This window comes from Panicum virgatum, chromosome 2N (genome assembly GCF_016808335.1).
Source record: "Panicum virgatum strain AP13 chromosome 2N, P.virgatum_v5, whole genome shotgun sequence".
In the NCBI taxonomy this organism is placed as follows: Eukaryota; Viridiplantae; Streptophyta; class Magnoliopsida; order Poales; family Poaceae; genus Panicum; species Panicum virgatum.
The window spans coordinates 12,215,334-12,286,979 of record NC_053146.1 but is presented as its reverse complement, the minus strand read 5'-3'; the positions used below and the strand labels follow the sequence as shown (position 1 = coordinate 12,286,979).

At 43.6% G+C, this 71,646-nt stretch overlaps 3 protein-coding genes across 22 annotated transcripts; 1 reads left to right on the top strand and 2 right to left on the bottom strand.

The window, feature by feature from the left end:
- Nucleotides 1-10,218: 10,218 nt before the first annotated feature.
- LOC120659774 (pentatricopeptide repeat-containing protein At2g41720-like) lies at nt 10,219-17,498 on the bottom strand. 17 transcript variants are annotated; one of them, XR_005669167.1, is made up of 12 exons: nt 17,077-17,495; nt 16,125-16,297; nt 15,664-15,769; nt 14,336-15,445; nt 14,160-14,265; nt 13,877-14,081; nt 13,299-13,431; nt 12,625-12,729; nt 12,140-12,260; nt 12,005-12,048; nt 10,792-10,909; nt 10,219-10,688 (listed from the first exon to the last, which is right to left on the bottom strand). XR_005669167.1 is itself a non-coding variant. In XM_039938007.1 (11 exons), the coding sequence occupies exons 3-11, from the start codon at nt 16,244-16,246 to the stop codon at nt 10,858-10,860; spliced, it is 2,112 nt and encodes a 703-aa protein (XP_039793941.1). In that variant the 5' UTR covers nt 16,247-16,297; nt 16,410-16,627; nt 17,077-17,294; the 3' UTR covers nt 10,219-10,857. The 17 variants fall into 17 exon arrangements, 10 of the variants coding, with proteins under 10 accessions (XP_039793941.1, XP_039793937.1, XP_039793936.1 ...); XR_005669168.1 differs by lacking the exon at nt 12,005-12,048 and having other exon boundaries at nt 12,140-12,304; nt 17,077-17,497; XR_005669169.1 differs by lacking the exon at nt 12,005-12,048 and having other exon boundaries at nt 10,219-10,682; nt 12,140-12,304; nt 17,077-17,497.
- Nucleotides 17,499-39,416: 21,918 nt separating this feature from the next.
- On the top strand, nt 39,417-42,778 carry LOC120659773 (nucleolar protein 58-like). Its single transcript, XM_039937998.1, has 4 exons — nt 39,417-39,773; nt 41,054-41,248; nt 41,466-41,718; nt 42,192-42,778. The coding sequence occupies exons 2-4, from the start codon at nt 41,080-41,082 to the stop codon at nt 42,544-42,546; spliced, it is 777 nt and encodes a 258-aa protein (XP_039793932.1). The 5' UTR covers nt 39,417-39,773; nt 41,054-41,079; the 3' UTR covers nt 42,547-42,778.
- On the bottom strand, nt 42,626-65,048 carry LOC120659771 (MDIS1-interacting receptor like kinase 2-like). 4 transcript variants are annotated; one of them, XM_039937997.1, is made up of 3 exons: nt 62,328-65,048; nt 43,250-43,481; nt 42,626-43,140 (listed from the first exon to the last, which is right to left on the bottom strand). In XM_039937997.1, the coding sequence occupies exons 1-3, from the start codon at nt 64,977-64,979 to the stop codon at nt 42,788-42,790; spliced, it is 3,237 nt and encodes a 1,078-aa protein (XP_039793931.1). In that variant the 5' UTR covers nt 64,980-65,048; the 3' UTR covers nt 42,626-42,787. The 4 variants fall into 4 exon arrangements, 2 of the variants coding, with proteins under 2 accessions (XP_039793931.1, XP_039793930.1); XR_005669164.1 differs by lacking the exons at nt 42,626-43,140; nt 43,250-43,481 and adding exons at nt 56,999-57,550; nt 58,940-61,986 and having other exon boundaries at nt 62,096-65,046; XR_005669163.1 differs by lacking the exons at nt 42,626-43,140; nt 43,250-43,481 and adding exons at nt 56,999-60,515; nt 60,607-61,986 and having other exon boundaries at nt 62,096-65,046.
- Nucleotides 65,049-71,646: the final 6,598 nt, after the last annotated feature.

Genomic DNA, 71,646 nt, shown 5'->3' with positions numbered 1-71,646 from the left:
TTGCCTGCGCAATTTTTTGGGCGCACGACAAAACCACAGTTTGCCAAGTGTCGTCCAAGAAACACACGGCAAACATACGACACACGGCAAAGGACGTATTTGCCGTATTCCTCAAGTAAAAACACAAGGCAAAAAACGGCATACAACAAAAATTTTAATTTGCCGAGTGCCTAACACCAGGCACATGGTAAACAGACCTACCAGTAACGGCCGTTGCCCGGCCATTAGCATTTGTTGTGTGCCATGGCAGGCACTCGGCAAAAATGCACCCGTAATGTAGACGATCCTCCTAGCAATTGCACATTTATTTTGACTATGATATGATATGTGTCACATGGATCTCAAAATGGCTTTCTTAATGGAGACATAGGTGAGGATGTGTACACATGGCATAACATGATGGTTTTTTTAGCCTGAAAAATGCTGGGAAAATATGCAAACTTTATAAATCTATCTTTAGATTGAAGTAAGCATCTCAGTGCTGAAATCTCTATTTTCCTGAAGTTTTCTACAAAGGGTTTGGTTCATCAAGATTGTTGAAAAGCCTTGCATTTATAAGAAGGCTAGTGGGAGCATCCTTGCAGTTCTAATCTTATATACGGATGACATATTTGTGGGAATATGGGGTAGCAAAAACAAAAATTTTCTACCACATAAACCAGGATTACTGCAGTTATAGATCACGGGATTACCACTAGACGCGCTGTTGCGGAACTTCTGTAGCGCGTCGGTGTAGTGTAGATGGAAGCCGGCAGTGCAGTTGCGTAAACCTCCTCAAGAATGGCTCGTCCTTGTGCAGCAAGCGCAGCACCTCCACGAAGTCCACACGTACGGGAAGAAGCTTCGCACTCCGGATTGCTAGATCCGCGAGAACGAACTAGGGCTAGATGCACGAGAAAGCGTAGCTGGGAGGAGGGGGCGGCTAGGGTTACTGAAGTGGCGGCGGTACTGTTCACGCGACTATTCACCCGCGTGAATAGTAGCAAGCTTAGGGTTTTTAGGCGCCCCCTCCCTCTGTTTATATAGCCCCTTAGGTGGGCTGCTTTGGGCGCCCCCTTTCGGGCCGAAAAGGCCCATTAGTGCACCTAAGCCCAGTCTAATTCGGATCTAATCCTTATCAGGATTCTTTCCCTTAAGTGTGTGACCCTATGGGCTCACATGCAAATAGACATGGCCCGAGTACTCTTACTCGGCCCAATAGTAGACAGTGGCCTCTAGCAAGACATGTTAACTCCTATATGCACACAAATATCATATCAGACGAGCCGTCACAATATCATATACATGATGTTCCCTTTGCCTCACGATATTTGGTCTAGCTTAAAGCCGGCCACTCTTTCTCGATCTTGTGATTCGGAATCCTTGGTTAACTCTTAACCCCAGTATGGCCATGCATTTCCTGATCCAAATCACTCGAGGGGCCTAGAGATATCTCTCTCCTGTAGAGAGGGGCAAATCCCATCTTGACCGACTATGTCTCATAGCATGCTTTTTGACAGACTCGAAAACCACCTTTATGACTACCCTATTACGGTGCAGCGTTTGATGGCTCCTAAGTAAGTCGGTTCATATCTTGAGTACATACGACGATCTCAGGTCTTAGGACACAGCGTACATATTGTGTAATGAGAAGTCATCATCTCGTGTTGGGTCAGTTCAATCTCATGTCTCATATGAGCCCACATTATTAGTTTGACATCACCATGTCCATGACTTGTGAAACGTAGTCAATCAACTAATACATGTGCTAGTCTAATATTCATGTGTGTCCTCACATGAACTCCGACTAGGAACACTTTAGAATATTCATACAAGTAAAGAGTTTCACAAATACTTCACATAAGCATTAATCAATGCAAGTTTTCATCCATGAATATTCAAGAAACACTTTATTAACCATGAATACAAGGAAATATGATTGCCTCTAGGGCATATTTCCAACAGTTTCCCACTTGCACTAGAGCCAATCCAGAATGTATCTAATACCCTTTGCTCTTGTGTGCCTCTCATGCTTGGGCTGTGGAAGGGGTTTTGTCAACGGATCTGAAATGTTCAGGTCTGTGTGTATTTTGCATATCTTGATCTCACCCCGATCGATGAACTCTCGAATGAGATGAAATCGCCGCATAACGTGTTTACTCTTCTGGTGATTCCTTGGCTCCTTGGCTTGCGCAATGGCTCCACTATTGTCACAGTAGAGATCCAGCGGGCTAGAGGCATTAGGGAACACACCAAGCTCAATAAGGAACTTCCTTATCCAAACACCTTCCTTCGCAGCTTCTGAAGCTGCGATGCACTCAGCTTCTGTTGTAGAACCGGCCACTGTCTCTTACTTGGAACTCTTCTAGCTAACTGCACCACCATTTACTTTGAACACGAAAACGGACTGAGACTTTGAATCGTCTTTGTCGGTTTGGAAGCTAGCATCAGTGTAACCAGTTACAACGAGCTCCTCCTCACCTCCATAGACTAGAAACACATCCTTAGTTCTTCTCAAGTACTTGAGGATGTTTTTCACAGCTGTCCAGTGACTCTCACCTGGATCTGACTAGTACCTGCTCGTAACATTTAGAGCATAAGAAGCATATGGGCGTGTACTTATCATTGCATACATGATAGATCCAATTGCTGAGGCATATGGAACTTTTATCATGCGCTCTCGCTCATCAGTTGTTGTAGGACACTGAGTCTTGCTAAGATGTATACCATGTGACATAGGCAAGAACCCTTTCTTTGCCTCTTACATGTTGAACCGCTTTAACACTTTGTCAATGTAAATATATTGGCTTAATCCTATAAGCCTCTTTGATCTATCTCTATAGATCTTGATGCCCAGTATGTATGCTGCTTCTCCTAAATCCTTCATAAAAAATTATTTTTCAGTGAAGTCTTTACGGACTCAAGCATAAGAATATTATTTCCAATCAGCATATGTCATCTACATATAGAATTAGAAAAACAACAGAGCTCCCACTTTCCTTCTTGTAAACACAAGCTTCTTCTTCGTTTTTAATGAAGCCAAACCGTTTGACTACTTCATCAAAATGAATATTCCAACTCCGAGATGCTTGCTTTAATCCATAAATAGATTTTTGAAGCTTACATATCTTTCCAGCATTGGTCGGATCGACAAAACCCTCGGGCTGCATCATATACACGTCCTCGGTCAGATTTCCATTGAGGAAAGCTGTTTTGACATCCATCTGCCATATTTCATAATCGAAATATGCAGCAATAGCTAGAATAATCCGAACAGATTTAAGCATCGCTACGGGCGAGAAAGTCTCGTCGTAGTCAACTCCTTGAACTTGTCGAAAACCTTTTGTGACAAGTCGAGCTTTATAGATGTGAACATTTCCATCTATATCTTTCTTCTTCTTATAGATCCATTTGCACTCGATGGTTCTCACACCATTAGGTGGGTCTATCAAGTTCCAAACTTGATTTTCCTTCATGGATTCTATTTCGGATTTCATGGCATCTTGCCAGTTCTCAGAGTTAGGGTCTGCCATCGCCTCTGCATATGTTGCAGGCTCATCATTGTCTAACAATAATAATTCCCGCGCTGCGCGGAGCCTTGCTAACCTTCGTGGTTGCGGAGGTGCTTCTGTTGCCATAGGCATCTCAACTTGTTCAGCTACATTAGCGTCACTTGTAGAGTCTTGTCCTATTGGCTCATCTCAAACTTCTTCGAGTTGCACCGTTCTTCCACTTTTCTCTCCTTTGAGAAACTCTTTCTCTAGGAAAACTCCGTTCCGAGCGACAAACACTTTGCCCTCAGATCGATTGTAGAAGTAATACCCTAAGGTCTCCTTTGGGTATCCCACGAATATGCACTTATCCGATTTGGGTGCAAGCTTGTCAGACTGGAGTCGTTTGACATATGCTTCACAACCCCAAATCTTTAGAAAAGACAAACTAAGAGTCTTGCCAGTCCATATCTCATATGGTGTCTTATCTACGGATTTTGATGGCACCCTATTTAATATGAAAGCTATTGTTTCTAAAGCGTAACCCCAAAACGATAATGGTAGGTCCGACTAGCTCATCATTGATCGAACCATGTCCAACAGAGTTCAATTACATCGCTCAGACACACCGTTTCTCTGAGGTGTTCCAGGCAGCGTAAGTTGTGGAACAATTCCGCAACTCTTTAGATGATTGCTAAACTCGTGGCTCAGATATTCACCTCCACGATCAGATCGTAAAGTTTTAATTTTCTTGTCACACTGATTTTCAACTTCACTCTGAAATTCTTTGAACTTTTCAAAAGTTTCAGACTTATGCTTCATCAAGTAGACATAGCCATATCTATTCAAGTCATCAGTGAAAGTTATGAAGTATTGGAATCCACCTCTAGCAATCGAGCTCATTGGTCCACATACATTAGTATGTATGAGTTCCAGTAAGTCCGATGCTCTCTCTGGAAAACCTGTGAATGGCGTCTTAGTCATCTTGCCTAGAAAACAAGCTTCGCATGTCTCGTATGACTCAAAATCAAACAAAGTTAGAAGTCCATCCGAATGGAGCTTGTTCATGCGTTTCTCGCTTATATGACTGAGACGACAATGCCACATGTAGGTAGGATTCAAATCAGCAAGCCGAGGCCTTTTAGCATTAATATTATAGATAGGTGAATCATCAAGATTTAAAACAAATAGCCCATTCACAGTGGACGCAAAAGCCACAAACATATTATTCTTAGAGATAGCACAACCATTGTTTTCACTCGCAAAATAATAACCATCCTTCATCAAACATGAAGGAGACAGAATGTTTCGACTCAAACTAGGAACAAAATAACAATTACTAAGCTCCAAGACAAATCCTGACGGTAGGTGAAGTTGCATCGTCCCGACGGCCACAGCAGCAACTCTTGCATTATTGCCGACACGGAAGTCAACTTCTCCTCTTTCAACGCTTCTACTCTTTGTCATTTCCTGCATTGAATTGCATATATGAGCAACCGATCCGGTATCAAATACCCAGGAATTAACATAAGAGTCAGCGAGAAATATTTCTGTAATATGAACAACAAGCGTACCCGAGGTGGAAGAATGGTTCTTCAACGAGGCGAGGTACAGCTTGCAATTCCTCTTCCAGTGTCCCTTCTCATGACATTGAAAGCACTCATTATCTGCAGCTGGTCCAGGTTTAGCCTTGGGTGCAGGGTTTGGCTTAGGGTTCGCAACCTTAGCCTTGCCCTTCTTCTTCCAAGAAGAACCTTTCTTCTTGAAAGCAGGCTTTTCTGGTAATGGGGTATCTAGAACATCTTCTTTTTTCTCTGCCCTAAGAACAATTCTCAGGTTGTGGATCCAATCCGCATAGTTAGTCCCATTCAGTTTGTCCTTCTCAAGGACCGAACGCAATGAAAAGGATTGGGTGTTATTGCGGACCATGATCTACAACAAAATAATAATGCAAAATACTAAGATAAATGTATTCATGATGGAGTAAACGATATTAAGCAATTAACAGAATTTACTCCCACTAAAATCAATATCCCTCTATTGATTCTTAGCGATTCAAGACCCACAACTATCAAGTCGACTACTGAGCTTTAGCATCACCGCTAGAAGACTAGATAGATCGGTAAGCAACTCTTTGCTAATCATATCACATATGACTCTTGTTGTTGGGTGACATCTCCATGTCTCGCTCCCAACCTTTATGCCCCTAGGTCCTTAACCGTTAAGATGACCTTGTCAAGCTAACCAACCCTTTATGCGTTCATGTATCCGATACAGCCTGTCTAGTCAAGGAAAACCAGTGGCGCCCTAATTTCATAGACCCACCAACAATCGTACAAGACATGTGACAGTGCAAGGTTTATTTGGTAGGGCATGATAGCTCGAAATTTGTGAGGGATCGTTCTACTTCTACTCTAACGCACATAGTAGTAAAATGTCAAGAACGGCAAGCACATAATTGTGAATCAGTATGACCCTTGTTCTTCTGGTGATCTCCATCTCCATAGAACTTGTTTGCCATGTAGATCTCCATCTTCATGGAACTTGTTCACCATGTTGATCTCCATCTCCATGTACATGTGCACCATCCTTCATGTGATGAAAACTCCAAGAACTAGAACTTGCTATTACACCTAATAGCAAGTAAATAAAATTACATTCACGACTTGGATCATCACAGGTTGGCACGCAGGCCATTACATCAAATGCAACAATTCATATGGCTCCGGCCGAATTGTCATAATCACGACACACAGGTCATGAAACAATTACACACATGCATCACATACACATAGAGGCCATACCGATCACAAAACCTGCAAAACAGAGTTATGCGATTCCGACGTCCGAACTTAAAACGCCGAAAACTCTATCTTCTGGGCCGAATTTCGCAAATCTAAATTTCATAGAAACATCAACGCTGTTCTGAAACAAGTCTAACTTTTTTTATAGATACAAATTGATATAAAGTTTGCCTAAATCCGAGTTCGTATGCAAAAGTTATGACTGTTTTACTGTAAAACACGCTTTTGCAACAAAACAGAATTCGCAGTAGATCCAATCTACTGCCCTATGCATCTCATGCATCGGCTTATGCTTAAAGTTTCGATTCGACCAATCACATTGATCTCCAACCGCAGCGACCGGGTTTATGTGCATCACTTAACTCCGATGGCGGAAAACCGACAGGTAGGAGTATGTCGTTGCACAACCTTCGCAGCTAGTTTACGAAACTGTGTCATAGATCGATCTGAAACTACGCATATCTTCATATGCACATATCCGAATCTATAACGAGACAGCACTGGCTCTTGATACCGCTGTGGGAATATGGGGTAGCAAAAACAAAAAAATTTTACCACATAAACCAGGATTACTGCAGTTATAGATCACGGGATTACCACTAGACGCGCTATTGTTGAACTTCTGTAGCACGTCGGTGTAGTGCAGATGGAAGCCGGCAGTGCAGTTGCATAAACCTCCTCACGAATGGCTCGTCCTTGTGTAGCAAGCGCAGCACCTCCACGAAGTCCACACGTACGGGAAGAAGCTTCGCACTTCGGATTGCTAGATTCGCGAGAACGAACTAGGGCTAGATGCACGAGAAAGCGTAGCAGGGAGGGGGCGGCTAGGGTTACTGTAGCGGGGCGGTACTGTTCACGTGGATGTTCACCAGCGTGAATAGTAGCAAGCTTAGGGTTTTTATGCGCCGCCTCCCTCTGTTTATATAGCCCCTTAGGTGGGCTGCCTTGGGCCCCACCTTGGGCACCCCTTTTGGGCCGAAAAGGCCCATTAGTGCACTTAAGCTCAGTCTAATTCGGATCTCATCCTTATCAGGCTTCTTTCCCTTAAGTGTGTGACTCTATGGGCTCACATGCGAATAGACATGGCCCGAGTACTCTTACTCGGCCCAATAGTAGACAGTGGCCTCTAGCAAGACATGTCAACTCCTATACGCACACAAAGATCATATCAGACGAGCCGTCACAATATCATATGCATGTTGTTCCCTTTGCCTCACGATATTTGGTCTAGTTTAAAGCCGGCCACTCTTTCTCGATCTTGTGATTCGGAATCCTTGGTTAACTCTTAACCCCAGCATGGCCTTGCATTTCCTTATCCAAATCACTCGAGGGGCCCAGAGATATCTCTCTCTTGTAGAGAGGAGCAAATCCCATCTTGACCGACTATGTCTCATAGCATGCTTCTTGACAGACCGGAAAGTCACCTTTATGACTACCCTATTACGGTGCAGCGTTTGATGACTCCTAAGTAAGTCGGTTCACATCTTGAGTACATACGACGATCTCAGGTCTTAGGACACAGCGTACATATTGTGTAATGAGAAGTCATCATCTCATGTTGGGTCAGTTCAATCTCATGTCTCACATGAGCCCACATTATTAGTTTGACATCACCATGTCCATGACTTGTGAAACGTAGTCAATCAACTAATACATGTGCTAGTCTAATATTTATGTGTGTCCTCACATGAACTCCGACTAGGAACACTTTAGAATATTCATACAAGTAAAGAGTTTCACAAATACTTCACATAGGCATTAATCAATGCAAGTTGTCATCCATGAATATTCAAGGAACACTTTATTAACCATGAATGCAAGGAAATATGATTGCCTCTAGGGCATATTTCCAACAATATTGTTGTCATGAACGATATTGCAATGCAAGAAGTTATTCAGTCTTCTTTAAGAGACAATTTATCAATCAAAGAGTTAGAGGTAGCTTATATGTTAGGCATAATAAAGATCTATAAAAGACAAATAGAAGAGGCTAATTGGATTAAGCTAAAGCTACAGATTGACAAGTTACCAAATAGCTCAATATGTAGAATTAAAATAATGGTTTCTCAGCATTTCAGATGGCACTAATCTTAAAGGGATCAATGGCCCTTAACAATGAAGAGTGGGGAAAGATGAGTGTTCCTCCATACACTTTGGCTATATGATCCATAATGTATGCATGCTTTGTATATTCCCAGAAGTCTCTTGTGCTCTAATTTTTATGACAAGGTACCAATCAAGCCCCAGTGACCCTCGTAGATTGCTTTATAGAACATCCTCAAGTGCTTTACAAGAACTAAGGATATGTTTGTTGTTTGAAAAAAGTAAGAAGAAAGAGCTTGAGCTCATTAATTTGGTCTGTTTGACGGGTTCCCAAAGCATCTGCCAAGCTAGGGAACTCTGCCAAAAAAATATTTATATGAGAAGTGATTCTCAGCTTGAAATGAAATAACTAAAGGGCTGAGAGCTGAAAAACTAGCTTCTCCTAATTCACTTTCTGCACAAAATCACTTCTCTGAGATTGCCACAGAGAGAATCAGGAAAAGCTCTAACTAACTGGACCTCAGTAGCTTGGTATTGTGTTGCCTCAATCAACACCCAAAGAAATCTCAATTCCAAGATAGAGGCTAAGTATACATCATACTCCATCCGTTCCAAATTATAGTTCATTTGACTTTTCTGACCCTAAATTTGACCGGTCATCTTATTCAAAAATTTGTGCAAAATATCACTTCTTTTGATGTGGCTTGTTTTTATCAATACAAGCTCTTCAAGATTGCTTTAAATTTGACTATGTTTGCACAAATTTTTTGAATAAGATGAACGGTCAAACTTGGGGTCAAAAGAGTCAAGTGAACTATAATTTGGAATGAAAGGAGTAGCATATAAAGCTGCAAAGTAGGTAGTTTGAATAAAAAAAGTTTGTTTTTGAGTTTTGTGTGATCCCTAGGGCATTGGATCATCATGTGTTTTGTCTTCTCACCCTCGTTAGCGGAACCTTTTCAGTATTGTTTAATGGTTTTTTCAAACTAATTATTATAATTAACCCACCACTTGGCATCCAAAATAACCACATATTGGCATATGTTGTATTTTGGACAGTATTGCAAAATGACAAGAAATACAATATAAATAGGCGGTTTTTGTTCGATCTTGATATAGGCTCGGACTTTGGACAACGCAAAGAGTCTAAACGAGGGGGGGAAAAAGCACAAGCAGGGCCCAAAAGAAGGTGGGCCAATTGGCCTAGCCCATTTTGCTATCCAAATGCGTCAACATTTGATGAACATTTGTTCCAAAAGAGTTCAGGTGAATTATCTGATGGTTTAACAAGTTAATCTCGTGATCAAGACAAAGGAAGCCCAGATTTGGAAGAGCACATTTGGAAGATCAAAGTCTCGCAGGAGCAGCAGATATTGTATAGGCCATATCTCCCGCGTCCAAACTCCAATCAGAGAAACTTTGGTATCTAAACTGATCATTTTGAAAATATCTCATACATGGATCAGGTGAGCTAAATCACGTTCTAGTCCCAACTTAAAGGACGACACTTAAGGAAATACACCTTCTTTTCAACTTCAAACAGTCCCAACTTAAAGGACTACACTTAAGGAAATACACCTTCTTTTCGATTTGAAACACTGGTTGTCATGCATGACAGGTGATTGGAAATGTTAGATGTGTGTGCGATCCCTACATATTTTCTCATTTGTGTAGGGTGCTTTATGCAATTTTGTACAGCACCATATCTGCCCCTTTGTGGCATTGCAATTGAGTAAAGTGGCTATTCCTAACAGGAAACACTCAAGACTTTTTCAATATAGCCTACTAACTATAATTAGTGTAGTATATTCAAGATAGATCTCAATCTCAGATTGGGTAATACCCTATTTTATTCCAAAAACTTTAACATACGATAAAAATGTGTTTGGATACTGATCAGGTATGGCATCAGGAACCCTGCCTGCAATTGCATATATCATCATATATCACTAATTTGTTCATACGGCCATCTCTCTATTTTTCATAAAGCCTCATAGTGTCCCCTGTTATGATCTCCTTTTGACCTTTTCATCATGACAACAAAATCATTCTCAAACCAATATCATACAAGATGGGGAAACTGCTTACTTGAAAGACATTGACAAATTACAATGTCGAAGAAGTGCTACTATAATGGCCATGCAAGATTGTAAACTCTAGGGTGGCGAATGGAAGACTCTGCTCTAGTAGGCTAACCTAATTTTTCCAAGCCAAGCCAGAGGTAACAAGTATACCAATTTCTCTCATCTTAGCCATAGAGATGATTCATGAGGTCATGCTTTTTCCAAGCCAACCTCGCAATTGTGGAATCATGTCAATTTCTCGGTTCTTGAAGTCCCTAAGCAGAATATCGGTGGCTAGGTACCTGTACCTATGAACTCTTTCATATTAAAAAGTCTTACTATGTCCTTTTTAATCAATAATGAGGAAGTTGCTTCCATGCCAACTAGGGCACACTCACAATCCTGTCCTACCTGAATGCTGCTAGCTTCAATCTGATGCCACCTCCATATTCGGTTATAGACTTCTAGTACTCCGTATCAAACAAATGCAGAAATATCTGGAGTCATGTTACCTTGTCTCTCAATGCATCTGATATGAGCAAAGATAAAATGTGTCATCCAGGAAAACATGCATTTTTCACCTAGTGAATGGAGAAATGGAAACATAAAAGAGAGTAGTAAAAATATATAGAAAAAGCACTACTGGTGAACTGATCAACAAGAGTCACTTTAATTCATCATACATGTATGTTGCACTTGCACCAAAAGATATTTTTCACTATCATGTAAAAATAAAACGAAATCAAAAGGTATGAAAAACAGCAGGGATAGGTAGAACAACTACACTTAAAATCCAGTGATTCGAGTTAGACATGAAGGAGCATATCAGACCATTGAAGATTCAAAGGAAGAAAAGGGAGCCAAACATTCAATCAAGTGCAATGGAACTCTTTGTAAATCACATGGCTCCTTTTTATATCTCACTCTAGTTTATCAAAAGACCCATTTGCTAATTAAATGTATAACTCTTTTTTTCCTCTAGTACAAGGATTAATTGAAGTAGCGTCATGTTGCAGCTTATTTCCTCCCAATATTTTACATCAGGATAACATAGCATACTTTATTAATAAGTTGATTCAAAATGTTCTTATAAAAAATATAACACTTTGAAGAAAACATGAATTGAGAATATGAAAACTATTGAAACATGAAAATACAAAGGCCTAACAAGAAGAACAGGAATTTAACAATGGCAACTTTGCAGGCATGAACCCTGCTATTGAGTTGGGGGTTAACAACACTCTGTTCGCTTGGCTGTGGCTGGTAGCTGGTGCTGATTTGTTATGAAAGATAAGTATTACTGGCTGGCTGGTGGCTGGTGCTTAGGGGTACAAATGGGTGACCCTTAGGTGCACCTCCAACCCTCTTTAGTTCAAAATTTTGTACTAATTTTCCAAATTGAGATATCGTTTTGGAGAATTAGTATAAAATTTTGAATTAGAGAGGGTTGGAGGGGCACCTAATGGTTATCAATTGGCACCCCTACTGGTGCTGATTTGGTGTGAGAAAAAAACACAGCTGACTGGTTGACTAACAAGCCAAGTGAACAGAATGATGATTATATTTGCCAGCAGCTTAGTTTGAGAAATTTCAAAACATGAGATGAACTGGATTTATATCTTGCCTCCAAAGTCCAAGCTAGACATTCCAGATTTAACATGGTCCATACTGAATCAAATAATATTTAAAGATATTATTACATTAAAGAGCAATAAGACATTTTTAATGTAAATAATAATAAGATTAGGAAGTGTCATACTTATTTTTTCTTGCATGAGAGTAACATAGTCCATACTGTTGTCTCTCCAGATATATGGAAGTACACTTTGATACATATATAGTGTTGGACGGACACCAGCATCTTCCATCCACTGCAACACCTACATAGGCCGAACAAAGGCAAACTATCATCCATCTTTTTCCCCTGTTTCAAATATTTACAACCAAATATTAATCACCCCAATTTTAAAATGCTTCTGTTACATTTGTTGGAGGCAGAATGTTGAATTTGCCACAATTCTAATTTTCACAACAGGACATAATGGATCCAGGTTTGTATGGAGTTCTTGTCCAAAAGAAAAATGGCAGATCTTTAATACACAATCATCTTATCACAATTTTAGCAATTGTAGATGGAATCTAGAGAACATTGTTCTCTTATCTTTTAAAGGAATCTTTTTTAAGAACCCATCAACTATTATTCAGATGTAACAATATAGCTGCCTAATGATATGACCTGTATACCTCAATATACTTTCTCCATTTCCCAACAACCAAAAGGTTTCTCAGCAGAACCGTATAAGTAGAAAGGCCCACAGTAGAGCATGAAGTAACCATCTTATAGAACAGCTGCACGATAGAAAATCGTAACAATAGGCTCAGTCTCATCCTTGAAAGAGTTCATGGGGAAGCAGCAACAGGAAATGCACACCCCACAGACAAAGCACCACTACTGAAACTGTTTTCTCTCACAAGTGTACGAAACAAGTCTGTGTGTTCCTCAAGCATCAAATATATTCACAAATGAAGTGGAGATGAGTTAAAACTAGTAAAGATGTCAGTAGTATACTAGTATTCTTAACTCTAGAATCATTTTATTTGGTAGAGAACAGCAATATATAGGTGATGCATGGATCTACATGTTGCTGTTGCAGATTGGTGGCATTAAACCACCACAGTAAAGATTAACATCATACAAAAGTAGTGATTCCTCTGAAATTAGGAATCTCTCTTTCAGAATTGCTCATGTCAATATCAAACTATAATTTTTTTTTAGAAGCACATTCACTTGCACCAGTGCAATTACTGACAGTATGGACTGAGTAATGAAAATAAATGATACCATACCAAGTTACTTAATTCCATCACAATAAAAAGAGGTTATACAACGACGCCTATGTCAAAGGGGCCAGTTATACCTTCATCATGCTCTCTGTCTTGCCACATTTTCCAAGAAAATTCAAAAGATGGTTTAGTGTGCCAACAGAAATGGATGAGAGGGAGGAATCCAATTGTTCAATTATTTCACTGGCTGTTTTCCATTCCCGTAGCCTGTTGCAGAGCATCAAAGGTCTCACTAGTTAAACTAGCAGCACTAGTAACCTCTCAAAAGAAATAGAACATCAAAGATGCATGGAAACAAAACAAGACAAAATCATGACATGGTCCAAATGATAATAGCTACAGGTGCAGACTGCAGAGGCTCATTTTCTAAAACTGCAAATGCTCAATAAGTAGAAAAAAAAAAGATGTCATTGAATTACTGAACTATCATTTGAATAGAGTAAGCAAACCCGGTAGCCTCAAATATCAGTTTGTGAATTAATTTTTTTTATAGCCTCAAATATCAGTTTGTGAATTATTTTTTTTATCTAACATCGTGTCACTACAGCAACGTATATATGCATTTAACGAGTTAAAATAATAATGGAGAGTGAATACTATTTCAACAATAATAAACTAGTTGCAGTGCACGTGAGCTGGTGGATAAACATACATGCTGCATGAAGCTATTATCTCAAAATAAGCCTTTTGGTTCAATGGTATCTGTTTTTGCTTCATGAATTTCATCAACTGAAGGACCCTTTCAGGTTGGCTTCCATTATTCAATGCTTCCATGAGGGATGAACATACAATGGCATCTGGTTGCACATCATTACTTTCCATCTCTTTGAATAGGTCCCACGCTCTCCTCCAGCTCCCTTACGATCCATATAGACACAGGATTAGTTGAAAACTTAAAATTATTGAAACATTTTCTAATCATAAGAGAATCTTACCATCATCGCTATAGGCTTTAATCATTGCAGTATATGTTAAAACATCAGGGAAGCAACCAGATTCTTTCATAGAACTAAAAGTAGATTCTGCTTCACTTAGTTTTCCCTGAATTAAACGATTGTTAGCGTACCAATTCTTTACAGGGAACCAGAGGGTTAATTTCAGCAATACTTACTTGTTTGACATATGAACAAATGACGGACGAGTAGACTTCCTTGGTCAAATGAATTTTCAGGTCCATCATGTCTTCAAAAAATTTCAGAGATTCAGCATACCTTCCCAATTTACATAATCCACTAATGAGTACATTGTAAGTTACAGCATCTGGCTTCACATTGCGTGTCCTCATTAATGCATACAACTCCAAAGCTTTCTCATAATCACCCAAACTTAAATAGCTTCCGATTCCTGAGTTGTAAGCAACTGTATTTAGTTCGATCCCTCGAGACTTAGCTGCTGCAAGAATTGTGTCAATTTTAGTTAGTTGTCTGCAGCGGCCACATGCTGTTAACAGTGTACTTATTGAAACAACATCCGGTTGAATGCCATCTCTCTCCATTTCATGCAGCAAACTAATAGCTTCCTTCAACATTCCAGCAGATCCATAAGCATCAATAAGTGCATTGTAACTGACTTTGTTTGGCTTGCATGCATTCTTCCTCATCTCATTAAAGACCTCCCTAGCCTTCTCAGGTTGTGAAGATCTACCATAAGCATTAAGTAAGGAGGTATAGGAAACTATATCAGGTCTCAATCCATTTTGCTTCAGTAATTTAAAAGTTTCCAAGGCCTCTTTGTGCATACCATGTGAGGCATAAGCACCCAATAGTGCATTGTAAGATACAATATTAGGCCTGACACCTTCAGCAACCATCATATCAAAGACTGCCTTGCAATTTTCAGCTTGCCCACAAACAGAATAAGAATACATTATGCTAGTATATGTAAAAACATCTGGAGGACATATTGTTCTTTTTTCCCTCATTGAGTTAAACAACTCAATAGCTTCTCCATACTGCCCAACCTTTACAAGGCAATGGATCACAATATTCCAAGTGAATGTATCAGGGGCAACATTAGATGATTTCATAATTTCAAAGTAAGCTATGGCTTTCGAATACTGAGCTCCATTCTTGAAAGCGGACAAAACAATGTTGTGTGTGATCAAATCCGGTCCTACACCATTTTCAGTCATCTTCTTACAAAGCTCTAAAGCTTTCTTCCAGTTACCAGCAGCTCCACATGCATTTATTACATTATTGTATGTAGTTCGACTAGGAGGTATCTACAACCAAAAGGTTTCTCTTACATGAGCAAAGTAATCCAACCATGATGTATAATGACTCAGATTATCTATATGATGATGTTTATTATTCAGTATTATTCAAGGAGCATCAAGATGCAATCTATGTAGAATATCTTTACAAGCATGTAAAGTTCAATTGTTTATTTTTTAATAAAGCAGTTATCCAGATAGTCATGCCTTCATAGTAATGAACTTACAGCAGCACGTTGCATATCTTCCATAATGTTGATGGCCCAACGCCACTGGCCAGCTCGAGCATGAGCATGGATCAAAGAGTTGTATGTATCAGCATCAGGTTTGCACCTATGGATATACCATTTAAATAAAACAAAAAAGGCCAAGAGTGATCAGATAATGGTAAGGCTATCATTTAACTAAACTAATGATAAAACAATACAAGAACAAAAGATGCATGTAAATTATATTTTAAGAAGATGTCTTATTGGTGTGACATAATAACAGTACAACATCACAAATTTTCTGAATGGCAGTCTAATATGCTGAAGCAGTAGACCTCCTACAACAAACATGTTGTTCTTAGTTTAAACAAAAAACCATTCTAGGAGTGATACGGCTCTATGACTTCTTGTAAGAGTGAAAGAAAATAATAGGTGGATATTGATTAAGGTGTTCAAAGTACAACATATAGCACTCATACCGCCATTCTTGCATCTCAAAGAACAGACCACGTGCCTGATCAACCTGATTGTGTCTAGCATGTAACCTTATCATCATGCCATAAATGTCATTGCGAGCACAATAATTCTCCTGATTTTTCATCCAGCGGAACACATGTACAGCATGTTTCAAGGATCCAGAAATTATGATTTCCTACAAGTGATACAAACTGTGTAAGTTCATTATCACTGGAATGGGCTAAGTGAATTTATGGAGATTTTTGTAGTTATATAGAAGAACCACAACCTGCAAATGAAGTACTTACCAGGGCATTCTACCATACGCTCTAATAAATCAATATTGGGAGCACAAAAATGATGGTGCAACTGAATCTTGAGAGAATAAATAGATTTTCTGGACTTATTGAGAAAACCATAGCTTTTGAGACATACTGAAAATCGTGAACAAAGTAAATGGAACAAGTGTACACAATTAAGGACTCCTTGGACAACTAAAATATATCAGCAAAGTTGCCTATGCCACCTGCAAATAGATGCAGAGCTATTGTAGTTGAATGCTTAGATAAAGCACCAAAAGATAGTTGACATAGAATACTTAAAAGTTATAACTACTATGATAACTTAACTATCATGTTAACAACAACAAAGAATCCGTGCAAAGCGAAATTGAACATATGCCCAATCATGAGTGACTCGGACGTCAATAACAACAAGAACTCAAGATGAACTAAACAAAACAAAAGATGTAATACAAGTTCAAGCAACTTGGTTCAGTGACGTCCTGCTCCCCACACACCAATTTAGTGGAGCCAAATTACATATCAATCTTACCAATTTAGCGGCAAAAAACCAAATTTTTTGGCTCCTGTCGGGCCATTTGAATACCACACTACTAGGCAATAGTAGCATCTGCACTAACAGTCATTGCAGCAAACACATAGCACGTGCCAAGAAGAGAAAACGGGGCCATACGCGGATGAGGAGCGGGAAATTGCGGCGAGCATAGCGGCCGGCCCAGCTGTTGAGCACGGCGTCGACGGCGTGAGCGTCCGCGGGGGGAAGCGCAAGCACGCGCGCGGCGGCCTCGGACACCTTCCAGTCCCGCTGCCACCGGGTGCCCTCCACGCGCCGGCGGTGCCGCGCGGGGAGCGACGCGGCGCGGAGGCCGTCCACATCGGCGCGGGCCGCGCGGCGGCCGCGGTCGAGGTCGACGGACACCGCGGGCCGGCGCTCCGCCCACGGCGGAGGGCCGGGCGCGCGGGGAGGGGGACGCCGCGGCGGCGCGCGGACGACGCGCGGGGGCCGCGAGTCGGGGCTCGGCGACGGCGGGGGCGCGGGAGCGGGAGCGGAAGCCATCGGCGGCGCGGCTTTACCGTTGCGGATGCGCGGAGGTTCGGATAGAGTGGGCGTTTTTTTTTGGGAACCAGCTTCTTCATTTATTCATTAACATGATTACAGTCATCTTGCAAAACCTGCAATAGGAAGCTAGGAGGGGTGTTCCCCCCCACACCTAGAGTGGTAATGGGCCATGACCCTAGTGGCCTCTTCACAGCCCAATAAAATTTTTAAATTTTTTAGTTCAAAATTGTATAAGATCAGAGCCCGGCCCTTAGATTTTCTAGTTCAAAATATTGGGCCCTTTACCACCCCTACCCACACCTAAAATGGAATAGAGTATGCAGCTTGAGCACAAGCATGAGCAGTCCCATTGGCTGTGCGTTTAACATGCACTACACAAAAAGGACGAAAAGGAAGAAGCTAATCCCTGGATGTCATCAAAGATCGGAGCAAACACAGAGCTCTGACTTGCTCTATTGTTCCATAAACCCAGCAGCTCCAAGGAGTCGGTCTCCATAATCACCGGCCCATTTGTCACTGTATGTATCAGCTGCACCCCTGCCCGCAATGCTTCCGCTTCTGCTGCTAGAGCTGAAGCCACAGCTGGAAGCCGACGAGTCGTAGCCAACAAGAATTCCCCCTCATCATCCCTGGCCACCGCACCAATCGCCCCGGAGCTCTCATCATCGACAAAAGCTCCATCGATATTAATCTTCACTGAGTTTGCCGGAGGCCGCTGCCAATGTTGAGGTGCTGAGACTGTGGTAGAACCTACTGCATTCCCCTGCACCGAGATGAGATAGTAACACACATCAAGCGCCCAATTGACCGCTGCCACTGCATCAATCGGGGCTTTGTCGTGCTTCCGATCATTCCTGGAACACCACAAGGACCACATCCCACACAAGATGATCGTCCGTTCTCTCTCTCTCCACAGAGATTATTATCCAGTAGTGCTAATGCCCATGTATCCGGTGTCAGTGTTGGAAGTTTTACACCGGTGATCTCATATAGCTTGGCCCAGAATAACCTCGCATAGGTGCATTCCACTAGTGCATGGAACATCGTCTCCTCCCTCGCTCCACAGGTATCACAAGTGCCAAGAGGATCAATGTGCCGTCGGTGGAGATTGGCCCTGCTCGGTATGTAATCATGAAGGATACGCCACCAAAACACTCGTACCTTTGGAGGAACCTTGCACTTCCATAGTTGCTTCCATCTAGGATCACCAACATGGTTCGAGTGAGTCGCTCTCCTTTGCATAAAATCCTGTTGCTGAGCTTCAGAAGCTGCAAGCAAACAGTAGCCGGACTTGATGGTGTACATCCCGTGCCGCTCTCCCGACCATGCCCAACTATCAGTCATTGAGCGCCCAAGAGGAATCCGCCTCGCTGCCTCAGCATCTAGAGGGACTAGGTTTTGTTCAAGAGCTGCATCTTCCATGACGAACCGTCTGGGCTTAGTAGCTCACTGACTTGTTCCGCTATAGCTTCATCCTTGCGGCACAATGGTTTCATCCCCACACCACCTGGCAGCCACTGATCATTCCAAATATTTGTGTCATTACCATCTCCAATCCGCCTGATGCACCCCAATTGCAAAACCTTCCTTCCTGCCAATATAGCACGCCACGTGTGGGAGGCGTTCTTCTTTTTCCTGGCTGACATGAAGTCACAATTATGAAAGTATTTGCCTTTGAGCACCCGGGCACATAAAGAATCAGGGGCAACCATTAACCTCCAGCCCTGCTTGCCTAGCATGGCCAAGTTGAACAGTTTGATGTCACGAAAACCCATTCCTCCTTGACACTTGGGTAAGCACATATCTGTCCAGTTCCTCCAATGCATCCCTCTACGATCCACCTTGCTGCTCCACCAGTAGTTAGAGGTAGCCGACGTGATCTTTTGACACGTTGAGGGGGCAAGAACAAAACAGCTCATTGAGTAGGTGGGAATAGCTTGTGCCACCGATTTGATCAGAGTTTCCCGAGCAGCACAACTCAGTTGCTTCTCTCCCCAGCCATTCATCAGGCCACGAATTTTGGTTGGAATAGCTTCAAAAGCTTCCTTAGTGCTCCTTCCAACCGCTGTGGGTAAGCCCAAATACTTCTCATTCAAAGCCTCATTCTGAATTCCAGTCGTCTGCTTGACAATCTCCTTGTCAGAATCACTGCAATTTGTACTAAAAAAGATAGCAGATTTGGATGTGTTCACCGATTGACCTGATCCCCTTTGGTATTCATGAAGAATATCCAACAAACGTTGCCCACCCCTGGCCGAAGCCTGTGTAAGGAGCAAGCAGTCATCAGCAAAAAGGAGATGAGAAATCCAGGGAGAGTGGACGCCCACCCGGACTCCTCTTGCTAGAAATTGTGGACCACTATTCTTGAGCATGCTTGATAGCCCTTCTGCACACAACAGAAATAAGTAGGGCGATAAAGGATCACCCTGCCTGATACCACGGGTAGGCATGAATGCCGCTGACAGCTTCCCATTCACCTTTACACGAAATGAAACCGTCTCAACACACTTCATGATAAGCTGCACAAAACTTTCATGGAAACCCAACTTGATCAGAATTGAGCGTAGATAAGCCCACTCCACTCTGTCGTAAGCTTTCGCCATGTCTAGCTTCACTGCACATGCACCAACCTTTCCTTTCTTGCGTTTCAAGTAATGGATGCACTCATATGCAATGAGAACATTGTCTGTTATCAGTCTTCCAGGGACAAAAGCAGATTGCTCCTCAGAAATAATTTCATCCAGGACGAGCCTGAGCCTATTTGCAATATCCTTGGAGCAGATCTTGTATAACACATTACACAAAGAAATAGGTCTGAAATGTGTAAGTTCTTGGGGGTTTCTCACCTTTGGGATCAGTACAATGATAGTACTATTAACCACCGACGACATGTCCCCCCGTTCAGGAAGGACAGTACTGCGTTCGAAATGTCGTTGCCAATCAGATCCCAATGACGCTGGTAAAAGCCGGCCGTGAATCCATCCGGACCCGGAGATTTGTTCGGATGCATCATAAATACCGATTTCTTGATCTCTTCTGCAGAGAAATCAGTTGTGAGAGCATCAATCATCAACTCGGTTACTTTCCGCGGCACAAACTGTGTTACCAACTCAGGGGTCGTGTCCTCCTGAGCCAAGAACAAATTTTGATAGAACGCCGCTGCCATTTCCTCCAGCTCCTCCTGCACCTCACATAACGAGCCATCAGCTCGTTGAAGTGCCGAAATTTTGTTTGATCTAGCCCTTTGCTTTGCCTTGGCTTGGAAGAAACCGGTGTTTCTGTCACCCTCATGCAACCATTGCACTCTGGAGCGCTGTTTTTCCATAGCTTCCTCCCGGCCTAAAACCTCTGCCAGCCGCGCCATGATTCGCTGCTCCTCCGGCGCCGGGCCATTCCCAAAAGTTCGGCTTCATATACTTTCCAGCTGCCTTCTTAGGTTACGCAGCTCCCCCTTAACCGAGCCAAACTCCTCTCTATCCCACCGGATCAAAGTGGACTGCATGAACCCCAATTCTGCATTCACCTCGGCCAGACTCGTGCAGCCCCCATTCCACGCATCAGCTACTATGTAATTGTAAAGGTGTTGGCGCTGCCACATATTTTCATATCGGAATGATTTGCCACCTCCACTACCTCGAGTAGCTCCCGTACGCCTGATATGCACGTAAAGTGCGCAATGATCCGATTCAGTTGTTTGAACATGGGTGATAGAGGATTCACCAAACAACTCCAGCCATGCATGGTCAGCCAGCCCGCGATCCAGTCTGACTTTGATATTCCGGAGCCCCTCCCTCTGGTTATCCCAAGTATATGGCAGACCTCTATAACCCAAATCTGAAAAGCCACAGTACTGCACCGCTTCTCGAAAACCATCCAAGCACCACTCCTCACGATCATTACCTCCCATTTGCTCCTCCACGTGTAGTATTTCATTGAAATCACCCACACAAAGCCAAGGGAGATTCGCCTGATTTCTCAAGAAATGCATCAGACGCCAAGATTCCCTCCTCCTTGCTCTAGCTGGTTCACCATAGAAACCAGTAAAACGCCACATTCTCCCATCCTCCTCTAACACCCACACATCAACGTGGTATTTTGAGTAGGACTTGAGATCTACTGTTATTCCATTTTTCCACAAAAGAACTAGGCCTCCACTGAGCCCAACAGAACTCACGCCTACCGCATTTTGAAAACCCAAGCGCCATTTCAGATCCTCCGAACGTTGGCGGTGCATTTTCGTCTCCGACAGGAAGAGTATCGAGGGATTGTATGACTCCGCTATGCAGCGGATTTCACGAACTGTCGCAGCCTCCCCACAACCACGACATTTCAGGCTTAGGAGACTCATTGTGCCTGGCGGGGGCTGTCCTGTGCAGCCGCCGTCGATCTTGCATTTGGTGAGACTTCTTGCTTCCTCAGGATTTCCCCAGACTCCTTTCCTCCACCTCCAACGGATCCAGACAATTCTGACAAACGTGACTGAACCGTTCCCATTGGGACTAGTGGTGTCCCGGCCACCTCCGTGGGCACAGGATTATCTAAAGTTGCACCTGCACCCTGTCCCTTAGCTTTACGTTTCTTGACATAGCGCTTGTGAGGGCTCTCTCCTTCTTTAGTGCCAAAGAGCTGCTGACGTGCATGAGCAGTGTCCTTTCCTCTCCCAGCCTCCTTCTCCGGCTCCTTTCTCTTCAGTGGGGATTGGACCTCTCTCTCATCGTGCTCGGTCCCTTTCATTTCCGAGGCTGATGAAGCTCTCTTGCCCTCCTGTGAAGCCGACCTACTCTGTTGACGAAAAGTCGTGGATGATGTATGCCCAAAGGACTCAGCAGCAGCAGCTTGTGACAAGTTCTGGAGTTTCTTCTTCTGATCTTCCGGTGCACGCAGCGCAATATCATAAGGCAGCTTGCCTAGGGCATTCCGCTGCGCCGGGATGGGACACGCAAGATCGCCATGTCCCATTATACCACAAGAGTGGCAGAAAAAGGGCAGCTTCTCGTATTGAAGATCGAATCAATCTGGCGGTTTGGTTCTCTCAGTCTTTAAAAGAACCCCCCTCCTTAGAGGTTTAGCAAGATCAACAGCAACTCTTGCCCGGAGAAACGGACCACTCGCTTTGCCATCCCCGTCAACATCCATTTTCTTCACGATTCCTATCAGACTCATCTCCCTCACACCTCGATGCTCATTCATCCAACCCAAGGGCAAATTCAGAATACGAACCCACAGATCGATATTATCGAACACAATCTCCGACGGGACCAGCCTATCGTCATAGTCACGAAGAATGACCGCATGTTTACCTATCAGCCATGGCGACCCCTCTAGGGCATGCTCCATCGCGATCTTGTCCCCGAACTCAGCAACAAAAGGGTTATCCCCCTTCTCCCCAATCGAGCGTATCTTCAGTCCACAAGGATTACCCCACGCAGGCCTCATGGCATCCTTGATCGTGGTCGCATGGACCACCGTCGGGGAGAGAACCTTCCCCACGACCGCCCACTGAACTGCCGCGGCCGCAGAATCATTCTCATCATCACTGAAAGCGGCGAATTCTCCCTCCTCCTCGGTAAGATTCAACCGCCCAAGTAGATCTGCCACGCCCGGTTCAGTTTCGGGTTGAGATCCCGAAGCCCCCCGGCGAGCACCATTCTCTCCACCGACACCAGATGCCATGACGATCGGCTCGGTAGACAAAGTTGTCACGTGAAAGCCACGGACAAAAGCCATCCCAACTAGGGTTCCTAAGCGGCAATGGTCCCTAGGGGAATTTGTGGTCGTCGGCGCCGGGAAAGGCTAACCGATGATATGGGGGTGGCCGCCTACAGCCGGTGCTGCAGGCGTGGCGTGGCGCCGGTGGTCAGCGACCACCGACGATGCAAGCAGAGATCGCTGGGGATGGAAATCTATGCCGAGGTCGGGATCGCCATCGCAGACGCCTCGAGTCGCCCTGGAAACGCGGAGCGTCAGTTTCCCTTCGAGCCGTTCTCTAACGAATAGGTATGCGTGGATAGAGTGGGCGTTGGTGAGTGGGCGTTGGTGAGCTGGCGCGGCCTCGATTGCGGCCCTCTTTGCTGTGGCCCATGGCTCCACTGGAGCAGCTCAATAGCGGTGATATCATTTTCAATAAAATTCTCCAGCAAGCTTTTTTTTAAAAAAATGCTTTATTAAAAATATCATTTTTTATTTTACCTCATTTATTAATAATTTTTTAAAATAATTTAGAATTAATTATATTTGTATAAATGTTTTATTTAAATGAGCGATCAAATTTATAGTTAAAACAGTCAAACAAATTATAATTTCAAACGAAACAAATATCGGACTGGAAACCACCATACAGGGATGGATAAAAATAAATGTGGATGCTGCCTTTAGTGCACAGTCCGGGAGGCGAGCATCGGGCAGGGTTAACCAAACCGGTGGGAACCGGTCCGGTAACCCCGGTCCGGTAACCCCGGTCCGGCCCGGTTTCGAGTCCGGTTTGACCGGTTACCGGCCTAAATTCAAAATTCAAATTTAAATTCAAAATAATGAAAAATTCCTAAAAATACTTCAAGGTGCGACGAATCTAATGGTGTCAAATTTTCTCAAAAATTCGTCCATTTAGTATAGTTTGCGGGCATATAAAGTTAAATCGAAAAAGAAAAAGAAAAAATAGGCCGGCCCATTAAGACCCACCGCATATGGCGACCGGGAAACCACTTTTAAACTGTCGGATTTTTTGGTTAAAACACCAGTAACCGGTCAGACCGGACCGGTAAACCGGACAAACCAGTCGGTATACCGGTCCGAACCGGTTACACATGTGCTTTTGAATTTGGATTTGAATTCAACCGGTTTCCGGTCAAACCAGTCCGGTAAACCGCTACCGGAGGGTGGCGGTTTGACCGGACCGGTCGGTTTTGTAAACCCTGGCATCGGGTTGATCACCATGGACCATGCTGGTCTGGTTCTCTTAACAGCTTGGAAGGTCATACAGAGATGCTCGTCAATAGAGGGAGCCGAGGCAACAGCTTGTCCTGAAGGAGTTCAGCTAGTAGTGGAATTGATCGGTAAGTGTTGGAATTATGGGCTTGGCCCATTTATTCTAATCAATGCAATAAAAGAATTCAAAACCCACAATTAAATGCTAGGGAATCAATAGCTTAATTCCGTATTAGGAATTGAGGAGGATCTCAACTGACTTAAAGGGTGGATTCTGTGTACACCACTTGTGAAGCTGGTAAGAGGAGGTCGGTGAACCACACGCGCGCGCGCTCGCTCGCCGCTCCGGGCCGAGGCCGTGGCGCGGCGCGGCCGGGTGGTGCGTGTGCATGTGCGCGGCCGGACGTGACGTGACGTGCCGGTGCGGTGCGACGTGGTGTGTTAAAACAGAGATAATAAACGTTAACAGTGATGACTAGAGAATCATGGTCTTGACCGTTACTAATAACTGATGGCAGTGATTCACCAGTAACTGCCGCTCATCAAAGCCAATTACAGCGTCCAGGTTCGTTGAATCTGAGGCACCTCCACGCCTATATAAACAAGGCCCTCCTGCACTCATCCTCACAGAACAAGCACTTACTTCGGGTACTCCTGCTTAGAAGACCTCTCTCTTCTCCCTCTGCTGCTTTCTGCCATTCCCATCGCTAGTGCTGCGTGCACAGTTCTAGCGAGAGTAGGCCTCCGGAACCTCTGCTCGTTGAAGGTCCTGCATGGGATAGCGGGCTGCCATTCCCATCGCTAAGGTTCTGCACGGGATAGCGGGCTGCCATTCCCATCGCGAGCGCTGCGCGCACAGTTCTAGCGAGAGCAGGCCTCCGGAACCTCTGCTCACTGAAGGTCCTGCACGGGATAGCGGGCAATCAGGTTTTTGGGGAGCGTCTTGACGCGACTGCTCGCTCCCTGAACGACTACTTCGTCTACATCTCGGCGTGAACGACTATTTCGTCTACTTCCTGGTGACCGTTCGTGGGACTGCACTGCGAACATCTTCCTGCATCGACGTCGTTCGGCTACATCAGGCAAGGCCAGTCGAATAGAATGTCTATTCCAGCTGGTAACGGCGCACCCGGTGCCTCCGGCACTGGTCCCTCCTTGGGGTACACTCTAAACCTATTCTAGTTTAATATTTTGTTCATACTTATTAGTTAGAATAACATGAACACAAGCACATATTTTGTTCACACATTATCACTTTTTTATGCCATGAAATTGCTATTTGGAATTAAAATATACCAAAAATTGCCTAGTTCTCTAACAATCCAAAAACCTGATCTTGTTAATAGGCTTTCGGTATCTAGTTTTGCAGCAATAATCAAACCACCACCTTTTGATGGTTCCAATTACAAACGTTGGCAAGAGCGGCTTATACTATGGTTGACAGTGCTGAGAGTGATGCATGTAAAAGGGGGTAAGCCTAAACAGTTCACTCCAAAGGAAGGGAGTGCGTTCGATGAGACTGATACCCTCTTTCGAGGCTGCGTCATTAGTGTTCTCGCTGAAAACCTAGTGGATTCTTATGTCCTACTGTCAACTGGCAAATAATTGTGGGATGGTCTTGAGACTCAATATGGAGTGTCTGATGCCGGCAGTGAGTTGTATGTGATGAAGCAGTTCCTTGACTATAGGATGGTCGAAGACCGTTCTGTGGTGGAACAGGCTCATGAAATACATACTCTGGCAAAAGATCTCAAAAATTGTAGCAAAGAGTCCCCATGTGTGTTGCCTGATAGGTTTGTGGCCGGAGGTATTATCTCTAAGTTGCCAACTTCTTGGAGGGACTTTGCTACTTCACTAAAACACAAGAGACAGGAATTCACCATAGATGGACTCATTGGGACTCTTGATGTTGAGGAGAAGGCGTGAGCAAAGGACATACATGGGAAAGGAGTTGTTGGTGCTTCAAGTGCCAATCTTGTTCAAAAGAACAACTCCCACAAGAATAAGAAAAAGCCACCGTTGAACCAACCAAAGACTAAGCAGACAACCACCTTCAAGAATATGAAGAAGAAGGGAGCTTGCTATGTGTGCGCTAGTACGATACACTTTGCTACAAAGTGTCCGAACCGCAAAGGCAAGGATTCCGCCAACATGGTAATTAGCGAGCCTGGAGGAACATCGGGGTACGGTAATTTATTACCTACAGTTCTTTCAGTTTTTTGTTCACCCGAGTGGTGGGTTGACACTGGTGCTAATATTCATGTTTGTGCTGATGCTTCTTTGTTTTCTTCTTACCAGGTCGGCGGGACTTCCTCCTTGCTGATGGGGAACGGATCTCATACGCATGTTCTTGGTGTTGGTACGGTAAATCTGAAGTTTACTTCGGGGAAGACCGTGCAGCTGTAGAACGTGCAGCATGTCCCCACCATCAAAAAGAATCTAGTCAGCGGCTCTCTACTATGTAGAGATGGTTTTACATTAGTCTTTGAGTCCAATAAATATATCTTATCTAAGTTTGGTATTTTTGTTGAAAAAAGTTATGAAAGCGGAGGCTTGTTCCATCTTTCTTTGACAGATGTTTGTAATAAAGTTGCTTACAATATTATTAACGTTGATGAAACAAATGTTTGGCATTCGAGGCTTTGTCACATTAATTTTGGTTGTATGATGCGCTTAGCTAATTTGAGTTTAATTTCAAAGTTTACTTTTGTCAAAAATTCTAAGTGCCATGTATGTGTTGAATCAAAACAATCTCGCAAGCCTCATAAGGCCGCGGAGGCGAGGAGCTTAGCACCCTTAGAATTAATTCATTCCAATTTGCGCGAAATGAATGGAGTGTTGACAAAAGGTGGTAAAAGATATTTCATGGTTTTGATTGATGACTGCACTAGATTATGTTACATCTATTTGTTGAAGTCAAAAGATGAAGCTTTACACTATTTTAAAATCTATAAAGCTGAAGTAGAAAACCAATTTGAGAGAAAGATCAAAAGAGTTAGGTCAGATCGTGGTGGCGAGTACTTCTCAAATTTATTTACTTTATTCTGTGAGGAACATGGTATTATTCATGAGAGGACGCCTCCCTATTCACCTCAGTCAAATGGGGTTGCCGAAAAAAAGAACCGCACTCTAACGGATTTGGATAACGCCATGTTAGATACAGCGTGACTTTCCAAGGAATGGTGGGGTGAGGCTATATTGACTGCATGTCATGTCCTAAACAGTATTCCTACAAAGAATAAAGAGATAACACCATTCAAGGAATGGGAGAAGAAAATGCCAACACTTTCATACTTATGTACATGGGGTTGTTTGGCAAAAATGAGTGCGCCAATAACCAAGAAACGTAAATTTGGACCTAAAACTGTGGATTGTGTCTTTCTAGGTTATGCTATTCACAGCGTTGGGTATAGATTTTTAATAGTGAAATCTGGAATACCTGACATGCATGTTGGTACTATAATGGAGTCCAGAGATGCTATATTTTTTGAAAATATTTTTCCCATGAGAGTTGGAACAAATTCATCTAGGCAAGAGTTCATCGAGGATGATAGTTCTGCTGAGCCGATAGAACACAATGAACCTACACTTGTGGAAAATCCTGAGGAGGATAACAATGATGCTCCGAGAAAGAGCAAGAGACAAAGGAATGTAAAATCTTTTGGTGATGATTTCATTGTATACCTCATGGATGATACACCCAGAACCATTGAAGAGGCATATTCATCTCCTGATGCTGACTATTGGAAGGAAGCAGTGAGGAGTGAGATGGATTCTATTATGTCTAATGGAACCTGGGAGGTTGTTGAACGTCCTTATGGATGCAAACCAGTTAGATGCAAGTGGTTGTTCAAGAAAAAACTTAGGCCAGATGGTACTATTGAAAAGTACAAGGCTAGACTTGTGGCCTAGGGTTATACCCAAAAAGAAGGAGAAGATTTCTTTGACACTTATTCACCAGTTGCCCGGTTGACCACAATACGAGTGTTACATTCTCTGGCAGCCTCTTATGGTCTTTTCGTTCATCAGATAGACGTTAAGACGGCTTTCCTCAATGGAGAGTTGGAAGAGGAGATCTATATGGATCAGCCAGATGGGTTTGTATCAAAGGGTCAAGAAGGAATGATTTGTAAGTTGTCGAAATCTTTATATATTATCAAGCAAGCGACTAAGCAGTGACATGAAAAGTTCGACAGGACTTTGACGTCTGCTGGTTTGTTGTGAATGAAGCTGACAAATGTGTGTACTATCGCTATGGTGGGGCTAAAGGAGTGATCTTGTGCTTGTATGTGGATGACATACTGATCTTTGGCACTAGTCTTAATGTGATTAAGGAAGTCAAAGACTTTTTATCTCAAATTTTTGAGATGAAGGATCTGGTAGAAGCTGATGTTATCCTTAATATAAAGCTGGTAAAAGAAAACAATGGTGGAGTGATTCTTACTCAATTTCACTATGTGGAGAAGTTGTTAAGTCGCTTTGGTTATAGCGACTATAAACCTGTCTCAACACCATATGATGCCAGTTTAATTCTAAGGAAGAACAAAAGGATAATGCGAGATCAGCTGAGATATTCTCAGATCATTAGGTCATTGATGTATTTAGCTAGTGCAACAAGACCTGACATTTCGTTTACTGTTAGCAAACTGAGCCGGTTTGTTTCAAATCCGGGAGATGATCATTGGAAGGCTCTTGAAAGAGTAATGCGCTATCTAAAGGGCACAATGAACTATGGAATTCACTACACCGGGTACCCTAGGGTACTAGAAGGGTATAGTGATTCAAACTGGATTTCTGATGCTGATGAGATAAATGCCACAAGTGGATATGTGTTTACACTTGGTGGTGGAGCTGTTTCCTGGAAGTCTTGCAAGCAGACCATCTTAACGAGGTCAACTATGAAAGCAGAACTCACAGCATTAGATACCGCCACTGTTGAGGCTGAGTGGCTTCGTGAGCTCCTTTTGGACTTGACGATAGTTGAAAAACCGATACCGGCAATTCTAATGAACTGTGACAATCGAACGGTGATTGTCAAGGTGAACAGTTCAAAGGATAACATGAAGTCATCAAGACATGTGAAAAGGCTGTTGAAATCTATCAGAAAATTGAGAAACTCCAAAGTAATAGCCTTGGACTATGTTCAGATGGCTAAAAATCTGGCAGATCAGTTTACAAAGGGTCTTTCACGGAATGTGATAGACATGCATCTATGGAATTGGGCTTAAAACCCACGTGAGTCATTCTATATTGGAAACCTGTCATATGTGATTGGAGATCCTGTGAAGTAGGATGTTGAAACAAACTAAAGTCTGACTGAGAGAAGAGAACCTTTGTAAAAAGGCTCATTCCGTGTATAATGTGTATTTCTCTTCTAATCTGTATGGCAGGTTGGTCTATACCTTAATGTGTTTCAGGTGATTTTTTGAAACAAATGAGTTGTTTTCTTGAAACAAAGATGTTGTCCTACAGAACATCTGAAAGGAACACACCTATATGAGTTTGACTACTGGTCATAGTCTATGAGAATTAGGTATTCTCTAGAAACTCATGAAAGGCCTAGAGTATGACATATAACCTCCAAACCGCAGGGATGCTTATGCAGCCTAGTACCACTGTAGGGCTCTGGTCAAACTTGTTTGCACAAGACTGGCAATTCAAGACATAGTTCATTGTACAGTTGTGAATAAGTATAGCCCTTGTCCTAGATGGAAGTTCAACTTAACAGTCTCTGTCAAATACTGGTATATCAATGAGGGAATGAGAACATTTCTAGTGTGGCTTGAAATTCTTGGTGGGGATTGTTGGAATTATGGGGATGGCCCATTTATTCTAATCAATGCAATAAAAGAATTCAAAGCCTACTATTAAATGCTAGGGAATCAATTGCTTAATTCCGTATTGGGAATTGAGGAGGATCTCAACTGACTTAAAGGGTGGACCCTGTGTACACCACTTGTGAAGCTGGTAAGAGGAGGTCGGTGAACCACACGCGCGCATGCTTGCTCGCCTCGCTGAGCTAGACCGAGGCCGTGGGCGTGGCGTGGCGTGGCGGGCCGGCCGGGCGGTGCGTGTGCGTGTGCATGGCGTGGCCAGACGTGACGTGCAGGTGCAACGTGATGTTCTGAGATGAGAGAACGTTTTGCTGTTGAAAGCATTAAAACATAAACAATAAATGTTAATAGTGATGACTGGAGAATCATGGTCTTGACCGTTACTAGTAACTGATGGTAGTGATTCACTAGTAACTACCGCTCATCAAAGCCAATTACAGCGTCTAGGTTTGTTGAATCTGAGGCACCTCCACGCTTATATAAACCAGGCACTCCTCCACTCATCCTCACAGAACAAGCACTTGCTTCTGGTACTCCTGCTTAGGAGACCCCTCCCTTCTTCCTCTGTTGCTTTCTGTCATTCCCATCACTAGCGCTGGGCGCACAGTTCTAGCGAGAGCAGGCCTCCAAAACCTCTGCTCGCTGAAGGTCCTGCACGGGATAGCGGGCAATCAGGTTTTTGGGGAGCGTCTTGACATGACTGCTCGCTCCCTGAACGACTATTTCGTCTACATCCCGGCGTGAACGACTACTTCTTGGTGAACGACTACTTCGTCTACTTCCTGGTGACCGTTCGTGGTACTGTACTGCGAACATCTTCCTGCATCGACGTTGTTCGGCTACATCAGACAAGGCTAGTCGAATAGAATGTCTATTCGAGCTGATAACGGCGCACCTGGTGCCTCCGGCACTGGTCCTGTCTTGGGGTACACTCTAAACCTATTCTGGTTTAATATTTTGTTCATGCTTATTAGTGAGAATAACATGAACACAAGTACATATTTTGTTCACACATTATCACTCTTTTATGTTATGAAATTACTAGTAATATTTTGAATTAAAATATACCAAAAATTGCCTAGTTCTCTAACAGTAAGCCTACAGTCATAGAGTTTGACTGTCTTTGTAGGACTCGACAATGGACAGAGCACACTTTTTTGGTATTATAAAAGAGATAAAGGCTACCATGGTTTTGCTTCCGGGGGTAAAAATTAGCAAAATAGGACGAGAGTGAAATAGAGTGTCTCAAGAGCTGGCTAGCTTAGCAAAGCGTATTGTGCTGTTGTGCCTAGTGCGGTTTGGAGATCACAATCTCCTTCTTGTATTAGTGAGCTTTCTCAAACTGGATTGTAACTTTTTATCATTTTAATGAAAGGCACTCTTTTCCCTCGCCAAAAAAAAATGGAGTGAACAGAACCTTACGACACCACGATCCTATCAATCCCGTTCCTACATGAGATGAGTTATACTTCTACACGATCCTGCAGAAAATTGGATCCCCACATGATGCTAAATATAAATTCATAAATCATAACAATGTGGGTTCAGTAACTGACGGCTGTGAGGGCGATGAGGGCGCTGCGAGGGCGGCGTCTGCGGATCGCCCCCGTTGGCGAGATTCGTCGCCGGTGGGGTTCAATTTGTCATCGGAAGAGAGGAGGTTAGCAGCTTTTCTTTTTTCCGTGTCAGATCAAGGGAAGTCTGTGGAGAAAGAAGGGAGCCCGTTGAGGAAGAAGGCTCGCCGGAGGATGATTTAGTGTGGACGACGCCGACACAGCCCTCACTGAGCAATGGCGATCCTTTACACGGCGTCAGGCCAGTTGGATCGACATCTCAGTTCTGGGACAACGGTGACGAGTCCACGCCATGTTCATCATCATCGAGCTCCCTCAAGACGGCATCTCTGGTTCGGATCGCAGCGGAGGCAGGGTTCTCTAAAGAGGAGATGGTTGCAACTTCCGACGTGGTGGATGATCCGACTGCTTGGGGCAAGGCCTTGGCGTTCTCTATGCCGGACACCATGGACAGACCGACGGCTCTTGCGAGGACTCTCGTCAAGGCTATGACTGCAGGTCAAAATTCCGCTGGGGTGTGGCATGGCCCTCTACCTCGTACCAGGGTTTCGCCGCCGTTAACTCTCGGTGACTGCCCGGTTAAAGTGGTCGCAAGTTCCGGTGTCAGATCAGGGCTCCGCCGGCGACCAGAGGTAGGAGACGAGGTTCAAATTTCAAAACGTGATCCAGATTTTTTGGTGGGTCGCGAGCAGGCGTTTCCAGTGGGCCGTGAACTGACATCGATGGGCCGCAGTCCGGGCGTCTGGTTGAAGAGTGGCCCAGCATGGACTCGAGTCGGACTGAGATCATCCGTCGGCCTTCTGTTGTCACAGCGCGGAACCCTACTGCAGCAATTTCGTGCAGACGGCGGTGCTTCCCAATCCCAGCCGCGCGGACGGCATTCTTACATGGAAGCTCTCGTGCAAGGCGGTGGGGAGATGGCAGGTAGAGGCGCTGGTCAGTAGAGAGGCGGGTTCAACCAGCAGGGTGGAGCCCTTCACCGTGGGGGTTTTTTTCATGGCGATGGCAGAGGTATGGGCTTTCAGGGTGGCGGCGGTGCACAAGGTTTTCAGGGTGGTGACCATGGCTTCCAGAGGCCACCACAGTGAGGACAAGGCTAGAGCAGTGGGCCACAAAGTCAACCAGGTGCACCACTCCATGGTGAAGCCCAATGGATTGCGCCAGGTAATGGCGAAAATCATCAGAATTTTCAGTTGCATCAATTCAGACAGCAGCACAACTCTAGTATGGTTTAGCGGCAACAACAACCATTTAATCCTGGTGCGGACACGGGTCCTCTGTCTCGTGGTGCTAATCAGGGTTTTGCAACAGGAAGAGGTTGGCCGAGGCAGCGAGGACGCGGCCGTGACAGAGGTCGTGGTAGAAGCTTTGTTAACAGGAGTAATGGCCCTGAAATGCCTTATGGTGCACATGGTGAAAATCTTCAGGTTCCTCATGAGCAAGTTGTTGGTGCACAGTTCGGTCTTGGAGGGGGTTCGTTGGGAGCTAATGTGATGTCAGAAGCTAATATTGGGCAGCTGAGTGGGACTGCTCCTAATATTAATAATCCTCCTCCACAGCCGGTTAAAGTGACAGGAGTCCAGAGTGATGTGTCGACGACAGTACCGGTAGAGGCTGCATTGGAAGGACCTCTTGACAGTTCTGTGGTTGGGGAAAAGAGGAAGAAAAAAACAGGAAAAGGCAAGCAGGAAGCTTGGTGCTTTAAGTGTTGTTCAAAGGGACATGTCTTTGCTGAGTGCACTACGCCTCTTTTTTGCAATATTTGTGAGAGCGAGGAGCATGTGGCAGCTAAATGCCCAATGAAGAAAAAGCCGAAGCCTATGGCACTTGTAGTGGGCTATGCCGTGGATGATCTCGGGTTCTATCACATCCCTCATGATCCAATACAACCATCTAAAATGGATAGCATCACTGCTTTAATTAAGGTGGAAGGGGGATCTTTGACTGAGGAAGATCTTAGAGTTCATTTGAAGCGGCTGTTTTGTGCTAATTTTGAGTGGGATTTACAAGCTCAGGCACCAGATGTGTGGGTGGCTCCGTTTCCCTCAAAGGTTGAGTTTATGCGTGCTATCAACTTTGGATCAGCAAATCTGAAAAATGGTATGCGGCTGAACTTTGAGTGTTTTGAGGAGGAAGAATATTTTGGTCATGAGCTTCCTATGGTTTGGATGAGGGTTCTTAACTTGCCAAAAGTACTTAGAACATATCAAGTTTTATGGGCAGTGGGAACATTGTTTGGGGCAACACAGAAGGTGGACATGATATCGACAAGGAAAAATAAGTTTGGTAGATTCAAGGTAGCCGTACTCAATCCCACCATCTTATCGACTACAATAGATTGTGTTATTGGGACGCGGTTTCTTGAACTTCAGTTTGAAGTAGAACCATTTATGCAATCTGGGGAAGCAACTAGTTCTGGTTCTAAGGATGGTCCAAATGGTGAGGATAATGGTAATGCAAATGGTGACACCGAGATGGAAGACGCCAATAAAAAGACCAAGAAGATGGATTTCTCCGCAGCAAAAGAGAATAAACAGCAGGAAAATTCAGCAGCGGGTCAGCAACATGATGTAGAAGGAACTTTGGATGATTTTGATGATGATGATCTGCTAGATGATGCTGGGAAAGGGCAGCTGGGTGATCCATTTTCAGACAGCTCTCCTATGGAAGAGGTTCATGTCGAGGTTGGGGAAAAGGTGAAGTTTAAGGAGGGGACGTTGGCACAGAGAACGCTGGTCCCGAGTTCTGAGGAGAGGGAGATGGTGATGGCAAGTTCAAAAACTGTATTTCAGAGTGTTGACAGTCAGCCAGTGCCTCCTTCGATGGCCTCGGGCTCTCTTTTGGAGAGGGCACTCATGGGGTTTAAGGAGAAACATGTTGGCTCTCGCCATACTGAGAAGGATACTCGGGTGGTACAGGATATCGGGGAGGTAACTCCTCAAAATACCATATCTGCAGGGTCTTCCCAATTTACACCGCTCAGGAGGAGCAAGAGAAGGGAAGCGACAGCAGATGAGGATTCCATTGAGAGGGCATCCAGGCCGGTTGCTAAAAGGAATTTGGAGGTGGATGAAGGTAAGCATTATAGTAATTCCATTCTTTCTTTTTCAAATGAGCACATTTCAAATAATATTCAGAACATTGGTATCTCAATTGGTAAAGATGCTAATGCTGTTAATTCTTCTTTTTTGCTCTTAAAGAAAGTTGAAAAGGATAGATTTAAGCTTCCTTCTACTACCCAAAACTGTCAGGATAGCCACTCAGACATAGATGATTCAGATTGTGAAATTGATCATTTGGCTCTTGGTCACCTATGTGGAGACCTAACTGAGGAGCTAATGGATGATGATGATCTGAACCATAATCTTTCCTGAAAAACTAGTAAAAAACTTTCAGTTGCAAGGAAAAAGGCTTCAATTAGAAACACGAAGATTGGTAGAGTGAAGCCGACTCGTAAAGGACCGGTCACCAAAAAACATACTAATTTTAAATGAGAGGTGTTTTTTTTGGAATAGCAGAGGTCTTCGAGACTTGGCTAAAATTAATTTTCTTCGTGATTTATCTTTGGAAAAGGACCTTGATTTTATTGCCTTACTCGAAACACACAAAGGAAATTATACTCATGACATGTTAAATGACTTTTGTGGTGGTAGAGAGTTTTTTTAGCATTGGGTTCCGCCTAGTGGAAGATCTGGAGGTATTTTATTGGGGGTTGATTTATCTGTTTTTGTTGTTGAAAGTACACAAGTCGGTGATTTCTTTGTCAAGTTTATTGTTAAAAACAAATGCGATGGCTTCCGTTGGGTTTTAATGGCTGTCTATGGGGCAGCCCAACCTGAACATAAGGATAGCTTCCTTGCAGAGTTTGTCAACACCTGTAGTAGTGAGACTCTTCCACTGCTAGTAGGAGGCGATTTCAATATTATTAGAAGTCCCGAGGAAAAAGAATAATGACATATTTGATAGTAGGTGGCCTTTGTTGTTTAATGCTTGCATTGAAACTTTGAACCTTAGAGAGCTAGCGCTTTCAGGGAGAAGATTCACATGGGCTAGCTCAGCAGAGGTACCAACTTATGAGAAACTTGATAGAATCTTAGTAAGCACAGATTGGGAGCAAAAATTTTCTATCTCCACAGTGGAGGCGCTTACGAGAGAGCTCTCGGATCACACACCTTTGTTACTTGATACTGGAAATGCAGCTCATAGAGGAAACAATCATCTTTTTAAGTTTGAATTGGGATGGTTGACTAGAGATGGTTTCCATGAAATGGTTGCTAAGGCGTGGCAAATAGCCTCACAAGGAAATTCTCCCATGCAGAGATGGCAGAATAAAATAAGGGTTGTTCGAAGACGGTTGAGGGGATGGGCTAAGAATTTAGTAGGAGAAACTAAAAGGAAAAAAATCCTTCCTGCTTGATCAGTTAGATTTGCTTGATAGGAAAGCCCAAGTTTTGTTATTATCACCACAAGAAGTCGAATATAAAAATCTTTTGCACTCTGAACTAACAATGTTGCTTAGAGAAGAGGAGTTGTATTGGCTCTAAAGATCTAAAGCAACTAGATTAGTACAAGGAGATGATAATACGAAATATTTTCAACTTCTTGCAAATGGTAGATATCGCAAAACTAGGATTTATCAGTTAGAACAAGAGGAAGGTGTTATAGTGGGAGACGAGAACCTTAAGACCTATATTACAAACTTTTATAAGGGCTTGTTTGGATCTCCTGAGAGTAATCATTTCTCTTTAAATGAGGAGTTCACGGAGGATATTCCTTAATTCTCCGATTTGGAGAATGAGATCCTTTCAGATGCTTTTACAGAGAAGGAGATTAGAGAGGCGATCTTTCAAATGGAACTCAATAAGGCGCCTGGGCCGGATGGCTTCCCAGCTTAATTTTATTAGACTTTTTGGGAAGTGATCAAACCTGACCTGTTAGCTTTATTTAATGAGTTTCATCAAGGTAGTCTGCCTCTGCATAGTCTCAACTTTGGGGTGATCACTCTATTGCCTAAAAAAGCTGAAGCGATTATGATTCAACAATATAGGCCCATTTGTTTCCTGAATGTAAGTTTTAAATTTTTTACAAAGGTTCTAATCAACATAATTCATTTGGTAGCTCATAAGGTTATAAGATCTTCTCAAACAACTTTTCTTCCTGGTAGGTTTATTTTGGAGGGTGCAGTTGTCTTAGATGAGACAATTCATGAGTTGCATAGGAAAAAGAAAAGTGGGGTCATTCTTAAGTTAGACTTCAAAAAACCTTATGAAAAGGTGAAATGGCCTTTCTTGCAACAGGTGCTGTGTTTGAAAGGCTTCTCACATAAGTGGATCTCTTGGATCCAGCAAGTCACAGAGAAAGAGATAGTAGGTATAAAAGTGAATGATAATATAGGACATTACTTTCAGACAAAGAAGGGTGTCAGACAAGGTAATCCGTTATCTCCTATTCTTTTCAATATTGTTGTAGATATTTTAGCTATTTTAATCGACCGTGCAAAAGAGACTGAGTTAATTAGGGGTCTAGTCCCAAACCTGGTTGACAATGGCTTATCTATTTTGCAATATGCGGATGATACGATTCTCTTCATGGAAAATGATCTAGAAGAGGCCAAGAACATGAAGCTCTTGCTATGTGCTTTTGAGCAGTTGTCTGGTCTTAAGATCAATTTTCATAAAAGTGAGATGTTCTGCTTTGGTGAAGCTAGGGATCTAGAGAGGGAGTACTCTCAAATCTTCGGCTGTGATATGGGTACTCTTCCTTTTAGATACTTAGGAATACCAATGCATCATAGAAAGTTTAGAAACTCAGAGTGGAAAGAAGTGGAGGAAAGATTCCAAAAGAAACTGAGTGGATGGAAAGCCAAAATGCTCTCTGTAGGTGGGCGGTTGGTTCTCATTAATTCTGTCCTTACTAATTTGTCTATGTTATGCTTTCTTTCTTTGAGGTACCTCGTGGTGTCTTAAAAAGACTGGATTATTATAGATCTAGATTTTTCTGGCAGAGCGATGGTCATAAGAAAAAGTATAGACTAACAAAATGGGGGGTACTCTGTACTTCTAAAGATCAAGGAGGGTTAGGAATTTTAGACCTTGACCTACAGAATAGATGTTTACTCAGTAAATGGGTGTTTCGGCTTATTAATGAGGATGGAATTTGGCAAAGGCTCTTAAGAAATAAATATTTGAGACACAAAACCATCACACAAGTAGAATACATGCCGGGTGATTCTCATTTCTAGTCTAGCTTGATGAAAGTCAAGAATGATTTTTTGAGAATGGGCAAATTCATGGTGGGAGATGGGTCTCAAACTCGTTTTTGGGAGGATGCCTAGCTGGAGACCATTCCTTTTAAACTTCAATATCCAGATTTGTATAACATTGTACGGAAGAAGAGTGCAATAGTGTCAACGGTCCTTAGGTCGAATCCTTTAAATATAGCCTTCAGAAGATCTTTAGTTGGGAATAACTTATAAGCCTGGCTTCACCTAGTAGCTAAAGTTGTGAATGTTCAGTTAACAGATCAGAAGGATACCTTTTTATGGACGTTAAAACAAAAATAGTCAGTTTACAGTTCGATCTATGTATAGGGCTTTGGTGTCACCTTTGTAATATCATCTGGAAGTTGAAAATACCCTTAAAAATTAAAGTTTTCATGTGGTATTTACAAAAAGGAATAGTTCTAACCAAAGATAATCTAGCACGTCAACAATGGAAGGGAAGTATAAAGTGTTGTTTCTGTAATTTCGATGAAACTATTCAACATCTTTTCTTCGATTGTCAATTGGCTAGAATTATTTGGAGGATAGTACATGTTTCTTTTAATATTACACCACCCATGAATATTCTCCATATGTTTAATGGATGGTTAATTGGGCTTAATAAGAAGCTTATGTACAAAATTTTGGTTGGAGCTTCGGCTGTCTGTTGGGCAATTTGGTTAAGTAGAAATGACATGGTTTTTAACAACTCCAGAGCTGCTACACCTTTGCAGGTAATATTCCGAGGGACACACTAGATCCGCTTTTGGACTTTGCTGCAAAAGGAGAACGAGCGACCTCAAGTTACTCTGGGGTGCCGTGTGCTTGAAACTACAGCTATGGAGTTTTTCTCTTCCAATGGATGGTCTTTTAGTTATAGAATTTCCAATGTATAATTTTGTGCTTGTTTCTCAAACTGAGTCGTCTTTTTTGGTGTTCGGAAGAACTTCGAGTGTAATAATGAACAACTATATGCATAGTTTCATGCAGCGGCTGGAATATTAATATATTCCCGTTTCTTAAAAAAAGCTTCGTTGTGTGATTTTTTAACACCAATTACTATATTTGTATGACAAGACATTATTGTTGATCTATTTTCTTACATAATAATACGAAAAAATTGGTAAAATGTATTTATAATAACATAAAATTAAAATTAAAATTTAAAACTGTGCATGAAATGAAACAATACAGAAGATGAAAAGAAGATTTTTTAGAAGGAAGGATTGACGTTAATCTGTTGTCTAAATGCTAACCTTCTTCGAACCTCAAAAGGGCTGGGCTGCTAACCGCACCAGCGGGCCGGGTCTGGGCCTGCTCTTGCTCATGTCTCTCCCACACAACTCGTTCGGCACGCGGATCCAGCTGTACCACACCAACCAAGTCCTCTTCCGCTCCTGGCCGGCTCGCTCCTGCCTCCGCCCCCCCCGGCGGCGGCGAGGAAAGAACGAGTGCGCCTCTTCCTCCCCTACCCACCCACGCCTGCCCGGCCCGCTCGCTCCCCCATCGAGCGCTCTCCGGCGACCAAGGGCGCCTCGGCGCCCCCTTCCACCGGAGCGGAGCTCGCCTTGCCCGCCCGTCCACCGCCAAGGGGTTCCGTCTGTTTCGCCCGCCGCCGCCGTCGACTCGTCGCCCCCTCCTCTTCGGCGCTACTGGACGGCGCGGGGAGGGGATCCGTACGGTCCTGGACAGGCCTCTCCTTCGCCTCTCCTTCACCCGGTAAGGAACCCTAACCTTTCTTGGCTTCTCGGCCGGATCGCGCCGCGTCCTGTTCCGCGGGACAGATCTTTCCGTGAGCTTTGAGCAACCAAATTCAGATTTTTCCTGCTCTACTAGTACGCGCTGCGTGTTGTTAATTCCTTTGTTGCGTGGAGGGGTACTGGTGGGAGAGAAGCTAGCAAAGTTTACCAGGCCATGTTTGGGAGGAGGTTGGGCAAAGCAGGCTGCTTGTTCTTTGCTACGCTCATGGTTACATGTCGTTCTTGCGCCGCAGCATTATCTGGTATCTGATAGACTCGCTCTATGGGCGCAGATGTATGTTTGGCACTTTTGAAAATGGCTGAATGAGTCAAAGCACTCGAGCCATAGTTCACCGTGAAATATGCTCCAAAGATCTATAATCTTTTCTCTGAAGGTCCTGTGTATGTTCAGTAGGGTGTGTATAATTTTTCCATTCCCGCTTACCTATTTCATGGCAAATTTCTTATAAATCCATCAAATTGTAGTGTGTCTGTTCAAATTATGGAATTGCGTGTCATGTGCGACCTTTATGACACCAGTAAGTACTTTGTGTTTAACCTAGATTTCTCCGTAAGATTGGTTTCGAAAGAAATACTCAATTACATTTGGTTACTTTTGCCATTCATGACTCATTGGGTTCAGTTTTAGTCTTTTAGAGACATCTTTAGGCTGGTAATGTTAAACTAATTTTTTTATTGGGATGGATAGCATGTATATGAGCCTATTCATGAATTCTGCATTATTGCAATTGCTCATTTATAGACTGGTTTTAAGATATCTATTTTTTTAGTATTCATGTTATGTTTGGATCATTTGTAAAGCTGTTGGTTTACATTGGTAAATAGCTTACACCAAGCAACACCTTGCACTTTTCCTTTGCAACCACTCTTACCTTGCGTGCTCCAGATCCATGCTTCAACTTTACCACCTCATTCTGGTGACATTCTGCTTTCCTGGGTTGACCTGACAAATTAGTTTCAATGAGACTGCTTGAGTCTTACATCTTAGTTTGATCAGACACTATAGTAATAAGTTCTTTTATTGCCAAAGGCACATTCCCATACGCCCAAGCAAAATAATGCAGATCAATTGTACGCTGGAAATTTGGAAAGCCAAGGTTCCTTTTGTCTTTTTTGCTCTAAAAAACTTTCATGATTCATCATACGTATATCTCTGGTGTAATATGCTAATAATTTTTATGTTTATTTCCTTTTATACTATCTTTTTTTCCTATTACTAAAGATTTCATTTCTGGACAGCCAGTTGTTGAACTCGGAGTTACACAATGGATCTGGAGACAGAAAATCGTCTTGCCTCCTTACTACTTGAAGAGGCACGGAGATTACAGATAGAGGCTGACAGGGAAGGTATTCATGCATATCTGCGAAAGCCTAATGTAAGGCATCGTCCAAACTCACGGTTCCTCACTGCCACAGTTCGTGGAGTTCAGCAAGGTTAGCATTGTGCTCCTTTGAATTCCCCTGGTGTTAGTTGCTTGAAGTTGAAGGATGCATCTGCAGCTTAATCTTGTAGATATTCTAACTTGTTTTTTTAAGTATATTGACCTTGCATTCTTAGGGGCAACAGTATTATTGACCGTGTCAAAATTTTTTTGTTGAAACCAAGTAGATATTTTGTATATCTGAATTGAAATATGCTGTTGTCCTGCAGCAAACCGTGTTGTGGAGGTCAATGAAATGTGGCGTGCTAGGGAAAAGGAGCTGGAGTTGGAGTCAAAGATGAAAGGCAGAAGTAGCAGAAGTAAAGATCATGATGATTCTAGAGGCGAGAAGCGCAAAAGTGAAATGAGAAACCATAGCTCCAGCTCAAGGGTTGAACAAGAAGGGACCACGTATCGTACTTCTTACTCAGACCAGGAGGATGGTCTCAAGGATGATGAAATCGAAAGATTTCTTCATTCGAGGTCACTTAGAATATTCATTATTCTTTTCAATGCAAGAAATCCATTATTTTCTTGATGTAACACCTAATATATAACTAAATATTATTTTAATTATAATTGTGTATGAAAAAGTATGCAATTTGTACGCATCTTCAATATTACTCCCTTTGTCCATCAATCTAAATTGTAATTTGTTTTTGGAAAAGTTAAAGTTTTGTAGATTTTGACCAACAATTAGTTCAATTATATGCATGTTCGATATGCAAAATTTGTATCAATAGATTACTAACGGCATACCTTTAGGATGATGTTCATTTTGTAGCAATTGACAATATAGTTAGTTAGATTATTCCAACTTAAGTAGCCCATTATTCTGTTGATGAGTGCTGGTATCCTATTATATGGTATATTTTAATTTGTTTGTGCTGTAAACCTTTCTATTGGTTACCTATCAGCAATTATCGGTAACAAGTGTATTGTTGCTATTTTGTTAGGGTGAAACGAGGACGTGGGGCCATTGGTTCAAGGATGGATGAGCCTGGTCCATACCTTGATTCTTCATCCCGTTGTCATGACAACGAGCCTAGTCCTGATGTACGTGTGGAAGAAAAATGGGAACGTCGAGTACAAGGCCCAGAGAAGCCTTTGTTATTGAGATCCAAGTCTCCTGATGATCATTGGTGTAAGGAAACGTTGGATGGAAGGGGATCGAGTTCTGAACCACAGAGCGAGAAGGAAAAGAAAAAGAAGTCTGAGAAAAAAGAGAAAAGAGATAAAAGGAAGGAAAAGGACACGAAGAAATCAAAGCATCACCATCGCCACCGTCACAAAAGCCGAAGAAGGGAGTGAATGAGTGATCTTGCCTGTTAGCGAAACAGAAATGTACACAACGGTTCTGCCCTGAAAGTGGCATCTAGCTGATTGTTGCTGTAATTTGAAACTGTATTGTATAGAGAAATTGGCATTGTGTAGATTGCAGAATGGACTATGCTTCTTATAGTACCATGGTGTTTCAATGTCACATTGTTGTTGAGATTTTATCACTCTGCTTTAACGTATTAACACTATGAATTGCTCAGCACAGATGACCTTACACTTCTATTATTTCTTCTTGTCTATGTGCATGAGAAGGTGAGGCAAACGAAGAATGTGGTCTGTGCAGAGCCAGTTTCTGATAGACATCCTCAATCTCTGGCCTAAACTGAGGAGAAGTTTGCAGGCAAGCAAATGCCACTTCCACAAGAGCAGCAATTTCTTTCTCTTCTACAGATGTTGGAGATGATGGGCGCTTGTCCAACATATCCCCATCACAATCATGATGCTGTTCCCGGGAAGCAAGGAATTGTATCTCCGAGGGGTACATCCCCATCACAATCTCCAGCACAAGGACACCAAAGCTGTAGACATCGCATTTTGCTGTCACCACTGATGTGTAAGAGAGCTCTGCATCAAAAATCAAAATAAAGAACCAATCAATAATCAAACATGAAACCAAACTGCAGTATGTTTGATATTTGCAAATGGTAACAAGAAAGTAACTGTGACCACATACCGGGGGCTATATAACCATATGTTCCTGCTAGTTCACTCCAATTGGATGAATCAGGTTTTAGCATCCTTGCTATTCCAAAATCTGAAACATAAGACTTGAAATCTGCATCTAGCAAGATGTTGTTACTTGTTATATCACAATGGATGATTGGCGGGTTGCATTCATGGTGCAAGTAGTAGATAGCTTGTGCCACGTCTCTAGCAATGGAAACTCGCTTCTTCCAGTCTAACTCCTTTGCAAGATAGAGCGAAGGTTTCCGTTCTCAATGTAATCATATACTAAAAATTTGTACCTAGGATGGGAGCAAAACCCATACAGCTTGACAATGCTTCGATGACGGATCTTTGTCAACACTTCAATTTCGCCAATGAATCTCTTTTCATCAATTGTTTGTTCGTCTGTTTGATGAAGTTTTTTCACCTCAACCAATCTCCCTCCTTGAAGATGAGCTTTGTAGACAATGCCATAGCCACCTGAGCCTACTATATATCTTTCACTGAAGTTTTCTGTAGCCGCATTAATATCTTCAAATGCTAGTTTTCCATCAAAATTCCACACTGAAAGAACATCTATTCTTATTGAGTTGCATGCACCGACCAGTTCAACCCAAAAGCTTAAGCTGATGGGGAGAGGTGGGCAATTCACTTATATTCCAACACTCCCCCTCACGTAGAGGCGCCCTCAGGCCTCAAACGTGGAATAGGAGCGAGCAACAATTATTTTATTTAATTGCGCTAACCAGGATTCGAACTCGAGACCTCTCTGTCTTTGATACCATATTGAGTTGCATGCACCGACCAGTTCAACCCAAAAGACTAAGCTGATGGGAAGAGGTGGGCAATTCACTTATATTCCAACACTCCCCCTCACGTGGAGGCTCCCTCAGGCCTCAGACGTGGAATAGGAGCGAGCAACAATTATTTTATTTAATTGCGCTAACCAGGATTCGAACTCGAGACCTCTGGTTTTGATACCATATTGAGTTGCATGCACCGACCAATTCAACCCAAAAGCATATAGTGTTTTGCTGCATGCTCCTTTTGTGGACAATCATAGCAACAGCAAAAACTGCAAGAATAGTAACTACACACACGGGGATAGAAATTGCAAGCACCATTGTGTGAATCCCTTTGTGATATTCCATTTCTGAAGTTGAAGAGCATGTTGGCAGGCCTGAGATATTGCCACACAAGCCTTTGTTGTGCAGGAACCATTCTATTGTGGCATTGCTGAATAGTCGTCCTATTGGTAGAGGCCCTTCCAAGTTTTTGTATGACACATCAAGTGTTGACAGGCTAACCATGCCAACAATGGATTTCGGAATGTTTCCACTGAATTGATTATGGGAGAGGTTCAAGAGCTCCAACATCGCCAAGTTCCCAAGCTGTGCAGGTAGCTCACCTGTGAGTTTGCTGTTGCTGGCATCCAACACAATCTGCAGGTTCCCCAGATTACCAATGGATGCTGGCAAATCTCCACTCAGCCTGTTATGGTTAACCATCAAGGATTCTAGATTAGTGCAACTCCCAATCTCTTTTGGTATCGACCCGTTCAACTTATTCCCAGATACATCAAGATACTGCAGTTCACTCATACGACCGAACTCAGGCGGTATATTTCCCGACAACTGGTTATGTGATAAGTTGAGCTGGTAGAGATTTGATAGATTGCTAAATTCCGCTGGTATTTCGCCTGTAAGATTGTTTGTGTGGAGCAGAAGTACCTGCAAGTTTGCTAGATTTGAGAATTCTGGTGGCAGGCTTCCGGTAATCATATTTTCTGCCACAGACAGCCTGGTTAGATTGATAGTTGAACCCCAGCTTTTCGACAAATGCCCGCGAAGTTTGTTTTGTGATAAATCTACTTCGACAAGATGAGGGTAGGGCCCAAAATTGGATATATCTCCTGTTATCTGGTTGGAATAAATGAAAAAAATCAATGAGGCTCGTGCATGTTTTCAGGCTTACAGGGATGGGACCGGTGAACATATTCAAAGCGACTTGAAACACTTGGAGATTCCCCCCTTTGCAGACATCAGGGGGCAATTCCCCGGAGAAGGAGTTGTTGGCAATGCTGAGCACCTCTAAGTGTGTAAGATAAGCAAACTCTTGAGGCAAAGGACCTGACAACATGTTACTGAAGAGGTCAAGCCTTGTCATGCCTGTAAGGTTCCCGAAAGTTGCTGGAACTGAGCCTGAGATCTGATTTTGAGATAAAGACATGAACCGGAGACCCACCAGACTGCCAATCTCGCCCGGTATGGAACCCACAAATTGGTTGTCCGAGAGGTCAATGTGGTTCAGCCCGGTAAGGTTCCCTATGATTGGAAGAATCGTTCCTGTTAGCTGGTTTGTGTACAACAACAGTGCGTTCAACTTGGCCAGCAACCCAATCTCTTGGGGAAGGAAACCTGTGAGCTCATTCCCGGCTAGATAAAGTGTATTCAGGTCAGTAAGGTTTGGCAGAAAGACAGGAATGCCACTACTCAACCTGTTCTGACCGAGGTCAAGATCCCTCAGTTTCCTAAGGTTGCCTAGTGAAGATGGTATGGGCCCTGATAGGCGGTTTCCGTAGAGGTACATGGATCTTACTTTGGTCAGGTTGCCAAGGCTTTCCTGAATTTGGCCGTCCAACAAGTTACTGTCCAACTCCAAATAATCTAGACTGGCCAGCTTCCCAAGCTCCTCCGGTATCGCCCCAGCGAGCATGTTTTTTGCGATAATCAGAGTGGCTAGTGTCGTGAGGTTCCCAAAGGATGCAGGGATGCGGCCCGTGAGGTTGTTGAAAGCGAGCCCCAAGTAGCCAAGAAGCCCCATGCTGCCCATCTCACGGGGGATGGGTCCATGGAGGAAGTTGCCCACCAGATCGAGGTAGGACAGCCGGCTTAGAGAGGCGATGGCCGGTGGGATCTCGCCGTGAAGGCTGTTCAGGCTGATGTCCATGTATGTGAGGAAGGGGAGCGCCGAGAAATTGAGCTCACCGAGGCGGCCATGGATGCCGGCGTCCCACAGGGAAATCTCGGTCACCGCCACCGCCACGGGGGATGCACGGTGGCCGCGGCGGACGGCGACGCCACACGCGACGCCTGTCCAGTTGCTGCTGCACGGGCTGGTTCCCTGCCGCCATGATTCGAGCGCCGGGGAGCCTCGCAGGGTGGACTTCCACCGGAGGAGGGCCGCTTGCTGGGATCGAAGAGACACGCCTCCATGATGCCTTGCTACCGCACCTGAGTGCGGAAAGAGGCGCTGCTGCAACGAGGAAAAAAAACAGAAACAGCACTAGTGTGAGTGGCGCCATATTTGAGTGGCACGTTGCCACGCGAGATGCCACTTTATCCAAGTACTGGTTGAAGGGTCTGGTGCCAAATGTTGGTGATATGCCAAAGAGCCCATCATCACAATACGGTTTAAAGGCCCAAGTGGATATTGATCCAAGAGGGATTAGGGTTACTAATGGGCTTATGAGATAGAAGCCCATTAGTACGCCCTATATATATGAGGGAGGGGCTAGGGGGGCGATGATCTGAGCCGCGCCACCTCCCTAGCCGCCGCCCCTCCCTCTCTCTCGGCCGCCGCCCTTGCCGTGCGTGCGGTGCTAGCACACCGACGCCCGGCGTTTCATCCCCGTACGTGTGGACTCCGTGGAGGCGCTGCTGCGACTGCTGTGCTGATCGGCTGCTGGGATCAAGTACGAGGAGCTCGGTTCGTGGGACGTGATCAACTACTTCCTCTACATCGACGCGCGACTTCTTCCGCAGCGCTGCGCGTCTAGTGGTAACGATCTATGATCTTCTACTCGCAAGTATCTTGAGTTTATGCGGTAGTGATGCTAGCGTAGCCTACCCGTTTCCCTACAGTGGTACTAGAGCCATCTTGCATAGTTTTTAGTCTGGATCTTTTGCATATAGGTGATATGTTGTTGTAGTAGATTGGATCTATTACTTTTGCACGGTTTGATTAGATCAATTGGTCATAAGGGGTTAAAACTGGAGCGAGTTGATTGCGCGGCATGTGACAAAAGATTAGTTTGTGTTCTTTCTCTGTTATGCATACGACATGTCCCTACCGGCTGGAATCACCATCGGGACTACTGTGTGCATAGTCAGTAGATTGAACCAACAGATCAAGGTCATGTGTAGATGCAGTCTTCTCAAGTGCAAAGTTTGCACGGTCAAGGTGATTGACCTAGTGAAAATTGAGGCATTATGAATGGCTCGGATTTGAGGTGATGCGATCACTTTGATGAGATTTTCATAGGGATTCCATAGATGCGATCACTTTGACCGCCGTTGCTTTCTCGCTGTAGCGGCTTCCCAAGCGCTACTTTGGTAGAACACGTCGTACGCCTAACTTGTTTTTGCAGGGTGTGATGTGAATGGTATGGCCTCAATGTCATGTGATGATGTATGTGATGATTTGTGCGACCTGCGTGTCGCAAGTTAATACAACCGGGTTGAGGTTGCACCATTATTGTATAACGACCTGCGTGTCGACTTGTGATGTTTGAATCCTCATGTAATTATTTCACTAGCTATTAGATGTAGTAGCTTAGTATCTTTTCATGGAGGTTTCAATCATGATGGCGATGATGATCACCACAAGACAGGACGGATGGCAATGGAGGTCACCTTGGAGCCATGGCGATGGAGCCCATTGTGATGCAAGATGCCATACTATTCATAATATAATATGATTATATGCCTGTGATGTTTATTTTCCTGTCATACTATTCTTTCATGCTTTTACATATGGTGGATGCTTTAATCATGATAGAATAGCTTCCCTCAGAAAAGTTTGAATTTTTTATGCCTTTTACCAATAGCTGCACCTATAAATTTTGATCGTTGTATGGTAGGTTTACCAAAGTAGAGTACCCTCAGCTATCACTTTTGTATAGGGTGGATGTCGGACATTCACAAGCATAGTATTGGTTTACTCAGCAAAGCTATCAAAACAGTTTTGGGCTTTAAGGCATAGGGTTGGGGCCGGGGCATTGGATGCCACCCAACAAAAAAGAGTCGCATAGAGATGTGATTAGTAATTTGTTACTTACCTGTATCACTACTTTTCTAGCCGTGATGCTAAAGCTCACTAGAATTTTAGTGATTATGGATCTTGAACCACTATATGTCATTAGAGGGAAGATGACTTTGATATAGTAGGTTGTCTTTTGTTAAATCAGTTAATGAAAGTCTTTACATAAACTTAGTGCTGAAATCTTGCTTTACTTTAATGTTGTAGATCATGTCTGCCAGTAACAATTCCGCTTTCAATTTGCGTTCTGTTCTTGAGAAAGAAAAGTTGAATGGAACAAACTTTATTGATTGGTACCGCAACCTGAGAATTGTTCTCAGGCAAGAGAAAAAGGAGTATGTTCTTGAGCAGCCATATCCTGATGATCTCCCTGACAATGCAACTGCTGCTGATCACAGAGCTTATGAGAAGCACTGCAATGACTCACTTGATGTCAGCTGTCTGATGCTCGCCACCATGTCCCCTGATCTGCAGAAGCAGTATGAGCATGCGGATGCTCATACCATGATCGAGGGGCTGCGTGGGATGTTTCAGAACCAAGCCAGGACTGAGAGGTTCAATATCTCAAAATCCTTGTTTGCGTGCAAGCTGGCAGAAGGTAGCCCAGTCAGTCCTCATGTGATCAAAATGATTGGTTACATTGAGACTTTGGATAGACTTGGTTCTGAACTTCACCAAGACTTGGCTACTGATGTTATTCTCCAGTCGCTCCCGGCGAGCTATGAGCCTTTTATCATGAACTTTCAGATGAATGGCTTGGATAAAACATTGAGTGAGTTGCATGGGATGCTAAAAACAGCAGAGGAGAGCATTAAGAAGAATCCCAATCATGTGATGATGATTCAGAAGGGGAACAAAAAGAGGAAGCGTTGGACGCCTCCTAATCCCAAAGGTAAAGGCAAGGAAAAGAGTTCCGGTGGTGAGTCCTCAGGCTCTAAGCTAAAGCCAGCACCTAAGGCCAAATCTGGCCCTACTTCTGAAGATGAATGCTTCCACTGTCATGAAAAGGGACATTGGTCTAGGAACTGCAAGAAGTACTTGGAAGAAAAGAAGAAGAAGAAGGGAAGTGAGACTTCCACTTCAGGTATAAATGTTATAGAAATAAATATTGCATTATCTTCTAGTGAATCATGGGTATTTGATACTGGATCGATGATTCACACTTGCAAATCATTGCAGGGTCTAAGTGAGACTAGAAGATTTGCAAGAGGCGAGTTGGACGTTCGGGTCGGCAATGGCGCAAAGGTTGCGGTGTTGGCGGTCGGCACCTACCACTTGTCTCTACCCTCTGGATTAGTTTTGGAATTAAATAATTGTTATTGCATTCCAGCTTTGAGCAAGAACATTATTTCTTCTTCATGTTTGGAAGAAGTTGGTGATTTTAAGATTGTAATTGAGAACAAACGTTGTTCTATCTTTTGCAATGGTATTTTTTATGCTCATTGTCCATTGGTGAATGGATTATATGTTCTTGATCTTGAGGATAAATCTGTCTGTAACATTAATACTAAGAGGCTTAGACCAAATGATTTGAATCCCACTTTTATTTGGCATTGTCGCTTAGGTCATATAAATGAGAAGCGCATTGAACAACTCCATAAAGATGGATTGTTAAGCTCATTTGATTTTGAATCATTTGACACATGTGAGTCTTTTGCTTGGAAAGATGACCAAAGCGCCTTTCACTGGTCAGAGTGAGAGGGCGAGTGACTTGTTGGGACTTGTACATACCGATGTATGTGGACCAATGAGCTCAATAGCCAGAGGTGGTTTTCAGTACTTCATTACTTTCACTGATGACTTTAGTAGATATGGCTATATCTACTTAATGAGGCACAAGTCTGAATCGTTTGAAAAGTTCAAAGAATTTCAGAATGAAGTACAAAATCAATTAGGCAAGACAATTAAATTTCTGCGATCTGATCGTGGAGGAGAATATTTGAGCCTTGAATTTGGTGATCATTTGAAGCAATGTGGAATTATTCCGCAGCTAACTCCGCCCGGAACGCCTCAATGGAATGGGGTATCCGAACGGAGGAACCGAACCTTGTTGGACATGGTTAGGTCCATGATGAGCCAAGCTGATCTTCCATTGTCATATTGGGGTTATGCTCTTGAAACTGCTGCGTTCACACTGAATAGGGTTCCAAGTAAGTCTGTTGAGAAGACACCATATGAGATATGGACTGGGAAGCGTCCCGGATTATCTTTTCTCAAAGTTTGAGGATGTGAGGCTTATGTCAAATGTTTGATGTCAGATAAGCTCACTCCAAAGTCAGACAAATGTTTCTTTGTGGGGTATCCTAGGGAAACCAAAGGATATTATTTTTACAATAAGGCGGAAGGCAAAGTGTTTGTCGCTCGCAATGGTGTTTTCTTAGAAAAGGAGTTTCTCTCAAAAGGATTTAGTGGGAGCAAGGTGCAACTTGAAGAAATTCAGGAAACACCCGAAACTGTTTCAGCACCCACTGAAGATCCACGGGATGTGCAAGATGTTGCACAACCCGTAGTTGAGGCACCAGCCCCACGAAGGTCTATAAGGGCACGTCGCGCTACTGACAAGCTCAACCTCCTTATTACGGAGGAGCGCCATGTATTATTGATGGAAAATGATGAGCCCTTGACGTACAAAGAAGCAATGCTGGGACCCGACTCCGACAAATGGCTTGAAGCCATGGAATCCGAGTTAAAATCCATGCATGATAATCAAGTTTGGAACTTGGTCGATCAGATTGACAGTGTAAGACCTGTCGACTGTAAGTGGATTTTTAAGAAAAAATTAGACATGGATGGAAATGTTCACATCTATAAGGCACGATTGGTGGCGAAAGGTTTCCGACAAATTCAAGGTGTTGACTATGAGGAAACCTTTTCGCCGGTCGCAATGCTAAAGTCTGTTCGGATTCTCCTAGCAATTGCCGCATATTATGACTATGAGATATGGCAAATGGATGTCAAAACCGCTTTTCTTAATGGACATCTAAGTGAGGATGTGTATATGACACAGCCTGAAGGTTTTGTCGATCCTAAAAATGCTGGGAAAATATGTAAGCTTCAGAGGTCCATCTATGGATTGAAGCAAGCATCTCGGAGTTGGAATATTCGTTTTGATGAAGTAGTCAAAGGGTTTGGCTTCATCAAGAATGAAGATGAGCCTTATGTTTACAAAAAGGCTAGAGGGAGCGCACTTGTGTTTCTGGTCCTATATGTGGATGACATATTACTGATCGGAAATGATATTCCAATGCTTGAAGCCGTTAAAACCTCATTGAAAAAGAGTTTTTCGATGAAGGATTTAGGAGAGGCGGCTTATATTCTAGGTATTAGGATCTATAGAGATAGATCAAAAAGGCTAATTGGATTGAGCCAAGACACGTACATTGACAAGATATTGAATCGGTTCAATATGCAAGATTCCAAGAAAGGTTTCTTGCCAATGTCACATGGCATTACTCTAAGCAAGAGTCAGTGTGCTACGACACCTGATGAGCAAAAGAGGATGAGTACGATTCCTTATGCTTCAGCCATAGGGTCGATCATGTATGCTATGCTTTGCACGCGCCCAGATGTTTCCTTTGCTCTAAGTGTTACGAGCAGGTATCAGTCAGATTTCGGTGAACCTCACTGGACAATTGTAAAGAGTATCCTTAAGTACTTGAGAAGAACTAAGGATATGTTCCTAATATTTGGAGGCGAAGATGAGCTCCTTGTAAAGGGTTACACCGATGCTAGTTTTCAAACAGACAAAGATGACTCCAAATCGCAATCCGGTTTTGTTTTCTGCCTCAATGGTGGGGCAGTGAGCTGGAAGAGTTCCAAGCAAGATACGGTGGCTGATTCGACGACAGAGGCCGAGTATATTGCAGCTTCCGAAGCTGCAAAAGAAGCTGTTTGGATCAGAAAGTTTGTTTCTGACTTGGGTGTTGTTCCTAGTGCGTCCAGTCCAGTGGACCTCTATTGTGATAATAGTGGTGCCGTTGCACTAGCAAAGGAGCCTAGAACAACTAAGAAGTCCAGACATATACTGCGAAAGTATCACCTCATCCGTAACTTTGTTGAGAGAGGTGATGTGAAGGTTTGCAAGGTGCACACGGATTCAAACGTTGCTGATCCGTTGACGAAGCCTCTCCCACAACCAAAGCATGAGGCGCACATGAGATCTATGGGTATTAGATACTTACATCAGTGATTCTAGTGTGCGTGGGAGATTTTGTGTCATGAGTATGTTTATGTAATGATAAATAATTGTTATTTGTTCCATGGATGATTATTTTACATTGATTATCAAGTATGTGACTTGTTCGTGAAACTCTTTGTTGAAAATGATATGATTCTAAATTATCCCTAGTTTATGTCGTTGTGTGGGACAACAACGACGTTGAAACTAGCACATGCATTAATTGATGATCATGTTTCACGGATCATGGATATGGAGATATCGGATTAATGATGTGGACACATGTTGGTGAACATAGTGTTGGATTGACCCACTCCAAGACAATGTTGGGATTGTTATTTTGTATGTGCCATTAGTTGTTCTTGAGTGTTATACCTACTGAATCCTTAGACCTGAGATCGCCATTGTTTCTCACTGTGTGTAGTGGTGTATCTTGGGGCTGCTAAACGCTACTCCGTGACTGGGTAGTTACAAAAGCAGCTTACAGGTATGTCATGAAACATGGAATGGGATGTGAGCGGATCAAGATGGAATTTGCCCCTCCTAGATAACGGGAGAGATATCTCTGGGCCCCTCGAGATAGTTGGATTTGAAAGTGCATGACCATGCCAAAGTGATTAAAGAGTTAATCATGATGACTAAAGGTTAGTTATGAATAGAATCCACTATTAGATCGAGAGAATGGTCGAGCTATCACAAAGGTGGCACGCATCTCGCTTTGAGCTTGACTGGTATCGTGTGGCAAAGGGATCGGTGTATGAGTATATCTATGGTTCGGCCGATATGATCTTTATGTGTATTTGTGAGTCACTATGCCCTGCTAGGTGCCGCTATTGACTTGTGATTCGGAAATGATTTCCGATCACGGCCACCTACACATGAACCTAACGGGTCACACACTTAAGGGGTTTGGAATGTTGGAAAGCTTGCATGTATGATTGTCTCTAGTGCAAGTGGGAGATTGTTGGTGATATGCCCAAGAGCCCATCATCACAATACGGTTTAAAGGCCCAAGTGGATATTGATCCAAGAGGGATTAGGGTTACTAATGGGCTTATGAGATAGAAGCCCATTAGTACGTCCTATATATATGAGGGAGGGGCTAGGGGGGGCGATGACCTGAGCCGCGCCACCTCCCTAGCCGCCGCCCCTCCCTCTCTCTCGGCCGCCGCCCTTGCCGTGCGTGCGGTGCTAGCACACCGACGCCCGGCGTTTCATCCCCGTACGTGTGGACTCCGTGGAGGCGCTGCTGCGACTGCTGTGCTGATCGGCTGCTGGGATCAAGTACGAGGAGCTCGGTTCGTGGGACGTGATCGACTACTTCCTCTACATCGACGCGCGACTTCTTCCGCTGCGCTGCGCGTCTAGTGGTAACGATCTATGATCTTCTACTCGCAAGTATCTTGGGTTTATGCGGTAGTGATGCTAGCGTAGCCTACCCGTTTCCCTACACCAAATACAAGCGTAATAAAAAAATAATACAAGCAATAACCAAATCGAATACTCGACCTTGAGTGGGCAGATTTTATGTCATAAGAAATCTAACCAGTTGAGCTATACTCAATTCTCTGTCCGAGCTAGAATTATTTGACTAGATATGTTGATTCTACTACACAATAACAAGTAATAACCAAACCCAAATGATAATAAGAATAATAAATAAATAGTCTACAAGTCCCACAATAAAAAGTAAAACATCTTGCCCTTTGGTCTATTAGACCCTGATTTGACTGAGAACCATGGACCTGCCAGAAATGCTGAGATTGCAGAATCATGGCTGCACACCATTGCAGTTGCCTGCTTAGGATGGAACTCGTGTCGCCCACAGGCTCCAAGCTAGAGGGTGACGGGTCGTCGTCCTGGATTGTGAGTTATGAATTTCTGAACCATCCAAATTCCACCTTCACAAAGACTCGGTCAAATAGAAAAACTACGTCACAATCCCTTGTTTTCTTTCCGATGGACTGGTCCGACGACCATCACCGTCGTGGTTGCACACCGCATTCGGTAGTCTTTGCAACAAGGATGGAGATGCTTTGGTCTCAACAAGGGATTGAGGCCATCGGAAAAACAAAACAAGGGATTGTGAAATTGTGATGTAGTTTTTTCAATTTGACGGAGTCTTTGTGAAAATGGAATTTGCATAGCTCAGAAATTCATAATTCACAATCCAGTATCCTGCAAAGTCACCCTGCTAATAGTTCGGGTTGAAATAGGTTTTATGGGTTGGTTTTGATGTGGAGACGTGAAGTATGTTTAGGTGGGTTAAAATGGATAATGTTAGGTAATGTGATGGGGCAGAGCGAGTACCATATAAATATGGTTTTATTGAAATTGACTTATATTTGTTGAAGATGATTTAATTTGATTGACAATTACACTGTGTAAAGCAGTAGGGTTAGATCTACATGTGGGTCCCATATCAAAAGCCGAACCCTCTGGCAGCTACTCTGTGCAAAATAGTGTGGCTAGAACTACACGTAGCCCGCACGTCAAAAGACGGACCCTAGAAATAAATTTTTGCGTTTACACTATAAAATTTCATTGAATTAATTAAATTTTTTTGGAGATGACTCAGTATGACTGCCAGCTAATTTGTGCAAAGCAGTGTGGCTAGAACTGCACGTGATCCCCACGTCAAGAGCCGAATCCTGGAAATAAATCACAACATAAAATTTTATCGATGTTCACCCATGCCCACTGCGAGGCCCGTCGCCGCTCGCCATGGCCGCTGTGAGGCCCGCTACCGCTTGCATCGTGCTCACCCATGCCCACTACGAGGCCCGCCGCCGGGGGCGGGGCCCCAACACCTCCTCCGTCACCGGCGCCTCCTCCGGTCGCACTTGTGCCTCCTCCTCCTTCCATGGCACGTGCCGCTGCTCCGCCCCACCACGCCGCCGTGGCCCGGCCTCTGTGTGCCGCGGCTCCACCTCGCCGTCAAGGAGGATGTCCATGGCCTCCGTCGCACGTGGATCTGGCCGGTGGGGCGCCGCCGCGCCATGGCCTCCGCACCACGGGCCTCCACATCGCCCGCCCGCACGGGAGCTCGAGCAACAGCCGCCGCCGGAGCCCCACCACCGAGGCCGCACCACCGTGACCGCTGCTCCTCCGCGCCGCCCGCATGCACGAAGGTCGTCCGCCGCCGCGATATCTAGAGGCAATGACCTGCTCCTCGGCCTCCGCCTCCGCCACGTATCGCATCCTCGCCATGGCGGCGTGCTTCCGCCCGACCCTGCGTCGTGGCCTCCACCCCACTGCACGCCGTGCGCCCCGCGGCAGCTCCTCCCTCCCTCGTGCCGCAGCAGGCCATGAGCACAGCCACCGCCGTTCCCGAGCTGCATTGCCGTCGCCCCTTCCTCCTCAGAATCCACGCGGGGAAGTCGAATCCTGGCCACCGTCGCCTGCCGGAGCACGGGTTTAGCCGTCCGCTCCCGCCCGTGTGCCTGTTCGGCCCCGCATCCCGAAGGCTATGGCGGGCGGCGCTGCCGCTCGGGTGCAAGCAGAGAGAGACAGTGAGAGGGAGAGAGGAGGGGTAGTCCGCCCTCGTGCCACCATGCCGGGGCCGCACCACACGCGGGCCACCCTCGCCCCACCGACGCGGCGCCGGAGAGGAGCTGCCGGAGCGGAGGGAGCCGCGGCCTGGCCTCCTCTGCCTCGGGGAAGGAGGAGGGGAGCGCCCAGGGGCCAGGGCGGGTGTTGGTATTTCTTAATGTCAACTATAGAAACACAATTAAAATACCTGTCCTAGTAATGGCACCAAGAAATGCTGAATATTTCTTAGTACAATTACTAAGGAGCAAGAATATTTTGAATCATGAACTATTCCGCAAGCGCATAGAATATACCAGTGTAGCATTTTACCCTGTGAGTATACCGAGGCGTCATTTATATTTCCGCAGGGAAGGCGGTGGTGTGAAGATATTATTAAACTAGAGAGAATTACTATAGAGTTAACAGCCAAGCCTGATCAGGGGTCATTGATAATAATAATAGCAAGGTAGTGTGAGACAGAGTGAGTATAAAAGCTAAACATTTATGGGTAGCAGATCATGGGGAGCAAGACAAGGAAACTAGAGATATTTCATCATCTTCAGCAAGCATGAAACATATTAAGTTATTTATCCAAAGCAACTGCCAACAGGGACTAAAGATTACAAACACACTGGGGAGAGCCAAGCATGTCAGACAGATATGACTGTCTGGACATCAAGGTCATTAATGCACCTCCTACCCTCCTAACATAATGTGGAGGATTACGATGGCACTAACGGAGCTGTCACCACCCGTAGGCTGCCTCTACAAACCGTTGGAAAGGATGATATTCAAACGTAAACTTTAACCCAAACACCACGTCTGCATTAACAATTACTACTCTAGCCTTTTGCAAGGACATCTGTCTCTATCAGGAGCCTTAGTTCTAGAGCACCAAACTAAGGGGGATGAAACCAAGATCTGTTGGTATCTAATTAACTCAAGTTGACATGCAAGATAGATTACTTAACATATTAACCTGAAAGTATCACACACATACCAAGCATATGAACCAAACATACCATGTTGCATGAAATAGATAACTAGAACAAAGTCATGACATTACATAAAGAGAAGATATAAGACATACCAACTCTCCATGAAGACTCTAACTCCTTGAATTACAACTCCACACCTGAATTCTACCCTTAAGGCTTTAGAAGTGAGGATGGCTACATCTCTCCTCTCATTCCCTCTTACTCTCTCTACGGGAGCCCCCTCTCATATTTGTAGGGGGGGGGTGAAACTAGCACCTTCACTCTAAAGGTTCCCTCTAAAGGGGAAGGACGGTGGGTGGCCCCACAGGCCGGCCGACCACTATAGTCGGCTGACCAGTGGGCCCAGCCCCTGGTAACCGCCTTTGGCGTGGATCTTTACTGGACGTTCCCTTATGTATTGCCACATGCCTTCCCTGCTGTAACATCGGTTTGGTGCTCTGGTGGGCCCTCCAATCCATGTGATGTCTACGTGGCGACGCGTGATTGGATGGCATGTTTGCTCCTTGGATCAAGGGATATGATCTTCCTTTATTTTCAGCCAAAATTCTGCACTCACAAATTGCTACAAGGACAAGTGGAATTCAGTGATTTATTAGCAACATGAGTGTAAGAAATGCAAGCTCACTATTTATTTGGACATTATTGACACTCAGATTTGGTCTGTAATGAGCGTCAACAAGATCCCCCAAGCTGAACTTTGCTCGTCCCAAAGCAAAGCCAAACTTTAAGTTGTTGATCAGGAATTGTTGCACCATCTCATTTCTTCAATATGCAAAATCTAAAAAAGGTATTCTTATCGCAAATTGAATAAGTTGGTAAAAAATAGCTTACCCATTTTACCTTAGTCTCCATGGGGCCTCGGCAATCTCCTTTTCTTTGGCGGTTGAGAAATAGAACGATTTATAAAGCACCACTCACCCATTCCTTACTCAACTTTACATCCCGAGTTTTCATGATTTTTGAAAGAAAAACAAGTTCCTTAATTGAGAAGACACACTTGCACCAGATATTTTGCAAAGTGAAAGATTGGATCAAAAATAGCAAACAATGCATGCAACCATGATCGAGAGTACAAGTGTGTGAAATGGAAAATGTGGAGATAAATGATGTTAACTCCAATTTTTGGGTCGTGCTTCTTTGGCACGCCATCTTTTCTCTCAACCTCACTGTGGGTCATGCTTTTTGGCATGCCATCTTTCCTCTCTACCTCACTTTGGGTCATGCTTCTTTGGCATGCCATTTTTCCTCTCTTTTTTTAGCATAGCCATATCATAAATGTTTGAGAGAGAAGACCCATATTTAGGAGCATTGACGAAAAATGAATGGATGGTATGGAAATGGACTATGAATGTGCGTACGTGATCTCGATCATGAGAGCATGAAAAGCAACTCAAAATGGTCATAAAATTTGACAAAGCTCAAAATAGCAACAAGAAGCATGTTTAAAGGATTGATCATTCTAATCTACATGCATATGACTTTTGTAAGTGTTACTTGCCATTGAGGAACTTTTTATTTTAGTATTTTATTAAACAAAAGTTTGGGACATAGAGTTTTGCTTAGAACAAGTTTGTAGCAGCTCTAATTCATCATATCATACTTCTCAACAACCTAGAATTGGATCATGCTAGTGCTACCCACAAAATTTCAGGTTCATGGCAAACTTTTTAAACCAACAAATCCTGTTCTTGGATAATACAAGTTGTAAACTAAGCATAAGGACGAAATAAACATGGAGCAATTATTCATCATTTCAACAGGATGGCTAAAACATTCTTACTGCTCATGGAAATGAAAGGAAATAAAGTAAGCAAAGTGGAAGCAAATGTTTTTGGTCTTTTTATAGTGATAGATGATGATGCAAACTCTTTTTTTAATATGCATAATTAAATGCAATGCAAGAAAGGGAAACATGCAAAAATGCAAGAAATGAATGCGTGATACATGTTACCTTCCGGGGCGCCTCCTCCAAGCTGGATTACTGATGGGGTTTTGGGATGTATCCCATTGACACCATGTACACAGCCTATTTTCCTGTTCTTTCTGCACCATGTTGATGAGAGTGACAAGTTGTGCATCTTGGCTCTTATGCTGTTGCGTGGTGTTGTCGATGTGCATGTTGAGGGTGGTCTGGATCTCTTGCGTTGCTTATTCAAGGTTGTTAAGAACGCCGAGCAGCAAAGAGTGGAGGAGTTCCTCCCGAACTCGAGATACCATAGCTCCAGTTCGTCCTCCCGTGCTACTGCCAGTCAGAGCTGCCTGCACTCTGCCAAGATGATGCTCCCATGTTCGGCTGCGGGATGTACTAATCCCAGCTGGGTTGACACCCAGAAGAGGACAAAGCAACATCTGTAGTTTGAGCCCAAGTACCTGCATAGTCATGAAAAGCATGGGGAGGAGGCGGAGGCATGTTCATTGCGGCATTCCGCGACATGCTCCGTGTCATCCTCCTAGACACGCTACTCCTGCGTGCGGCTTCCGCGGGTCGCAGCTCAAAAGTTAGATACAAATGATAGTCCGTGTTAGGTAACCAGATTTCATTCGTATAGCCGGGATAGGAAAATATAAGAGACCCATCCTTTGCATGTTTCAGAGTATGCCCAAAAACCAAATAATTTTCGTCAATGAAAAATCGGGGCGACTCTATATAGGAAAATTTTGCACAATTCAACACACCCAAACCTTGAGCAATCCTTGTGATAAGCGAAGTGCATTCCACGGGTCCAACCAAACGAAAGTTTTCAAGCTACTGGCGAACCATAAATTTAACAGGAGAAAACTTGATTCTGTTCACCATGGCATAAAGAACACGAAGTTCATCTACACGAACAATCCAAACATCCTCCCTAGGAAAGACATAATAGCAACCCATTTATGCATCAAACGCAAGGTCGAGTTTCGAATATCATTGCAGCGTGCTCCCCCAGAGGATTCAGTTCTCGTAATGGATTCAAGAAAACTCTCTTTGTGAAACCCAATCAAAGCTTGATTAGCATCAACTGTGCAGCGTTGGTGAAAACCCAACAGAGTGCTGAAATCTTTGCAAGTTAAAGAAAACTCTTGGTGAAAGAAGCACAACAGGACACCCTCTTTCGTCTCCACAAGAGTGCAGAGAAATTGGATACTTATATCCCGGGAGCCCAACTCGGAAACATCGGCAAAAGAAGTCCAACCCACATTTTTGCAAACTCGAGCAAAGTCAACTTCCATACCTGTCTTTTCGAGCAGTTTGTCGTTGAAGCCATGAGTGTGGTTGAAGACTCTGTTTTTCAACATGTTGTAGGTTTGATTTTCGCGGTTCCCTTGGATGACAAGGTGGGAATCGTCGGGCACCTGTCCTTGTGGTGCTGTAGGAGCTTGCCATTCCGACGCCTGGGACTCCACCTCCTCTTCATGGGTCTCCGGTGCATCGTCATGGCTTGAAGGAGGGGTGTCCCATTCGTGGACATTCGCTCGTGAACGAGAACGACTTGAACTCCCTACCTTCTTGAGTGCACCGACGGCCTTCTTGCCGAACTTCCTCATACCTGAAAACAAGAGAGCACAAGAACACACAGCAACTCAAAACAATTACGTTAGCATTAGCAAATAAAGGTAAGTCGTCCGAGAAGTTAGTACTCTTTGCGGGGCTTGGTTGCCTCTCACAAAAATCGTCCTTGTGGGTGATAACACGCCACAAAATCATTCTTGTGGGTGAGTCCGCACCACAAAATCGTCCTTGCGGGGTATTAGTACCACCACAAACACGTTCTTGCAGCGAGGAAGGAAAGAAACACGAACACGAAAGAGAGGGAAAAATGCAGATATAATTTTTTTCTTTTTCTTATGAACTTGAAGCAAGAGCTAGAGCAAAATGGAAGGATGGAGGTAGAACTCGAGGGCACTCAGGTGCAGCTCGGTTTGGGGCAGCCATAAGAGGTCATATGCACTGGATTTTATAGAGGGGAGGAGGTGCATGGCTGGCCGACCATGGTGGTCGGCCGAGGCCCCCCTGGCCCCTCTTTTTCTAAAATTTTGTTGAGCACTTCAATGACTGTCCAAGGTGAAACGAGGACGTAGGGCCATTGGTTCAAGGATGGATGAGCCTGGTCCATACCATGATTCTTCATCCCGTTGTCGTGACAACGAACCTAGTCCTGATGCACGTGTGGAAGAAAAATGGGAACGTCAAGTACAAGGCCCAAAGAAGCCTTTGGTATTGAGATCCAAGTCTCCTGATGATCATTGGTGTAAGGAAACATTGGATGGAAGGGGATCGAGCTCTGAACCACAGAGCAAGAAGGAAAAGAAAAAGAAGTCTGAGAAAAAAGAGAAAAGAGATAAAAGGAAGGAAAGGGACATGAAGAAATCGAAGCATCGCCATCACCACTGTCACAAAAGCCGAAGAAGAGAGTGAATGAGTGATCTTGCCTGTTAGCGAAACAGAATTGTACACAACGGTTCTGCCCTGACAGTGGCAGCTACCTGATTGTTGCTGTAACTTGAAACTGTATTGTATAGAGAAATTGGCATTGTGTAGATTGTAGAACAGACTATGCTTCTTATAGTACCATGGTGTTACAATGTCACATTGTTGTTGAGATTTTATCACTCTGCATTAACGTATTAACACTAGGAATTGCTTGACACAGCACAGATGACCTTACACTTCTATTATTTCTTCTTGTCTATGTGCATGAGAAGGTGAGGCAAACGAAGAAGGTGGCCTGTGCAGAGCCAGTTTCTGATAGACATCCTTCATCTCTGGCCTAAACTGAGGAGAAGTTTGCAGGCAAGCAAATGCCACTTCCACAAGAAGAGCAATTTCTCTCTCTTCTACAGATGTTGGAGATGATGGGCGCTTGTCCAACATATCCTCCATTACAAGCTCATGATGCTGTACCCGGGAAGCAAGGGATTGTATCTCCGAGGGGTACATCCCCATCACAATCTCCAGCACAAGGACACCAAAGCTGTAGACATCGCATTTTGCTGTCACCACTGATGTGTAAGAGAGCTCTGCATCAAAAATCAAAATAAAGAACAAATCAATAATCAAACATGAAACCAAACTGCAGTATGTTTGATATTTGCAAATGGTAACAAGAAAGTAACTGGGACCACATACCGGGGGCTATATAACCATATGTCCCTGCTAGTTCACTCCAATTGGATGAATCAGGTTTTAGCATCCTTGCTATTCCAAAATCTGAAACATAAGACTTGAAATCTGCATCTAGCAAGATGTTGTTACTTGTTATATCACGATGGATGATTGGCGGGTTGCATTCATGGTGCAAGTAGTAGATAGCTTGTGCCACGTCTCTAGCAGTGGAAACTCGCTTCTTCCAGTCTAACTCCTTTGCAAGTTCCTCATTTTGCAAGATAGAACGAAGGTTTCCGTTCTCAATGTAATCATATACTAAAAATTTGTACCTAGGATGGGAGCAAAACCCATACAGCTTGACAATGCTTCGATGACGGATCTTTGTCAACACTTCAATTTCGCCAATGAATCTCTTTTCATCAATCGTTTGTTCATCTGTCTGATGAAGTTTTTTCACTGCAACCAATCTCCCTCCTTGAAGATGAGCTTTGTAGACAGTGCCATAGCCCCCTGAGCCTACTATATATCTTTCACTGAAGTTTTCTGTAGCCGCATTAATATCTTCAAATGCTAGTTTTCCATCAAAATTCCACACTGAAAGAACATCTATTCTATCTGTGCATATAGTGTTTTGCTGTATGCTCCTTTTGTGGACAATCATAGCAACAGCAAAAACTGCAAGAATAGCAACTACACACACGGGGATAGAAATTGCAAGCACCATTGTGTGAATCCCTGCTTTGTGATATTCCATTTCTGAAGTTGAAGAGCATGTTGGCAGGCCTGAGATATTGCCACACAAGCCTTTGTTGTGCAGGAACCATTCTATTGTGGCAATGCTGAATAGTCGTCCTATTGGTAGAGGCCCTTCCAAGTTGTTGTATGACACATCAAGTGTTGACAGACTAACCATGCCAACAATGGATTTCGGAATGCTTCCACTGAATTGATTATGGGAGAGGTTCAAGAGCTCCAACATCGCCAAGTTCCCAAGCTGTGCAGGTAGCTCACCTGTGAGTTTGTTGTTACTGGCATCCAACACAATCTGCAGGTTCCCTAGATTACCAATGGATGCTGGCAAATCTCCACTCAGCCTGTTATGGTTAACCATCAAGGATTCTAGATTAGTGCAACTCCCAATCTCTTTTGGTATCGACCCGTTCAACTTATTCCCAGATACATCAAGATACTGCAGTTCACTCATACGACCGAACTCAGGCGGTATATTTCCGGACAACTGGTTATGTGATAAGTTGAGCTGGTAGAGATTTGCTAGATTGCTAAATTCCGCTGGTATTTCGCCTGTAAGATTGTTTGTGTGGAGCAAAAGTACCTCCAAGTTTGCTAGATTTGAGAATTCTGGTGGCAGGCTTCCGGTAATCATATTTTCTGCCACAGACAGCCTGGTTAGATTGATACTTGAACCCCAGCTTTTCGACAAATGCCCGCGGAGTTTATTTTGTGATAAATCTACTTCGACAAGATGAGGGTAGGGCCCAAAATTGGATATATCTCCTGTTATCTGGTTGGAATAAATGAAAAAAGCCATGAGGCTTGTGCATGTTTTCAGGCTTACAGGGATGGGACCGGTGAACATATTCACAGAGACTTGAAACACTTGGAGATTCCCCCCTTTGCAGACATCAGGGGGCAATTCCCCGGAGAAGGAGTTGTTGGCAATGCTGAGCACCTCTAAGTGTGTAAGATAAGCAAACTCTTGAGGCAAAGGACCTGACAACATGTTACTGAAGAGGTCAAGCCTTGTCATGCCTGTAAGGTTCCCGAAAGTTGCTGGAACTGAGCCTGAGATCTGGTTTTGAGATAAAGACATGAACCGGAGACCCACCAGACTGCCAATCTCGCCCGGTATGGAACCCACAAATTGGTTGTCCGAGAGGTCAATGTGGTTCAGCCCGGTAAGGTTCCCTATGATTGGAAGAATCGTTCCTGTTAGCTGGTTTGTGTACAACAACAGTGCGTTCAACTTGGCCAGCAACCCAATCTCTTGGGGAAGGAAACCTGTGAGCTCATTCCCGGCTAGATAAAGTGTATTCAGGTCAGTAAGGTTTGGCAGAAAGACAGGAATGCCACTACTCAACCTGTTCTGACCGAGGTCAAGATCCCTCAGTTTCCTAAGGTTGCCTAGTGAAGATGGTATGGGCCCTGATAGGCGGTTTCCGTAGAGGTACATGAATCTTACTTTGGTCAGGTTGCCAAGGCTTTCAGGAATTTGGCCGTCCAACAAGTTACTGTCCAACTCCAAATAATCTAGACTGGCCAGCTTCCCAAGCTCCTCCGGTATCGCCCCAGCGAGCATGTTTTTTGCGATAATCAGAGTGGCTAGTGTCGTGAGGTTCCCAAAGGATGCAGGGATGCGGCCCGTGAGGTTGTTGAAAGCGAGCCCCAAGTAGCCAAGAAGCCCCATGCTGCCCATCTCACGGGGGATGGGTCCATGGAGGAAGTTGCCCACCAGATCGAGGTAGGACAGCCGGCTTAGAGAGGCGATGGCCGGTGGGATCTCACCGTGAAGGCTGTTCAGGCTGATGTCCATGTATGTGAGGAAGGGGAGCGCCGAGAAGTTGAGCTCACCGAGGCGGCCATGGATGCCGGCGTCCCGCAGGGAAATCTCGGTCACCGCCACGGCCACGGGGGATGCACGGTGGCCGCGGCGGACGGCGACGCCACACGCGACGCCTGTCCAGTTGCTGCTGCACGGGCTAGTTCCCTGCCGCCATGATTCGAGCGCCGGCGAGCCTCGCAGGGTGGACTTCCACCGGAGGAGGGCCGCTAGCTGGGATCGAAGAGACACGCCTCCATGATGCCTTGCTACCGCACCTGAGTGCGGAAAGAGGCGCAGCTGCAACGAGGAAAAAAACAGAAACAGCACTAGTGGGAGTGGCGCCATATTTGAGTGGCACGTTGCCACGCGAGATGCCACTTTATCCAAGTACTGGTTGAAGGGTCTGGTGTGCAGTGCAAACATCTCATGCAAATATCTCATGCCAAATCTATTATCTTATTATTTGATCAACAAACGGAGTCTTCACGTTCGCTCTCAAGGCCTATCTATTATCTTATTATTTAGCAAACAAACGAAGCCTCCACGTTCGCTCTCAAGGATATAAATTCACACGTTAATCGGAGAAAAATAGAAAAATAAAAATTACCCACCACTGCCATTATAATAAAAATTAGCCTAAAATACCCCTGTGCCTAATTAAAAATCACCCACCAATGGCATTATGAAAAATTAAATATAAAATACTATTTAGCTATGTATCAATTACAAACATATACTAAAGCTAACAATCATCAATCAAAATAAAATGAAAATAAGAATAATTATATGCATAATATTATTAAAGCTCAACAAATCAAATTGTTATTATAGGTAGATCATATTTGAATTATTTTAACCAGCAATAAGATATAATTTATGACAATGAACATAGTGATGTATGGTAAAAAATATAATATAATCTTTAAGTAAGGATGCAACGACATACGAATTTTTGAATTTTCAATACTAGCCGCGCAAATGCGCGGACTATACGCCTAGTTTATATACAAACATCATGAGTTTTACTGGCTACACAAACATGACTACAGTGTGATTAAATAAATATTAAAAGAAATATTCTGAGTGCCAAATTTAAGACAATATCTCATGCAAATCTTAATCACGTTTGTACTGAGCCCGTAGGTTCTGTCAAACTATATATTATAATTAGTATGAAGTAGCTACCAAATATTTTAGCTGGTACCTTAAACCACTGATTCAAATAAACATGGAGTACCAAGATATTAAATAGGAGACATAACCTAACACCTTTTGCAGTCCTGATGTATCCAAAATATACTATAGGCTGTTCGGCTGATCTGATGAATAGTATTCGACTGGTAGAATGAATAGTATTATGTGAGAGGAAATAAACCGAAACAAGTCGAGACAAGCCGAGAGCCGATCAGAGGAAATATGAGTGGATGATGAAAGCATCGGTTTACAAAAGGGCTGAAAGTAGCATGCAAGTAGCAAGTCTTCACGTGTAGGTGTGTGGCTGCAACTGTATAAATGCAAAATGTGCAGATCCCCTTCTTCCTTATAAGCATTGGTGTTGAAGCTGTATATATAGATACTGAGAACAATCGTTGTTATAGAGTGAAGATTTCTACAATAAAAATTAATATTTGTCAGAAAATAGTAAAATGTACTCGGGTCTTTTTTTTTACGTGCGATGTGATTTGAAAGACCCACACTGCAGTCAAAAGAGACGCCCCAGCTCCCCTCAGAGCGGCCGCGAGCGAATGGGAGTCTCGGAGAGCCCGTCAGGACACGTGGAGTGCTGTGAATGAGCTGCAGTACACGTGAAATCCTCTCAAGCTATGTTACGGGGAGGAACCTATCTTTAATAATCGATACGAAACACAGTATGAACGCTCGTATATATACACGCAGCTTAACTTAATATGTAAATGTAATCCTACCTCTACAAACATCGTAAAAACATCTTAAGAGACTGAGCTGACAGATGTCAAGACTCAAGATTATCAAAGTTATCCATAGACATTTTGTTGTCAATGAGTATATCGCTTACCACAGAAAGAATAATACCAGTTAAATTATGGTATAAATTCAAAAAAAAAATACAAGCACTTATGCCAAATCGAATACTCGATCTTGAGTGGGCAGATTTTATGTCATAAGAAATCTAACCAGTTGAGCTATACTCAATTCTCTGTTCGAGCTAGAATTATTTGACAAGATATGTTGATTCTACTACACAATAACACGTAATAACCAAACCCAAATGATAATAAGAATAATAAATAAATAGTCTACAAGTCCCATAATAAAAAGTAAAACATCTTGCCCTTTGGTCTATTAGACCCTGATTTGATTGAGAACCATGGACCTGCCATAAATGCTGAGATTGCAGAATCATGGCTGCACACCATTGCAGTTGCCTGCTTAGGATGGAACTCGTGTCACCCACAGGCTCCAAGCTAGAGGGTGACGGGTCGTCGTCCTGGATTGTGAGTTATGAATTTCTGAACCATCCAAATTCCACCTTCACAAAGACTCGGTCAAATAGAAAAACTACGTCACAATCCCTTGTTTTTCTTTCCGATGGACTGGTCCGACGACCATCACCGTCGTGGTTGCACACCGCACCCGGCAGTCTTTGCAACAAGGATGGAGATGCTTTGGTCTCAACAAGGGATTGAGGCCATCGAAAAAAAAACAAGGGATTGTGAAATTGTGATGTAGTTTTTTCTATTTGACGGAGTCTTTATTTGTGAAACTGGAATTTGGATAGTTCAGAAATTCATATTTCACAATCCAGTATCCTGCAAAATCACCCTGCTAATAGTTTGGGTTTAAATAGATTTTATGGGTTGGTTTTGATGTGGAGGCGTGAAGTATATTTAGGTGGGTTAAAATGGATAATATTAAATAATGTGATGGGGCAGAGCGAGTTCTATATAAATATGAATTGACTTACATTTGTTGAAGATGATTTAATATGATTGGCAGCTACTCTGTGTAAAACAGTATGGTTAGACCTATATGTGGATCCCACATCAAAAGCTAAACCATCTGGTAGCTACTCTATGTAAAGCAGTGTGGCTAGAAGTACACATAGCTCCCACATCAAAAGACGGACTCTGGAAATATAATCTCGCGTTTACACTATAAAATTTCATCAAAATTAATTGAATTTTTTTGGAGATGACTCGGTATGACTGCAAGCTAATTTGTGCAAAACAGTGTGGCTAGAACTGCACGTGGCCCCCACGTCAAGAGCCGAATCCTGGAAATAAACCTCACGTTCACATATAAAATTTTATTGAAATTGATTGAAATTTGTTGGAGATGACTCAGTATGACTAGTAACTACTCTTTGCAAATGAGTGTGGCTAGAACTATATGTGACCCCATATCAAGAGCAGGACCCTGAAAAAACCCTCACAATCACACTATAAAATTTTACCGAAATTGACTGAAATTTATTGGAGATGACTCAGTATGAGTGGCAGCTAATCTGTACAAAGCAGTGTGGCAAGATCTAACAATAAAATATTCCTTTTGAACTCTGATTTTTTGAACCTCATGAATCATGTACTTTTCACTATGCCCTCACAATTTGGGAAATTATTGGGTTGGAATTATAATTTGGCTAATAGTTTATTATAGGGGCTTTTGCGTTTATACCCCTATTTTAAGTGATAATGGTGATTTTGCCCCTATTATTTTAACTTGGTGATTTTGCCCCTGCTTTTTTAAACTGAAGATTTAGTTTACCCCTATTTTATTAGAAAAAGCTAATGGCATCAATTTAACTGCAAAAGAAAACTTTATGTCCAACCACATTCAGCAAATCTGTCTGCATAAGCATACTCGACCGCCCTATGTGCGCTCACCGGCCGCTGCGAATGCTAGTTTGCTGCCATTGGCCGCAGAAGCTGCTAGGGTTAGAAGGGAGGTGGAGGTGGTGCAAAGGAGCAGGAGAGTTTTAGATAGTTACCTAGGGTTGGGATGGTTGAATAAGGGGTACTTACATATTTTTATGATTTTTTAAAAAATGTATTACCTTTTAAATTCATTTAACAGAGGTACACTTAAAAAACACTCAAAGTAGGGGCAAATAGAAGCTTCATTTTTGAAACGTGAGGGTAAAATCACAAAGTTACAAAAAGAAGGGTAAAAACACAATTGGCTTCCTCAGCAAGGGTAAAAACACCAATTTCCCTTTATTATATTATGAGCTGAAATGTATGTGCTGGGTTGATATAGGGTGGTAACGATTTAGAATGAGGTGGGTAATATTAATTTTTTCTAATAAGAATGGATTGGTGTAGGTATAATTTGGTTTCAGCACATTTGCTGGGCGATATGCAAGTTGCTCCTTGTCCGGACCCGATTGAATAGGTAACTTATCAACAGTTCAATACTTTTTTTTTGAACTCGGTCCATTAGACTTCATCTCCAGCCAAGTCACTGGAGACCAGGTCGGAAATAAAAGTGGGGGCTTGACTCATGAACACTGATGAGCCCGCTAACCACGCTCGCCCCATACATTGCAAGGCAATCTGCCACCTTGTTGCAATTCCTCGAGCAATGCTGAATCTCACAGTAGACGAACTTTAGACGAACTCTGAGTCATTGAAATCTCTGATTTGCTTGAGAAGGATGCCATCAATACTATGATCAAGATCTTCAGATGTCAATCCCCGCACAAGCTCAGCCACATCAGTCTCTAGAATGATTCTTGTCATACCCAAAAGTGCTGCTCTTTCCAAACTATAGAGGGCAGCAAGAGCTTCGGCTTGAAATGAAGTTGCCACTCTACATAAGTTACCACAGCCACCCTCCAAAAAAGCTCCCACACTATTCCGAACAATAAAACCCCATCCTCCCTTATTTGTAGTAGATTTGAAAGCTCCATCAATATTAATCTTATACATATCTTCTCGAGGCGATTCCCATTTTTTGGGTGTGGGCCGCATCATGCTTTTATTTGTCTCCTTAGTAAAGTCAGTCACATAGGAAGTCACCAAAGAGCAAAATTCTGGGCAAGTGACCATTCTTCCCCCCGCGTTAATCTTGTTCCTGGCCGACTACCATCTCCATAGAAACACTGCAACTTGTAGCTGGATTGTGGGTGAGAAGGACCATATTTTTTGCATCATATCTTTGCCCGACTGAGAGATTGCTAAAATTTGGCGCTGCTCCTCAAGGTTCAGTTCTCTCCAACACTCCTTTACAGCATGGCATTTGAAAGCCCAAAATCTTCATCAAGCCTATGGCACATGGGGCACAGGGGGTCTTCCTTAAGCCCTCTACGAAGCAAATTCCGCTTGACCGCCAAGGTGTTGTGAACTAAACGCCATGTAAATATTTTTTTGTTCTCGAACACGCAGGAGAGCTGCGTATCTTTATATTAAGAGAGAAAGAGCAGTCCAATTTCAAAAAAATCATTCCACACCTTGGACCATAGCGAGGAATGATCTGAGCTAGAAATGCCAATTCCACAAACTCACGCTTGAAGGACCTGACCATAACACCCCTTACTACTAGACCTGCACCACCTCCCTCTCAAGGAGCAAGGCAGCAAGCCTCTTAGCCCCCGTGAGTTGCCAAAGGTGAAATTCCTCCTGAAAGGCCTGCAGAGCCACCTACATATTTGGGGCAGCCCCATCAAAAACACAACTATTCCTATGCTTCCAAAGGATCCATGAACCCAGGATGCACAATTAGTTAAAGCCTTTTCTCTGCTGCTTCTGAATTTTCCTTTCGGCCTTCTTCCACCAATCAGCGAACACTACACTCCTTGTGGGCATCAGTCGATCCTGGTTCATGGGCTTCAAAATGGCAAACCAAAATTGCCTAGCAAGGACACAAGAAGTCAGGATGTGTTGGATGGTTTCCTCCTCCTGATCACAAAGTGGGCAGCGATCTGGGTATGGGAGGCCTCTTTTTTGCAGGCGGTCAGCAGTCCAACATCGATTCCTAATATCCAGCCACACAAATGTTTTACATTTTCCAGGGGCCCAGGTCTTCCACACTTTCTTCCATGGTTCGAAGGTGATGGCACCGACGAAGAAGTTCTTATAGGTTGATCTTGTTGAAAAAATTCCCGAGGCTTCTAGCTTCCACCGGTGAATGTCTTCTAGCTTCCAAAGCTCAAGGTATTCTGCTAATCCCGTCCATCCAAGAGCTCCTTGTATATCTGTAACCCAAGTATTTCCCTGCAATGCCTCAAATACTGATCGCCTTTTCCTGATTCGCAGAGATACACATTTGACAACATTTGGGGCTAGATCCTCAAGACGGCTGCCATGTAACCAACGATCAGTCCAAAAACATGTTGTTCTACCATTACCCACCAAAGATTCAGTGGCTTCAACAAACATAGCAACTGCATTGGGGTAAACTGGAATTTCAAGACCAGCCCAAGGCCGAGCAGCTCCAGTTTTCTCAAGCCAAAGCCATCTCATTTGCAGCGCCCAACCCATGATTTCGAGGTTATGAATGCCCAGTCGTCCAAGGTCAATGGGTCTCATTACCTTCTCCCAGGCTACTAAACAACAACCACCATTGGCCTATTTCCTGCCTGACCAAAGGAAGCCTCTTCTTATTTTATCAATAGCTCGAAGGAACCACTTGGGGACTTTAATATCGATCAACAAATGAATAGGAATTGCAGTGAGCACAAACTGTACAAGCACTGCTCGACCAGCTAATGTTAGCAAGGAAGCTCTCCACCCTGACAATTTGTTTGCTATCTTCTTGATCCAGGTGAGTAAGTCTCCTCTTCTTAGTTTTTTATCAGAAATAGGCAGCCCCAAATAAGTTGTGGGAAAACTGGCAGTGTTGCACTGTAGTGTGTTGTTTACTTCCTCCAAAACCCCCTCATCACATTGTATGGGTATTACACAACTCTTCTACAGGTTGGTTTGCAGCCCTGAGGCTTCACCAAAACAGCATAGAATGTCCTTTGTGAGTTGTAAATCTTCTTCAGTTGGTCTGATAAACAGAGCCACATCATCTGCATACAATGAGAGCCTTT

Bases quoted from the DNA above. Each gene is read 5' to 3' on its own strand.
- LOC120659774 (XM_039937999.1), bottom strand. From the start codon at position 17,460: ATGGCTTCCGCTCCCGCTCCCGCGCCCCCGCCGTCGCCGAGCCCCGAC. The intron at 14,082-14,159 runs GTAAGATTCTCT...ATGGATCGTAAG, and splicing joins TAAAGCCTATAGCGATGATG to GGAGCTGGAGGAGAGCGTGG. The intron at 10,962-12,139 runs GTATGACACTTC...TCCATTCACTAG, and splicing joins TCTCATGCAAGAAAAAATAA to GTGAAAAATGCATGTTTTCC.
- LOC120659773 (XM_039937998.1), top strand. From the start codon at position 41,080: ATGGATCTGGAGACAGAAAATCGTCTTGCCTCCTTACTACTTGAAGAG. The intron at 41,249-41,465 runs GTTAGCATTGTG...GTTGTCCTGCAG, and splicing joins AGTTCGTGGAGTTCAGCAAG to CAAACCGTGTTGTGGAGGTC. The intron at 41,719-42,191 runs GTCACTTAGAAT...CTATTTTGTTAG, and splicing joins GAAAGATTTCTTCATTCGAG to GGTGAAACGAGGACGTGGGG.
- LOC120659771 (XM_039937996.1), bottom strand. From the start codon at position 64,979: ATGGCGCCACTCCCACTAGTGCTGTTTCTGTTTTTTTCCTCGTTGCAG. The intron at 61,987-62,095 runs GTATGTGGTCCC...TTTTTGATGCAG, and splicing joins ATATGGTTATATAGCCCCCG to AGCTCTCTTACACATCAGTG.